At 32.4% G+C, this 72,089-nt stretch overlaps 2 protein-coding genes across 2 annotated transcripts in view; one reads left to right on the top strand and one right to left on the bottom strand.

The window, feature by feature from the left end:
- LOC129228667 (basic helix-loop-helix domain-containing protein USF3-like) overlaps positions 1 to 9,626 on the bottom strand; it is a 28,125-nt gene extending 18,499 nt beyond the window's left edge. The window contains exons 1-2 of the mRNA XM_054863350.1: positions 9,613 to 9,626; positions 3,525 to 3,657 (exon numbers count right to left, since the gene is read on the bottom strand). Coding sequence (XP_054719325.1) covers positions 3,525 to 3,657; positions 9,613 to 9,626 — 147 coding nt within the window. The remainder of the gene's footprint in view (positions 1 to 3,524; positions 3,658 to 9,612) is intronic.
- Positions 9,627 to 36,971: 27,345 nt separating this feature from the next.
- Positions 36,972 to 70,142, top strand: LOC129227595 (protein turtle-like). The gene is made up of 16 exons (XM_054862177.1): positions 36,972 to 37,091; positions 40,332 to 40,667; positions 43,435 to 43,550; positions 48,820 to 48,973; positions 49,614 to 49,901; positions 50,559 to 50,843; positions 52,798 to 52,913; positions 54,363 to 54,516; positions 56,237 to 56,348; positions 58,462 to 58,640; positions 59,338 to 59,415; positions 59,731 to 59,910; positions 60,177 to 60,278; positions 60,406 to 60,546; positions 61,038 to 61,119; positions 66,503 to 70,142. The coding sequence occupies exons 1-16, from the start codon at positions 37,025 to 37,027 to the stop codon at positions 68,031 to 68,033; spliced, it is 3,921 nt and encodes a 1,306-aa protein (XP_054718152.1). The 5' UTR covers positions 36,972 to 37,024; the 3' UTR covers positions 68,034 to 70,142.
- The last annotated feature ends 1,947 nt before the right edge of the window (positions 70,143 to 72,089 follow it).

Below are 72,089 nucleotides of genomic sequence, written 5' to 3'. Positions count from 1 at the left end.
TTTTTCAGAGTCCTACTTTTGTGAAGAATCAAATCACTTTATGAAAAAATAACTAATTTAGTGAAAACGAAATTATTTGAAATTTCAAAATTTATACACACAGTAATGTATTTTGAGGGGGGGGGGGGGGATCATGGTGCTAACTGCACAATAGAAAATTTTTTAGTGCTTCTTTTTGAGGACACTTTTTTTTTTAATGTGAAAACAGTTTCGCTCAGAAATGGAACTTGATTCAAAACAGTAAAAAAATTAATATTTTCCAGTTTGATAGTTCAACTCTGGAATATGTTATTACAGAAGACCATCCTTTTACTTGGATTTAACACACAGTTTAAGATTTGATATGTTTATTTTCTTACGTACAAATAAAGTTTGATTTTATGCAAAAGAACCATTGCAAACAGAAAATTTCCCTCTCCTTCAAAAACTCGGTTTCGGAATTTGTAGGGAACATATAATGAACTGCTATTTGGCGTGCTAATAAGCGAGTTAGGTTCACTGGAGACATTTTCTGTGATTGGTTCCAGATCTCTTTCTTTCCAGAAGTGAAGTTATGAAACTCATACAATTCAGAGGTCATGGGAAGAAGAGGTTTTGGAAGTGACAGAGGATGACGAAAAGCAACAAAGATACAGACATCAATGAGACACAAACCAAACACTTTCACATTGAAAGTATCGCAACATTTTGTGACATTGGAGAGTGATCTTTCTGATTCGTTAGGGAAGAAAGATCCCGCCATGGAGGAGACACAAAATATCATGGATGCGTTAGTATCCAACAAAAAAATTTCAAGAGAAATGATTGATGGGACTACATACAGACTATCATAATCAGATATTTTAATCAGCAGTAAGTTTACTCATGTTTCCTTTACACACGTTGGACATATGTATCAGAATAATCACACACTTAATTTATTATGTATTTATGTACCTCTAGAATGAAACGACACAGCTTTTTAGTCTTAGGTTATGAGATTTGGATTAATGTGGCACCTTGCGTTGAATGTAGCTCTCGCATAAAATGAGGATTTACTGTTTTTTAATTGTGACATTTGTTGGACAAAAAAATCTATGTTTAGCAGCAGTAAGGATTTCTCAGAGGAATTATATAGAACATTACCAATAAGATTTTTTAAATATGATGATTGAGAATATGCAATAAAATGCTTGTGGTGGGACTCATATGCGTCCCATTCTGTCACAGGCATTTTATTGCACATCATTCTGTTATTTTTTTCAAACTGACTAACTTTTGATGTTCTACATAATTCTTATGACAAATTGTTACAATTGTTATCAAAAATAAAATTTCTAGCTTGTATTATTTGTATTTATGAAACAAAATCTAGTGACAAAGCTACTTCAAATGTCCCGTTCAATCACATAGAATGGACCAGAAAAGAAAAATTCTGATGAGTCAATGTTATTATTAGACAACAGTACATTTTACATCTTTCTGCTTAACAATACAGTCGGACTTCTGATTAAATGAATTCATCCGGATCAAAACTTTTTATGCATTAAACCAGAGCTATTCATAATATCAATGTGCAAGGAAACCAAAAAGAATTTTAAAATTCTGCATTTTGTCTAAAAGCCTAATAAGCAACTGCACAAACATAATTCATAGTTATAAATTGAACAGTTTTTATTCAGGTTTCCCTCACTTACTACACACTACTCAACTTGAAATTTTTTAAAGTACTGAGCTGGGTTGGCAAAACCCCGGGTTTTTTTAAAAAAAGCCCATGGACCCAGGGTTTTTTGGTTTTTTTTAAATAAAACCCAAAAAAAAACCAACTAAAGTTGGGTTTTTTTTAAAGAAATGTGGGTTTTTTTGTCTTTTTTTAGGGAAAATGTGGGGTACTTGTAGCATATTGTAGCATAAGTATATGGACAAAGTGTAAAAATTATCTTCGGGTAAAAAGCTCGAAAACTAGTTAAAATTCAGAGTTTTCTGAAGAAAAGTATAAAGACGAAAAAACCCAAGAATGTTAAAGCTTCAGATTTTTTTAATTTTCATTATTACCAACAGTTAAGGCAAAGTTACTTCTCGAGTGATAAAATCTATTGTTCGTTTTTAATTACTACATTTTTTTTTTTTTTTTTTTGCATTTTTACTTTATAGTATTTCATTTTGTTATGCAAATATGCATTTTGTTATGCAACTGTAGAACCTCAAGTCGTTTAAATCCCTTTTTACTGAATTCCAGCTTAATCAAGACATTTCTTTGAATTTTATGTTGCCTGTTTTTCTATTTCTGTGTACAGGGTAAGAAATATTAAACTTTTTTGTAAAATAATGAAAATACTGTACCTGCTCTGTTTTCTGTAGACCGTTTGAAAAATCTGTTTATTTCTAAAAAAATTACCTTGTGTTTATTCGAGATTTGTGACGTGTTGGTTAGCAGAAAATAATTTACATGAAAGCCTTTTAACTAGATTAGTTTCCTCTATACAATCTACAAATATTGAGAAAATCAGACGTGACAGGACTTGATCAAGATAAGTTGAGTTATTTATGACCAGTTAAAGAAAAAAGTTAAATACATTTATTTAAAATCTTTGAAGTATATTTTTAATGCCGTTAAGAGTTAAGAAATACTATTAAAGCTCAAAATTCATTTTTTGTGTTCATTGTCTGTGGTGGAAGAACAAATAAAAAAGAAGTTTAAATTGTAAAAGTATTTAAATTAATTAATTTTTTTAAAAAACTTCTCACAAAATTTAAAAAAACCCAAAAGTGGGCTAAATAATGGGTTTTTTTAAATGGGTTTTTTCAAAAAAAACCATTGGGTCCAACCCAGTTGGGTCCGATTTGGCCAACCCTGGTACTGAGTAATAGATGTTTGACAATTTCCTTAATACCCGACTTGAAATAGTTCTCTTTTGAATTAAGGAGAGAATGAAATACTGCGTTATTTACAGCTTGCTGCATGATATATGTTAAAAGAGAAAGATATGCTAAATTAATAAAAAAAATTTTTTTTTTTTTTTTTTTTTTGGCTGTCAAATAATTTGTTAATTCGGGGTTTTATTATAAGGGAAATAGGAGGTTTTTGCCATTATTTTAGTTGGAGCAAAAGAAAAATTTGCTAAATTCTTTAGATAGGAGTTCGTTAAATCGGGGGTCAACACATTCAAATTTAATTTTAACATTTTATAAGTATTTCAGTACAAAATTCCAGCATAGTTTTTTGTACTTCAAACATGTTTAACGTGTGATATTTGACAATGCTTTTGTGTTCGAGTTAGACCTGCAATATTGGGTGATGTAGCTAGTGTTTTTTATAATAAACAACTACTATTTTAAAAAATTTCATATTTTCTTGAATTAGTTTGCATAACGTTTTTAGAATACATTTTATGAACAACAGGAATAATTTTAACCATCATAAAAACTTACTTTTGATATAAAAAAATCTTAATAAATTTATATTTAAGATCTAACACAATGTGTGCAATATAAATATTATGACAATTATAATACTATAAACTAATTGGGAAAAAATAGTGTACCTGTTTTTGCCATTCATGTATCGGCAGTAGTTCTGCAATTTTGGATATCCACCCATTAATTTTGTCTTTTCTCCTTCTTTCCACTTCATTATGTACTTGTCTTTTACGAGAACCTCGTGATTTGCTCTTACCACTAAAAATAAAAATAATAAATGAATGTATTTACTTGCTTCACTAAAATTATAAAATCAAAGTAAGGCACTAAAAAAGAAGGGTTCAAAAGTTCCAGAAAATACATGGTTGACACATCTAACAGAGTTTTTTAATATTAAGATTTAAAAACAATTATCAAATAACAGATTAATTAACTTCTAATTCACTTTTATTTCATATTTTAAATTCATTGATTAAAAGGTGAGTAGTGTCTATTTTAGTTCAAAAAGAATCATATTTTCAGAAAAAATAAGTACCTGCTTGAGTACACACAAGGGAACAGCGACCCCCCATCCCTCACCCATGGTTTTCTCTCAGATTGTCAACCTTAAAATGGTATTTAATATTCATATAAAAGACAATAATAAAAAAATGGCATTATGCTTCTAAAATCTGCAGGGCAATTGACATCTCCTGATCTCCTAAACAATGCACCTGAATAAAAAAGCAATACACTCAAATCTTGTCACAACAAATTCAAGGGACTGCAAATTGTGCCCATTGTAACTAACAGGAATTTTGTTGTATTGGAATTCAAGGCAATATAATCAGGGGTTCCCCCCTCCCCTTTCGAGCAAGGGCTGAACTCCCCTCTAAAAACTGTGAAGACCCCCCCCCCCAAAAAAAAAAAATCAATGCGGCAATATGTGCCATGCCCCCCCCCCCTAGGTGAGCCCCCCTTCTGATATAATGGCAATTAAAACAGGACTGAACATTTAGTCTTTTTAAACAAATATTTCATTGTATTGGTATTCACTGTAATGAGACTTAACTGTGTTTAGTATCATTTGATTTTTAAAAGAATATTCAATTCTCTTAAGTTTTAAAAATTTATGTTGGGAAAAGAGCGAAGCTTATCAACTTTTGTGTATATAATAGTACTTCATATTATTGCAAAAATGCATTAATTAAAATGCAAACACTTAGGCATATTTTTATATAGGGCTGCTATACTTTATGTTAAAAAAATCACTCCAAAATATGCAAGACTCATTCATTTATGTTGACTGAGAAAGAGTAAGCAATGAAACAACTTTAGAAAGTAAAGATATTACTAGTGATATTGACCTGAATTGGTGGTGTTTACCCTCTCATTATTATGAAATAAATTATTCCCAAATAATGTACCAAGCGATATAAAAAAAACTACTCCAATAGTGGCTGATATGGCATTATACATTTCTAATGATGGATAAAGTCTCCCCTCCCCCACAGAAAAGCACTTTAAAAACAATAAGAAAAGGTAAGCATCTATAAGAGTCCTTATATTTTATTTTAAAATATAATCACTTATAAGTGATGCTACACATTATAGGTAGTCTATCATTGCACTGGCTATTTAGAGCATAATGTTATTCCCCGACAGAGAAAAGAAGCGAGGTCATATACATATTCAGCATATTTAAGGAGAAATTATATAAAAATCTTCATCAGAGTAAAGATAACAGTCCTTAAAAATTATCATTACAATTGAAACAAAAATCCTAAACTCATACTACCTCAGCTCAAATGTTAAAAGGTTTATTTCTGGGCAGAGGCATGCGTAGAGTTTCAGTTATGGGGGTACCACTGTACCTGGGAGCCTGGGGAAGGGGGGGGGGGATTGTAAATTTTCACATAAGTCGTCCCATAATTTGTGAAATGGAACATTGTTGAATATGTACAAAAGGATGGCATATTTAATTTTTAAAAAAAGTGGCAAGATCAATAAAATTAAGTGAGCTTATGAAATTGAATTTTAAAATCATCTTAAATATTGAGTGAGGATTTAGCGTCTGGTTTAAAATGAAGTCAGGGAGTCAAAACTAGATCTGAGTATTAGAAATATGAATCTAATCGTAAGCATAATATTCATTCAGAAATAGCGGGGGTCTTCCCCGAGAATTTTTCGAAATTGTGGCCTTAAAAATGCATTTTAGACTATCTTTTGTAGTGTTGGGGGAGAGGGTGGGATCAGGGACGCTTTCCCCGTTCATTTTTCGACATTGAAACTTTTAAAAAAGCAATTGTTCTTTCCGATTATATTGAGATGTGGGTAGTTAAGAGGCTTTTCCCCCAGAAATTGCTTAAAATTGTAGCTCTAACAATGCAATTTTTGATGATCTTTGATGTGGGGAGGAGAGATTTGGGGGCTCTCTCCCTCGGAATGTTTTCGAAATTGATCAAAGAACTTAAAACGAAGTTTGAGACGATCTTCAACGATGTTGATGAGACCAGGGCCCTCCCATACAAAATTTTCGAAGTTAGCTTTCAGAAGAAAGTTTTTACCGGATCTTTGGTAATATTAGTGACGGAAAAGTTTGCTGACCCTCCCACGGTATTTTCCTCAATTGAAATTCCAGAAATGCAATTATAGATGATCTCCAATGATGTTATCAGGGAGTTTGGGTGCGAGCCCCTAGAAATTATTTTAAAATTGAAGCTCTAAAATAAAAATTGCGGATGATCTTTGATAATATTAAAAAGAGGGGTGGTTGGGGGATCCCCGGAAAAATTTACAAATTGAGGTCTAAAAAACGAAATTTTAGACGGTCATTAATGATGAATAGGTTGCATTTCTCAAGGATTTAGGTTGGGTGTTTCTCGAGGATTTGAGTGGGAGAGCTATTCTTGAAGCTTTTCGAAACTGACGTCCTAAATATGCGATTGTAAGCCATCTCTGATGAAGATAGTGGAAAGGATGGGGATCTTGTGGGAACTCTCCCTCAGAATTATTTCAAAATAAAAATTTCAAAATCACTCTTTCAAGCTACCTTTGGTAACGTAAAATGAAAGGATAAGTTTCGGGGTCCCCCTTCCCTTTCTTTGCTATGTCCCTATCTCTTTTGTTTTAATTATTGATAAAAATATTGTGAAAACCTCTTCCCAAAATTTCTCTTCAAAACTATTTGAATGTTTTAATTTTCAATTGTGAAATTTTCAATTTCTATCCTGAATTTTGTTTGAAATACGAGCTTTTACGACCTCAGTAAAAATACTTTTAACATTTTAGGCAGATGAGGTACTTTTTAATGATACATGAGTGGCTCTTACCAAGGGTGCAACAGAAAGAGAGGCCGTTTTTGCCAAGATTATTTCGAAAAAATACGAGTTTAAATTTTTTCGTAGAAAAGTAGTTACAATGGAGCTAGAAGGAAAAAGGGACAAAACCTAATGCCTCCCCCCCCCCCCGAAAAAAAGAATTTTGCATGCATGGCGCATTTTCTAAAAGCCTGCTTAATACTTCTACACTGCAGTGACATACCTGGGAGGGGTGAGAGACGGTTTTCCGCCTCGAATAAACTCTCTTTTTCGAAATGGGGGTGAGATTTCAATCCTCAATTGGAAAAGAAATATTTTGAAATTTTATTTAAATAAGATACAATATATATTACAAATTAAAAGAGGAGCTAACTCCACCCACAAATAATACAAACATCGGCTAAACCTGGGTTTTTAAACCGACAACTTCAAAAAATGTCCGGGGGAGTGTCTCCCAAGTTTCTTACCAAAAACATTCAAGATCGTCTTAAATTTGGGCTTCAATTTCGTAGAAGTTCAGAGTGAAAGTTTCAAAAACTCCTACCTTAACATTATTGAGGTCGGCTAAAACAATATTTATAGAGCTTCAATTTCGAAAAGTTTCCAGAGGAGGGCCTTGAATCTTTCCTCTCTCTAATTACATGGAATTGTTTTAAACTTCGTTTTGGGAATTATAATTTCTAAAAAATTACTGGAGAGAACACCCCTTAGCCCCTTCTCTCCAAAATAGTCGAAGGTAATCTACAATTGCATTTTTATAAATTCAATTGCAAAATTTGCTGGGAAGGAACCCAAACCTCTCCTCCCCCAAGACCTAACATTATGAAAGATAGTTCAAAACTGCGTTTTTACAACTACAACTTCGAGACTTTTCTAGGAGACAGATAACCGTATCCTCCTACTTCAGCGAGAATATTTTACTTACGATTAGATTCTAATGTTTCATAATGAATTGCTATTGTTATTTTCATTAATTTCTCTGAAACGGTATATGGGTCAAGAGCACCATCCTTAAAGTTCATCAGGAACACTAGACCCCATAGGTATGCCACTGAGCACCTTAAATTTTCTCGCCAGCATCTTTATTTTTCTTTTCATGAAAAGCATGATATACCTTGATATTTTTACAAAGTGTTAAAATGTTACGAACTTCATTTGTGTAAAAAGGGGGTCAAAAATTCATTTGAAGGGTGGCAAAAAGAGTTCCCATTCAGATTTAGAACCTGACTTGATTTCACGAACCAGAAGTTCTTCCTCTCTGCAGCACCGTTTCATGAAAACATTTTTTTAATACTATCATAACATAAATGAAATGCGTATAGAAGAAAAAAAAATGATGAAAGTTTGGTGTGTGATATGTAGAAGCTGGTTAGAAGAAGCTTCCTTTGCCAGTCAGCCACAGCCACCTCAGTCGCCTGCACAAAACAAAACATTATGGTGCTTTGGACTTTTAAGGTTGTTGTTTTTTTTTTTTTTTTTTTTTTTGAGCTAATGGGGGTACCGCGGTACCCCTGGTGACCCTCGTGCGCACGCCACTATTTCTGGGGTACAGATGTTTGTTTTTCAAACAGACAAAAATTTCTAGGAGAAATAGAAAATTTCATTATGGAAAAATAAAAACAGTTAAATGTTTTCCAAAAAGAATACTTAGGCAGGACGTTTAGCAACATATATTTGCGATTTTTTTATAAAATAAATAAAAGATTAGAGAAGTAGTGAAATGGGGGCAGGGAGACGTTTTCCGAGCGTAATCCTATCCTTTTATGTTACCAAAGGTAGCCTAAAAAAACTGAGTTTTTAAAACTTTAATTCCAGAAATATTCTAGGGAACATACCCTGAAACCCCTTCCACTAACATCTGCAAAGAGTATTTAAACTTGCTTTTCATGGAATTTCAACTTAAAGTGTTTGAGAGAGACTCAACAAACCTTATCTCTTCTCAAAATGTCTTTAAAGATGATTTTCAATTGCACATTTAGGACTTGAATATCAAAAAATTTCTGAGGAGAATCCCAAACCCATTTTATTCTTCAAAATAATTGAAGATAGCCAACAACATCGTTTATAGGGCGTCAACTTCAAAACATCTGTGAAGAGGCACTCTTGTCCCCCCCCCCCCCCCCCCCAAATGTCCAAATTTCTTCCAAGTTTCGTCCCAACATTTCTTGTCCAAATGTTGGGAAGGGATGGCCCTTCCCAACATTTGGAAAATGATCTAAAATTACGAAAATGTTTCGAAGAAGAGGACCTAAACCTCACCGCTTCACCCAACATCATGAGATTCATTAGAGGTCCTACAAAAGCATTTTTAGAGTTTAAATTTCAAAATTTTTTCAGGTGAAAGTTCTTGAACATCTCACCTTGAGAATGATGATCTACAATTGCTTATGCAAGACTTCCATTTCAAAAAATTTCTGGTGCGAGTTTCGAATTCCATTACTCCCTGTTAAATCGCCTTAGATGGCCTAAAATTACATTTCTAAGCTTCAATACCGAAAAATTTTCAGGAGAACATCCCCAAACCTCCCTCTATCAAACATCACCGAAGGAAAACAAGCAAAGGGGATGGAAGATACAATTTTGATAGAGTTTGGATATGTGGGGGGGGGGGGGTAATCTCTAAGTTTGGCCTAGGTAGTAGAGGTTAGTCCGGCCCTGAATGTTAAACCTGTTAAACATGTAATAGCAGAAACTGGGAAAATTTGTGGTAAAATTAACCTAAGAGTGGTTTCATGAGTTCAATGGTTTCTACTCCTTTCAGCATAGAATAGAAAAAAATCAAAATGATCTTTAAACCAAACTCACTGAACTGAAAACAATATGCAATCCTTGATAACTCATTAAAACATTTGAGCAGGAAAAAAAAATCTTACTCATTTTCCGAACTCTGCTGACTTGTTTCAGACATTTTCACCTTTCAAAAGCCATTTTTGCCCATTTATCATCTGGAAATAAGAATAAAAAGTAAACAGTAAATCCAATAAACAATGGTTTTAAAAATTTTAGCAAAAAGAAATATTTTACTGTTTATATATTTTACTACATTAACAATTTAACTGCACTTTGCTTATACAGAGATAAGTAAATGGTATAAGTTGAGTGCAGAGAAGAGAAAGAAGGATATTGATGTTGCAGTTTGGAAGGAAAGTTTTCTTCCATAAAACATCAGATAAAAGTCCTTCAGGGGTTTTCTCTCTTTCAGGTGATACTTCTTTTATCCACCTTTTTGCACTACAAGGATCTTGGGATTCTTACTCTTCAAAACTATATAATGTTGTGTGCCTTTGACCTGTAACATTGTCATTGAAGAAGTTGATGCTTACAAAGCTCAGTGCTACGGTGTTACTTTGCCATCACTCTGTATTTTCTTCCAGTGGTAACACAGTTTTTTAACTTATGCTGTGGAAATGCTTCATTTACTACTTTCCTTTTCATCTGAAGAAAGTTCTTCAATTACTTCTTGCACCCTGTGCAGTTCTTGGAGTTTTTAAATTGTTAGCTCATTTCTGTGGTCTTTATCCAACTGTTTTAAATGACACTGCCCGAATAGTGAAGAAGCGTACGAATGATGGGTTTAATTTTACTTGAACAAACTGGGGGAATAGCAAATAGTACGAAAAGAGAGGTGGACGAATGGCTGGGTTCCACTCTAGCTTCAAGGGGATTTAGATCATATTACTAAGTCAGCAGATAAGTGGTGTATGGCAGTTAATGTCAGCAAATGTCAAGAGCTAAATTTAGGTGATGGAAATAAGCATACAAAGTATTATTTACAGGGTTTGACCATTAGTCAGGCCGAAAATGTTCTTGAACTGGGTGTTCAGTTTAGTAAATAGTATAGTGCAGCATAGCAAGTAACAAAGTCAATAGAATGCTTGGATATATCAATCGATCTGTTTCAAACAATTCTAAGGTTCTTCCACCTTGAACAGAAGTCCTCATTTAAAATATGCTGTTCAATTTTGATCTCCTTATCTCAAGAAAGATATTTTTTTACTAGGAAAGGTTTCAAAGAAAGACAACTTTTCATTCGAGGGTTCCCAGTCGCTACCACTATTTGTGGTTTAATCAGTTCGATGGGGCCTTGAAGGTAGCTCTGATTTTTTGATTAAGAGCCGAGCAATCCCCTGTCCACACCCCCAGTCAGTGGCGGATCCAGCCGATTGTTTTGGGAGGGGCCATCCGAAATTTTTGAACAAACTCCAAACTCCCCAGAAATTTTATTAAAATGAAGTTTTAAAAACTCAATTTTCGGGGTATCGGGACATTAGGTGAGGGGGTGGATTTAGGAATCTCCCTTGAAAATGTTTCAAAATTTAAATTGCCGAGTAATTTTTGAAAATTAGGAAACTAAAAACGCATTTTGTCTATTTTTGATGATGTACCGAGAAATGTCAGGTTTCAGGTGCTGGCCCCAAAATACTTTTTGAAAATAAAGCTTAGAAACCAAAATATTCTGTCATTATACATTGAGAAGCTAGAAGAGGAGGGATGCTCTTCTAGCTCTTCAGCTGTCCATCTTAAAAATGCACCTTTAGGTAATGTTTGCTTACATTTAAGGAAGAGTGAAGGTGCTTAGAATCCTTCCTTATTAGAAATATTTTGCATTTGAGGCTCTAAAATTTCGATTTTTAACTTTTTTATACATATTTTAGAAAGGGATGGAAAATTCGTGAGCTCCTCCAAAAACCTCCTTTTAAAGCTATCATCACGATATAAACTAGGGAGGGAGGGGGTCCTATCAAAGATCGTTTGTAATTGAAGTCCCAAAAATTTTCATTTAAGTTGCTTTTAAGCAAGTTAACTGATAAGGGCTGGATAAGCTAGTTTCCGTTGACTTTTTTCCAAATAAAAGACTTAAAATGCAATTTTTTGCTACATATCAAGGCATTTGGGAAAGGGCATGGAAAAAGGGGGTTCTCCCTCTAGTTTCGAAATTAAAGCCATAAAAATGAAAATTTAGTCACTCTTTGGTCTTGTGAACAATAGGTATACTCTAAGAACAGCAGCATTTAGAGATCGTCCACAAGTGTCTGTAGTTGGAATCAAGAAATGATGTAAAAGATGGAGAAAAATTTTGGAAATAAAAGTTTTGTTTTGAGGGTAGGGACATAATTTATCTCTCAATTAAGGCTTATGCTTCTTTTTCAGTATAACACATGTGTTAAATTTTGTTATCTTCTCATCATATTTTTTTTCCTTTTTTTTCTTAAAAAAATTTCTACAATCACAAGGCTTTGGGAGGGGCCATGGCCCCCATGGCCCCCCTCTAGATCCGCCCCTGCCCCCAGTGGTATCATTTCACTTGGTGGAAAGAAAGGCTACTAAGCTACTAAGGGGACTTTCAGATTTAGATAGTGATACCAGAATTAAAAGGTTTAATACAGTAATATAATCTGGAGCAAAGGAGAGTCGCAGGAAGACATGATATCATGATTCAGTTTTTAAATTTATTGAAATGAAGGATGATGATGATGATCATCATCATCATAGTTGGCTCGACAGCCCAGGGTGGGCCAAGGCCTTCCTTTGGAGAATCTTCCAAGACGTCCTACTTTTTGCCTGGGTTTTCCAATTTTTAACTTTGAGAATATCGAAGTCAGTTTCAACAGAATCCAACCATCTCATTTTTGGTCGTCCCCTTCCTCGAATTGTCACAGGTTTTGCAGCAAAAACTTTTTTTACTGGGTTTTCTTCGTTCATTCGAGAGACATGGGCCGCCCAGTTCATTCTCCTAATTTTTATGCTTTCAGATTTAGATAGTGATACCAGAATTAAAAGGTTTAATACAGTAATATAATCTGGAGCAAAGGAGAGTCGCAGGAGGACATGATATCATGATTCAGTTTTTAAATTTATTGAAATGAAGGATGATAATGGATTGAATTTTAGCACAGAAAGCAGGCAAGAAGTCATTGTTTTAATCTACTCAAATCTAAGGCTAATCTGGAACTTAGTAAAAATTACTACTTTAGCAAGGTTTTAGGTACTTGCAGGGTTTGATCCACGTTTTTATTTTTAGGTCCGCATTTTAGGAAAAAAGAAAGTTTTGTGAATTTTTTTTCTTTTTGTAAAAATAAACAGATTTTTGGTGTATTTTTCTTTAAAAATATACAATGGAAAACGTTTAACATGAAGCTTTAGGGACCAAAATAATTTTTCATGTTGAAAGAATTGTATTAAATTATACAGTATACTGTCCAGAGTGTTATATCACTTCAAGTTAACCGATTTTTCATGTTAAGCATTTTTGCATTAAAAATGTTTCTGTGTATTTTATAAAACAAACCTTGAAATATCGTATCGAGCAGTGGTTCTGAACCAGGAGGCAAACCTCCCTAAGAAGAAGTAGAAAATTTTCAAGGAGGGTGTGAAAGTACAAAATGACAAAATTGAACAGTAAAAATGATTAATTTACTGATTTACTCAATTCTTTAGTCAATGTAAATGCTTTTAATATTATTGCATTTTTTGAGGTTTTTATCATTGAATCTGGATTTTCAGCATTAGCATACATATAATCAAAATACCGAGCTGGACATTGAAAAAAAAAGTGTTTAAAACCCTTTCAAAGTACAACTCCAAACAGCTTTGAGTTGTGCTTTGTCACAGTTACAGCCTAATATTCAAAAACTGATAAAGGATAAATAGTTGCATCCCTTCCACTGATTTTGAGAAAATAGCCGTTATTTGCATGCCAACTTCCCAAACATACTTCTGGGGCTGTCCGAAGAGCTGACTGCACCCGGGGCAAAAGTTTCCTGGCTCCCCCCCCCCCCTTGGGACGGTCCTGCACACTTCCAATTAATTTGTGTTCAGTTTCAAATTCTTTGAATTAATGTGTTCTAATAATAATATGTTTAAAATAAAGTTAAGAGCAGTATTTTTTTAATTTTGTGTAAGAAATTATCAATATTTTAATTAAATTGACTGTTTCAGCTATCCTAACCAGCTTCGGTTTCTAATCCCAAGTCCCCCCCCCCCCCCACTTGTATTGATCACACATAGTGGAGGGGTTGGGGGATGATCTTACATCAATGCTCAATGGGAGGTTTAGAGCCTGAAAGGTTGAGAGCCGTTGGTGAGCATGTTTCGCTATCTCAAATTTATTTTACCCTTTGCCCTAAAGGACTCCAATCGGAATGACTTAAAAACTATTGGTTTATTTTCCTCATTTTGCTTTCAGGTGCATTGATTGAGTTAAAAAGTGATGAAAGAACTGTTTTTACAAATGAAATCCTGTGAAAGATCTAGTTTTAAATTATGAAATTCTATGAATAATATGTCATTTGAATTGACCCCCCCCCCCTCCCGACTTGGAACAACTTACTGGAAAAGGCTGAATTATTTTCCTGCTTTCAAGGCAACTATAATTGCATCACATTCCTGTTGTAAGATTCAAATGTATATGTATGTGAAGAAAACTCAAACACTAGTTTATTTCCTTTTGTCTTATAGTACATGCACAAATAAAAAATCAGCCAAATTTGAGCAGTTCTTAGAGAACAAATCCATTTTTAACAACAAAATGTGAATAAGCAAACGATTTATTAGTGGAGATCCAATTCTTGCAAATTTTACAACTCTATCAGTTGAATATACATATTTTTTCTCAACAGAATAACAAAAATAAGAAAGAAAATGAAGAGTAAATGTTTTCCTTTTTCCTATTAAGTTTTATTGATACTTACTACTTTCACAACAGCACTATACACATTATCTCTAAATCATTAGCTTTCCCATAAGATGGAGGATTTCTTAGGCAAAGCATGATCAAAGAATAACCGTTCTAAAGTCATCAGATGGGAAATAAGCAATATTGCTCGATGAATGTGAAATGATTAGGATTAACAACAATGAGATGCGTAAATGTCATTTTAGCAAACAATAAATGTAGCAAGGTCGTGAAGCTAGGCGAGAGAATAAAAATTACAGTGCAAAATATTTCCTATGTTGAAGAGAAAAAATTTCACAAACAAGCTAACGGTTTTCTTTTAACCCAAATGCCTTCTAAAAACAATAAAAACATCACCGCCAATGATTAAATCGCTATGAAATTATCACATATGTACAATTATATTGCAGACGAAACCTTAAATAGCTAAAGTTACAGTTGAAGTTAATAATATTGTTAAATCATTTTCTAAAATCAATAACCAGATTTAGTTTTTAATGAATAAAATTTATTATTACCGTTATGAGTTTCAAACGAAAAGCATATCTATAAGTAGACATAATTCCCACATTTATTTGGTGACGAAATATGACCTGACGAACACAATCAATCGACCGGTTAACCGGTTGCTGCACTCGAACATACCCTTTAGTTTTTTTTTCAACTCAGCAGCTTATGTCGATTTACTCTTTAATTTTTTAGCCTTATGTCAAAATGAAAACTATAATTCAACTCTTGAGAAAAAATTAAATGCCTGCTTTGGTTAACGTTCTACCACATTAGCTTGGACTTCACTGTATAACATCCTGACAATTTTTTAAGCAATAGAAGAAATATGTTATTAATAAGAATGCAATTTGGTTTTTAAAAAGCCGCCTTTTAAATTACTTTTAATTGGAACACCTTTCGATGTATGTAATAAATCATGTTAGAAAAGAACGAGAATCTAACATTTTTGTCTCTCCCAAATAGGCCTCCCCGAAATATGAGAGCTTTTCTAAGCAAAATTCTTGCAGTATAATTATCCAGCAAGACTCTTATGAAAGCCTGGAGCTGTTTATTAATGAAGAGAACGCTTAAGACCATTAGCATTTGATGAGTTTTGGTGTTATCGAAAGATTGTTGAACCGTGACGTGAACTCACCTGTCAACATAAAAAAGAAAATAATCAGAGGGCGCTTGCTCCGCAGGCTATGAACTCAAGTATAGCTGCAATTGATAACGGATGAATTTATAATTTAATAAATTTCTTTTGTTTTGAACTTGTTTAGCCTTCTGATCTGCACTTCAGTATGGTTTTTATCAATCACATACCATCTAATATGAATTCTAAGTTCGAAGGCCACGAAAGGACATTCCTAATATGATCCGGTGGTTAAATCGTTGATTTACCTGTGACAGGTCTTCGGATGCTACTCTCGATCTGGTTGACAGGTAAAACACGAAAATTTTCTTCTTTTAAAATTTCTAAAATATATTTTGCTAGAATTTTCGTGAGCTTGTATTAATTGCAACTCATATGTGCGTCTGTTTCTGTGAAATGAAATTTCGCACCTTCGTTTAACCCTGAAAATTTCAGGAACTCATTTATTTACTGATTATAGCCGGAGGAAACAACTACACGGGTGATTACACTCTTGTTTCTTCAGGCGTTTTTTGTTGTAGTATTCTTCCGGAATTGACCGCCAAATGATTTTTTAAACTTTCCCCTTTCAATGTAAACAATACTCTGTTGTACTGGGTATTTCATGATAGAATGTAGCTTTGTGTACATCCTGTTGGGTACAATTTTTGTGGGTATTGGTTGCGATGCTTAAATTTTGGATGAAATGTATTTAATATTTACTTGGTAATATGTTTGTATGCTGTGTCATGCTAAAGTAAACATTTAAAAGATTTTGAAGCACTACCGTGGTATTTTTTCTCAGTTTAAGATTTATATAGATTGCATTTAAAAATTGGTGTGTAAACATTTCAGTTTGATTTCTAATTACTATTTTTTTTTGCAGTCTGTGTCTTGTTTTAAATGTAATTAGTGGTTTCAATATTGAAGTTAATACAATTTGCATTATCAGTTGAGCACCAATAATTGTTTCAAGCTGGTTCAATAATTTTTATAATCTTACAATAGCAGTAAATTTAACATTATAGAGCAAGACATTTGCTCATATATTTTTTTTAATTCTATTATTAAAAAATTGTTTATTAAATTCAGTAAAAGTCTTTTATATCCTATAAAAAAATGAAGCTAAATTTTTTTTTTCAACTGAAGTTGTTTACATAAAGGTCATTTGTAACAATAAAAAAAAAAAAAAAAGAGGTGTAAAATATTGCTATGAAATGTTCTTTTTATTATTGTTGACAATGAAATTTCATTTTGCTCACAAAATTCGAAAACAGCTTTATTATTATGAATAAAATGAAAAAAAAAGAGTAAAGTGCACAAATTGTGAAGAAAAATTTACACTTTAAATTGTTGTAGCTTTAAAATAATTTTAAAATGTTAAGGGAAGGGAGGACATGTTGGTCTGCTTTTTTACTTTATTTTTTATCTCATCAAAAAATTTAATGAACAGTTAGATATTCTATAATAAGTTTCACTAAACACTTCTCAACACCACAGATTTTTTGGAAGTGTTGAATTGATAACCTTTTTAACATGCTTTTATTAGCTTCACTTCTATGTTTGTGAGTAACTCTCCTTTGGAGTAAGAGCTAGTGGCTGTTACTGTTAGTACATTCCTCCACTTTATGAGCGTTCGTGGCCGAGCGGTCTAAGGCGCGGGTCTTCGCTGAGATTCACCTCCGGGAATCATTGGGCGTACGTTCTAATCCCGTCTACACAGAAATTAAATTTATAATCTTGCAACTCAATTTTTTGCCCACTTTTTGTGATCGAATTCTTTTAAAATTTGGAATGCAACCTCAGACCCAATGGCAATGCAATATTCTATAATCAAATTGATTTATTAACGATAAGTTATTAGTTTATTCTAAATAACACTCTTTTATTAGCTTAACTTGTATGTTTTTGGTCCAACTTTCCTTTGGACAAATAGCCAGTGGCTTATTAGAATTACTTACGATGTACAAATCAGAGCTGCGGAGTGTAACAATGTTTGCACGTGAACTTACCAGAAAGCATTCAAAATGTCTGATGCAAATAATGCAATAGAATACTAAGATACATTCCATTATAAAAATCGAACACATGCACAAAGATTTCATTTAAGAGTTACAAGTGTTAGCAATATTTAGTATTTAAATCTTATTTGAAAATAATAGTTTAAAAAACTAAAAAACATGCTTTGTAGCAACATGAACTAAAAAGTTAAAAATAATCTTTGGATGACAAGTATAGAAAGAAATTGACCAAACGGGCAATTCCATGGTGTCGGACGTAAAAAGTGAAGAAAAATTTCTCAGTTTTAATTCCATTTACCAAATATAAACTGTTCCAAAATGATCAAATTTATTTACAAGATACTTACTACATCCCACTGAATAAAAAATCATGTTAGTTTTTCAAAATAGATCCCTAAAGTATAAATTAAAAAAAATTAAAGAGTTGGTGTCGGACGTAAACACACAAATAGTAAAATTGATGGTTCACTTAAAAATTATTAAAAGTCTGTGAATTGGCTTACATTTTAATTTTAAAAACATCATAATTCTAGAGTACACTTATGATTGAAGCATATATCACAGTTTTCAAATCATATTATAAGGAATAAAATTATTTAAAAAAAATATTTTTAGCTTGGTGTCGGACGTAAATTGTTCATATTGCGTGTAAACTATTGTTCTTAAATGTAAATACATAACAATGATTACAGTTATAAATATGTAAATTATAGGTTACATATACTGAAACAAAATTTGCCAAGTAAATTCAAATGTAGGGTAGATTGGGGGAAGTAGGATACTGGGGTAAGTTACCCCCCAAAAACTGAAATATCCATATGGTTCTTATACTTTTTTACATTGATCATGTCATGGTTCATCATAGTGATTAGTTCTGCATATATTTGGGTTAAGTGGAATTTTTTTCTAGGTCAGAGAACTTAGTCAAAAAAAAAAAAAAATCTGAACAATATTTTTTGGCGAGTTTAAGCAGCATTTTTCAAAGAAGTGTTTCCCGGTTAGCATTTATTTTTTTATGATCATTAAATATTCATGTACAGTTTAACTTAAAGTGCATACTGCAGTCAGAATTTTTGAGTAAAATATTATTAAAAACTGTTTTAGAGGAGGGACCCCACTTACCCCGTAAAATTTTGCTATAAGACGTCCCCACACTATGGGGTAAGTAGTCCCCCCCCCCAACAGTGAGGATTTGAAAATCAAAAGCAACTTTGATGAAATATTTGTATTAGTGAAATACAAGACAGCTGTGATGACTTAGTAGGAATTGATAGTTCAGCTACAAAAGCTGGTGATTAGTTATTTGTGAAACTTGTATGAAAGAAAACCATCAAGATTTATATGGGTTGAATGCTGATAATGGATCTTCCTTAGCCAACTTTGCATAGACGCAGTCATTTAGTGTTTCTAATTTCTTTTTACACTTATAGTTTTGGCAAATTTGATCTTAATCAACTGTATTACGTTCATTCAACACAACTTTTCTCAAAAGGGGTCCTACTTACCCCTATCAACCCTAAATGTATATACAATAAATTCACTAAGTTGTTTTTTTATGCATGTTTCACTTTAACTTTGAAATTAAAGGCAAAAAAAGGAGAAACACAGTTGAAAACATGTTATTTAAAGGAATGTAACGGTGTTGGACGTAAATGGTGTCGGACGTAAAAAATTTTTTACGTCCAACACCAAGATTTTAATAAAAAATATTCACTTGTTACAAAATGAAAATAGGTTACATCAAAGAGATTGAAATTCTTACTTTGTACCCAAAAATACATGTATGTAGCTTTAAAATTATTGGCTCAGCATAATTAACTGCCCATTTTGGTGTCGGACGTAAAACACTTAATGTACCCCAGAGGAATTCTTTTACAAATCAAAATGAATTATATTTTGACACATTTTTGCAACATCATCAGCAACACTCTGTATCTTTAAATGGTTATTCATCTCAATTCATAATATTAGCATGTATTTTTTGGAAAAAACAGAATTTCTTCGAGAGTCTCCAAATATGGTTTGAAAATGCTCAAGATGTTGACCTTGGTTTAACCTGCTGTAACTTATTTATACTGAAGTGATCAAATTTTAGACAGGCATTTCAAAATATACAACTCTTTACCTTTAAAATGACACCTCATTTGTTTACAAATTTTAATTTTGAAAATTTGATCATCTGGTTGACCTTATCATGGAATTGCCCAAACACTTAATTTTACTGTAATCGAAAAAAGCGTGGGGGGCTTCTTATTAATTGTCTTAAATTTCTTCCTCTTGTTATCCATGCAAAAACGTAAATAGCTGCCCCCCCCCCCATGCTTTTTTTATTACAGTAAAATTAAGTGTTTATTCAATTACCTTCTTGTCATCCAAAGATTTTTAACTTTTTAGTTCCTTTTTGCTACTAAAGCATGTCTTTCTAGTTTTTTAAACTATTATTTTTTTGTATATTAATTTTTTAACGGAACCTCGTAAAGTGGACCAAAGTGCCCCACGGGTGGGGCACGTTGATCCACATAACTTAAACAGCAATTGTTACAATTTTACTGCTAAATAATCAAACTATCTTATTCTCTTTTGTAGAGTAAGAAATATAAAGTTTAAAGATCAATATAACAAGCATTCGCCATTACAACACACTCTTTTCTTAAAATTTCAAAAGAAAAATCAATTATTGAATATTCATGATTCTGTTAACTGAAGATGTATTAAATGATATCTGGGAATGTAAAAGTGCTACTTCTTGAGCTTTGGAAGTAGCACTTTTATTGGACTGTTTTTTTTTTTTTGGAAGGATGAAGTCATTTGTTACTTTTATGCAGAGTTACATCAATATTTGCTGGGGGGGAGGGGGGAGCTCTTTATTTCTTCATTGCATTGCATGAAACAACTCCAAAAAGAAAAGAATCATGTTATACTAATACCATACATTTCAAAAAAAAAAAAAAAGTACAATAAAATTGATAGCTTTAAGTTAGCATGTCTTTGTATTAAAAAATCAAAATTAGATAATTTTAAGTAAAAGTATAGTTTTGTATTCCTTTAATCAATTATTTGTTTTATTTTGTTTCTATGTAGATTGCTTGTTTAGCAAAAAAAAAAAAGTTTAATGCAGGAACTTTATTATAGCATGTATTGTATATTTTACTCTTAGAAATCGATCGTCTGCAAAAATTTAGAAATTTTTTTTTAATATAAATATACTAAACAAAAATGCAGATGTGGAATAAATTTTTTTTAAAAAATTAATGTAAGTATATTTTTTGTTAAAATAAAATATATCTTTGCTTTTTTTGCCCTAAGTTTTCATTATTATTATTTCGAAACATGTGTAACATAAAATGAAATTAATGCATAATGTACAAACACTTAGAATATTGTTATGATTGTTGAGATTTAAGAGAAATTTTTTTTTTCTAGTGGGGTAGGTTGGTTCGACCCAACGTGCCCCACAAAGAGTACCAACCTAGCTCACGCTCTTGGTCTGAAAAAGTGCTGTCATAATGTTTTTCTTTTTATACAAATAAAAATGTAACGACCAGCGACAGGCTCTGGGCCCAGCTAGGCTGGTCCTAGTCAATTTACAATCCCCAGTGAAGATGAATGGCCCTCTTAAAACTATCTACTCCCTTGCTCATTACCACCTCTTCCGGTAAGCTGTTCCAAGGTTCCACTACCCTGCTAAAATAATAATTTTTCCTAATATCCATGTTACTTGAGATTTAAATAGCTTAAAACTATGACCCCTTGTCCGGTTTTCAGTGCTAAACTTCAGCCCCATAACATCTTTCCTTTTAATAAATTGAAACAACTGAATCATCTCCGCTCAGTCTCTTCTTTGCTCAAGACTGTACATTTTTAGCATTCTAAGCCTGGAATCGTAGTCTAAATGAGAGAGTCAATTTATTAGCCTTGTAGCCGTGTATTTTTTTAAACCCAACCATCCTTGATTTTTGTCACAATCTGTTTTCATATAGTTTTTCTATAATTGGTATAAAGAACTATCTAATTTTTTACCACACTTTGTTACTGCATTGTTTTTTAACTTCATAAAATATATTGAATTGATTATCTTGTAGTTTTAGTTAAGGGGAAAAAAACATTTTAAATGTAACAGATGATTTAATGTGATTATCAGGACTGGGCTGGCGGTCATGACTGCTTGAATTTCAGTGAATATGAGAATAAAAGTTTAAAACATTGGATTACAGAATATCACTCTGTCTTGCAAACACCTCACAAGTTGGAAAACACTGGATTTATACATGTACAAAATATTAAATCATCATGATTAAAATCTGTATTAGTGCATAAGTTATTATATACAATTGTTAATTGAGAACCAGTTTTGATTAATTGTAGAAATAAGAAATAAAACATTTATCATTATATGGGAAAATAATAAAATCAGAGCTATTTAAAATCACAGAATCGCAAGATTTTGGCATGCATATGTTGAGGTTAAAGAAAAGATTGTTTCTCTAATTTGCAATGTTTCCGTCTTTTAATAAATTGTTGTCTGTAAACAACTTTTAGAAACAAATTTGATTGTTATTTTTTCAGTGCTGAGAAATTTTCATAAGTCTGCAACTTAATTTTTTTTAATGGTTTCATTGAAGAATAGAGTAATGAAATAAATTCCTTTCCTTAAGTTCTTTTAGTTCATAATTATTTGTAGTTTCTTTATTTTGGTCATAGAGAAAGAAAAGTGACAGCATTTCTTCAGACCAAGAATGCTGGGTATGTTCGTCCACTTTTAGAAAACCTACAAAAAACTGAAACTTTTAGAAAAATTAGAAAACCAAAATTCTAGCAGTAACAACAGTAAAGTTGATGAAGAACCAAGTTGTTTTGATTCTTGAGAAAATGGTGATGGTTCTGACATAAGTAGTGCAAAAGTAGAAGTTGTCAATTTAATATTTTAATATGTTATATTGATCTTTGAACTTTTTTTTTTTTACATGCTGAAAATAAAAAGAAATAAAGTTAGTTAAAACAATATTGGATAAGATTTATCATTAAATTTGTTATAGAAGTTTTTCGTAATGCGGACCAACCAACATACCCTGCGCCTGGAGCACATTGGTCTGTGTCACAGAGTTCTATTAAAAAATTTATACAAAAAAAGTTTACAAATTAAACATTTTGAAAGAAACTCTGAGTGATGGAGAAATACTTAATGAAACTCGTGGTAGAAACTCAAAACTGCTCGTTTAATTTTTTGATGAGATGAAAAGTGGAATAGCGGATCAACTTGCTCCATCGCTTCCTACTTTATTTCAAACTAGTGGTAGCCGCACGGCTTTGCCCATAGCAAAAAATTAAAGGTCATTTGGTTCACCTGTGTATTTACAAATAATGAATGATGAATTTCTATCCAATATGCTATGTTAATTTGTTGATCCATGTTATGGTAATTCGCTCGGTGCAGAGGAATTTAGTCCACCAATGGTAGTAAAAATAAAATCATAGAAAAAGAACAAAATTGAATTTTCAAAAAATCACTATGAGGTGCACACCCCATGCTACAAACTAATTTTGTGCCAATTTTCATGAAAATCGGCTGAAACGGTCTAGGCACTACGAGCGTCACAGAGATCCAGACAGAGAAACTTTCAGCTTTATTATTAGTAAAGATTAACAGAATGCTAATGAAGGGGAGGGGGAGGAATTTGTATATTTAAATCTGCTGAATATGGAAAAGATCAACATTAAATTTTCTCTTTTTTTTTGGGGGGGGGGGAAGATTTCTGTTATGCTTTTTTTCAGTCAGCAGGCTAGAGTTTTATATTGCAAATAGAATTGCTTTTCTTTTTAAAAGTTATAATACATTAGCAGTGGTTATAAATTTTTATTATATCATAAATTCTTTTTTCTATATTGCTAAGTTTTATGTACACTTAACTTAAAATATTGTTGTTGTTCTTATTTTCATTATCATTTAGAAAACGTTATTGTTAACTGTTTGTTAAACTGTTTTGAGTATCATAACAATTACAAATGTCTAAATTTTAGCAATTAAGTTTTAGTACGGGAACAATTCGATTCCGAGTGAACATGGGATAATCAGTCAAGTGATTAAAAACATTTAAAAAAAAAGAAATCCATTGACATCAAATCAGAATTTTGTCTGCCAGCCACTATTTGATGAAATATATTATTTATCCTTATTTACATAAAGTTGAGTTTTTTTACTATTATCAATAATAAAAAGATTATAATTGCTTAATAAATTATATTTGATTTGAAATAAAAAAAATAAAAAAATCTAATGGAAATTAGAAATGCTTGGTATAAAATGGCAGAGTAAAAAAGAAAAAAAAAAGATAAGACAAATCCCTTCTAATTATAAATAGAACTTTTGAGCTTATAAATTCTTTCTATGCCCAGTGCCCACTCTAATTAAAGTCCAATAGCTAATTTCTAAATTGTGAGGGATGGGCATGTAAGTCCCAATTGGTATATAAATTTGCTTACTATTTTCAACCATAATTTATACCTCCTGTTGAAAAGAATTTAAACCTATTAACACTTGTCATTTCGCATATAGCCCGTTAAAAATTCTGGCTGTTGTCGTAAAATGTTTGATTTTTCAAAATTTTATACTAGTCAATTTTGGTCATGGAAGGGTGATTTTTTTTTAGTTTAATATGTTAGCATGTCAAGAATATTTTACTAAATATGATTTCTAGGGCTAGGGAGCTGTATGTAATTTTCACAAAATTAGATTTTTTGACCCAAAATTCAAAAACTATGATTATTTCCAAAATTTAAAGATTTTTACCAATTGAAACTACATGCCTATTTCTCAGGGTTTAGAAATTAGCTATTGGACATCAATTGAGGTGAACATTTCGTATACTTTATGTTATGTATGCCATGTTCTTTTTTTTTTTTAACTTAAAGTTGCTCTTTCATAGAATTAATTGTTAAGTCTAAAAAATTTCATTTTACAAACAATCACTCATGCATGTGTGTCTATTTAATGGTTTTCAATTATAACTTCATGTGTGTTTGATTTATTGAAGATAGTCCCTAGAATTTTTATTTGGCTGCCTAGAATAATTATCCCAAGAGTCATCATGATGCCTAGATTAAATTTTAAATTCCTATTTCTAACAGTGCTTTGAAGTCCATTAGGGTGAAGTTGAAATCCTTAGATGAATGTAGATAATAAAATTAAATTTTAATTATGAAAAGAGTTTGGTTGTGGAAATATAATATACTATTGTTTTTTGTATTTTTTGCCATTATCATGTGCATCTTTTTATTTTTAGGATCCTGGAGATATGAGCAGTCAATAGCAACATTCTCATAATGGGTAACTATATTTTGAACAACTTTTTAATTAAGAAAATAAATGTATTTTTAATAATATATAGTTATATTTTCAGACTTATTGGGCATAACTTATCCCTTCATATATATATTTTTTTAATCACACAATATGTTTTTATATTTTAATTTTATCTGTGATGATATTATAACATGTGAAGTTTTCTGTTTAGTGGGTTGCCCAAAACGAAAAAGTAAATTGTGCTGGAAAGAAAATGCTTAAATTTAGTCACAAAACATGAAATTCAGTCACAAAACATTAAATTTTAGAAGAAAGATCAAAAATGAATATTTTGATACAATATCCCTATAAATTATAGTACTGCTTGTTCTAAACATTTCAAACTACATTTTATGTTCGTTATAACAGCATCATGACAATATTAATTGCTATAGTATGAGTGCAAAATACTCTGTTTTTAAATCATGTAGTGAAAATAGTTTTAATTTATTACAAATAATAAGAGCCACAAGTTTTAAACAATCATTCTTTAACACTAGAATTACAGCAATCTTTTTATACCTAGAAATGCGGTGGGGATCACTTTTACCCCTGAGAAGAAATCTGCATAGTTTCCTACATAATGTTAAATATTTTAAAAAATTAGTTTAAAATAAACTTATTTATAATAAATGCAGTTTAATTTAAAGAATGCAGAGACTTTCAGGGTGCATATTAAAATGCTCTTCAAAAAACCAGCACTGTTTCAGTTGCATTTCAGAAGCTAGCGGCTAATGGTTCCTTTTATGTACAAAAAATTATAAATGCTTCAGGTTCTTAAAATGTTATGCTCTAAGAGACATTTTTGAGTTTCTGCTCTGTTTCAGCATCAGTAAATGTATTTGCAGTTCTTTTTTTCCTGAAAAGGGTCAAAATGACACCTACCTGGAATTTTAGTTTTAACCCTTTATTGCGAGTTTAAACAGGGCCGAATTTAGGGGAGGGCAGGCGGGGCTACTGCCTCGGAGCCTCCACAACAAAGGGGCCCCCACAATAAAATTTTTACAAAATATCCTAACTTTCACGGGTCAAAAATATCGGAAATATACATTCATATCAAAATATTCGGATACATATCAAAGTATTGCATATTTTCGAAAATATGATGATCTTTTCAAACCTTGATTAGGGGCCTCCACTCCTTCGTTGCCCTGGGGCCTCCACGCTTCCAAATCCGGCCCTGGGTTTAAAAGAATTACAATTTTCTTGGAAACTTTTTATTATTACACAGCACGATTATTTAGGAAAAGTCGAGGATGGATTAAGCTTTTTACGAAAATACAGAGGAGTAGGTGATTAAGGTGAAAAAACAACGTAAATAAAGCACAAATATTCGAGAAAAGTAGTAGTTAGCAAAAAAAAAAGAGGAGTAGTTAGCAAAAAAAAAGTTTGATTGGGGTCAAAATGACCCCTTCCGTAATTCTAGTGTTAAATTCTTATTCATTTAAAAAATTAGCATATAAATGTTCCAATTGTAGGCACTCGGTTTTAGAGGTTCAAAGAAGTAAGTAGTTTTAAGCCATCAACTGAAGTTTTGAGTCAATCCTTAATTATCCCTCTGCCTGTATAAGGGGGAAAATGAGTCTGTTTTTGAAGAGGATTATATTTGCACTAAATGTGCTGAACTCTCAGACTTAAGACTTAAGATGCTAGTTTTGGAAGCCCAGTTAGCATTAGGGTGTAAGCCAGTTGTAGAGGGTATAAATGTTTCAGAGATTCAGGGGGAAGTTTCAAATGAGGAGTTAGATTGGGAAACTAAGGGTGTAATTTTGGGGGACTCTATGGTAAGGGAGGTGGGTAACACAGTTGGGAGAGTAAAGCGTAAGGTGGCTAGGTGTTGTTTACCAGGGGCTCGGGTAAAAGACGTTAATATGGTTGCTGAAAAGAAGGGAGTATTGAATAAGGAGGACATGGTTACTTTGTGGGTGGGAACAAATGATGTAGGCCACAGTAAAAATGAGGAGTTTTCTAGGGAATGGGAATCCCTGTTGGATAAAGCAACCAGCTTTTCGACGAATGTCCAAGTGGTTGGTTTGCTTCCCAGGTATGGAGTGCATAGGAGCTGGCTAAATCAACGTGCGAGGTGTATGAACTTGCTACTGAAGTCAATTTGCGAAAAGCGCAGTATCAGGTTCATTGATGTATGGAGTCATTGTAAACGGGATTGGATTGCTAGGGATGGCCTGCATCTGAGCTCTACAGGGGTCAAAATGGTTAGTGGATTTATTTTAAGGGCTTCGGAGTCAAAAAACTAAGTTGGAATGGGGGGCATGGTTCAAGCACCAGGTATCGAGAGAACGAAATGTTTTTGGGTATTGCTAGAAATGGAAATAAAGTGACAAACAAGAGTAGTAATGTTAACAATTGTAATTTAGGAAATTTCAGGGTGTTAAATAAAAGCAACTTAGGCATGCTTAAAGTTTTCTATACCAATGCTCGCAGTATTAGGAACAAGATGGATGAATTGAAAAGCATAGTTATGGATGAGAAGTTGGATGTTATCGGAATTACAGAGACATGGGCTACCGAATCTGATGCAGAGTTATTACATATTGCTGGGTATAATTTATTCAGACAGGATAGAGTAGGTAAAAGAGGTGGTGGGGTTTTATTTTATGTTAGACACAATTTTATTTGCAACGAATTGGTCATAAATGATAAGCCTACTGATATTGATATGGTTTGGCTGGAGTTGATGAGCAGTAAGGGCATAAAGCTACGCTTTGGAAACATTTATAGGCCACCTAATTCAAACCAGGGACAAGATGAACAGATGTACCGTATTATTAGTGAAATGTCCAGTAAGGGTTCCGTTATCATAATGGGGGATTTCAATTTTCCGGGTATTGATTGGAATAATTTTTATCCTGGTAATGGCAAAGAAGAGGAATTTTTAAAAGTAATTGGTGACTGTTTCTTAGATCAAGTTGTAACTCAGGGAACTCGAGAGGAGGCCATTTTGGATCTAGTTTTTTGTGAGATAGGTAGTTTTGTTCAGGGGTTGAGTGTAGGGGGGCATATTGGAGATAGTGATCATAACAGCATTAGGTTCCGGGTTAAATTTGAAGTGTGCAAAGATGATAATTTTAGGTTTGTGCCCAATTTCAGAAACACCGATTTTATTGCACTTAGGCAGAGCTTGAAAGAGGTTTTTTCGTCAGGGTTGGAAAATAGCGACGTAGATCAGCAGTGGACGGAATTTAAGGATAAACTTGCTAAAACCGTTGGGGACTATGTTCCATTTAGGAGAAAAGGTGTTAGTACCAAAATTTGGCCCATGTGGTTCTCCAGGGAGACTAAAGAAGCTCTTAATTATAAGCAAGCCACTTTTCGTAAGTTTAAAGAAACTGGTCAGAGTGCGGAGAGGCTCCAGTATGGTAAGGCAAGGCGAAATTTTAAGTATTTGGTACGGATTCAGAAAAGGGAATTGGAGCAAAGGCTGGCAGATGACATTGATGGGAACCCTAAGAGGTTTTTTGCTTACGCTAATTCTGGGAAAGCTCGAAACAGTCAAATTGGGCCTTTGGTTGATGAGCATGGAAATTTAATCCAAAACGACAGGGATATTGCAAATGTTCTAAATAACTTTTTTTCCAGTGTGTTTAACGATAACTGTATCTCAACAGTTGACACTAACAAGACACAAGCTATTATACAGCTTGAGGATTTTGTATTTTCCAGGGAGGAGGTTTTATTTCATTTGAAAAAGATTAAAGCAACTAAAGCTCCGGGACCAGATAATATTTATCCAAAAATTTTAGTTGAATGTGCAGAGGAATTAGTGGATGTTATTTTGAATATTTTCAATGCTTCTTATAACTCGGGGACGGTGCCAGAGGACTGGAAGCTGGCTAACATAACACCACTCTTCAAGAAGGGGTCTAAAGGTATTGCTGGGAATTATAGACCTGTAAGTTTGACTTCGGTGATTTGTAAGATTTTCGAAACTTTGATCAAAATTAAGATCATGATGTTCTTAGAGACTAATAGTCTGTTGACTAGTTTGCAGTATGGTTTCAGGAAAGGTAAATCCTGTACTACTAATTTATTGCATTTCTACGACAAGGTTACCTCAGCTTTAGATAACAAAAAATGTGTGGATGTTGTTTATATTGATTTTCAAAAAGCTTTTGACAAGGTACCGCATGTTGCTCTTCTCAGCAAGTTAGCTGACATTGGAATAGGAGGAAAAACTTTACTTTGGGTTAGAAATTGGCTTACTGGTAGGAAGCAAAGAGTAGTTGTGAGAGGAAATCATTCTAATTGGAGTGATGTTTTAAGTGTGGTTCCTCAGGGATCAGTTTTAGGGCCTCTTTTGTTTATTATATTTATGAATGACATCAATGAAAATATTTCTGGAAGCATGAATTGTTTTGCTGACGATGTAAAAGTTATGGGGATTGTCGAAAATGAAGAACAAGTAAAACAGCTGCAAGAGGATTTAGATCATATTACTAAGTGGGCAGATAAATGGGGTATGGCAGTTAATGTAGGGAAATGTCAAGTGCTACACTTAGGTCATGGAAATAAGCGTATGAGATATCGTTTACAGGGTTCAGTCATAAATCAGGCAGAAAATGTTATGGATCTGGGTGTCTTTATAAATCAGGACTTCAAGTTTAGTCAACAGTGCAGTATTGCTAGTAACAAAGCCAACAAAATGCTTGGGTTCATCAATAGATCTATTTCAAACAAATCTAAGAAAGTTCTTCTGCCTTTATATAGGAGTTTAGTAAGACCTCATTTGGAGTATGCTGTTCAGTTTTGGTCGCCTTATCTGAAGAAAGATATTTTTGTATTGGAAAGGGTTCAAAGAAGGGTAACTAAATTAGTAAGGGGACTCTCAGATTTAGATTATGATACCAGACTTAATAGGCTTAACATGTATAGCCTGGAGCAAAGGAGAGTCAGAGGGGACATGATTCAGTTATTTAAATTTATCAAAATGAAAGATGTAAATGGATTAAATTTTTGCGGGGAAAGCAGGACAAGGGGTCATTGTTTTAAGCTATTTAAATCTCAGGCTAACTTGGAAATCAGGAAAAACTACTACTTTAGCAGGGTCGTGGGCACTTGGAATAGCTTACCGGAAGAGGCGGTAATGAGCAAGGGAGTGGATAGCTTTAAGAGGGCCATTGATCTTCATTGGGGACTAATTAATTGACTAGGACCAGCCTAGCTGGGCCCAGTGCCTGTTGCTGGTCGTCACATTTGTATTTGTATTTGTATAAATTAACTGAAAGTCTGTTGTAAAACCATACTGCTGTGCTAAGCTCAAAAGTCGTATCTGTACTTTTTGTCAAAAGTGAATTATTGTCACTAGGTGGTTCTTTGTTCCATATTTTACCGAAATAGTGTTTTATGGTCATCTATCAATGGAAAATATTTTTTAAAAAATTCTGAAAAATTTTCCTCTGAATCAAATACATGGGTCATTCCATGTCAAATCAACCAAAAAAAAAAAAAAAAAATTCAAATTTACCATCTTAGATTTTCATAAAACTTTCAGGGATTATACTGTTTGACATTCTAAATTCAGATCTACTTTTTTCAAAAATCTATCTTTTTTGGTTAATGAGTTATTAATTTTTTAAATGTGTAAAAACTCACGTTTTTTTACTCATCTGTTGTGCTTAAAGATGCTACAATTTTAGTTCTATGGGGTCAATACAGTTGGTTAACAGCTCATTTTAAAGAGAATTGTATGAGCTTTAATTTGACATGCAACTTGCATATTTCTCTTGAATTTTTAATATTTTTTTAAATTTTAAAATTTAAAATTTAATTTTTTTTAAAGTTGGTGTCTTTTAAAAATTTTGAAAAAAATATATGTTTTTTAATATGTTTTAATAAATACATCCTAAAAATTTCAGAGTGGGGACATGATGGGATCAGCAGTTACAGCAAATAATGCAATGGTGCTACTTAGCATTTTTGTTTAAAAATTAAAAAAACAATAAATAAATAAAAAATACTTTTTTAAATGCACAAATTTTTTTTTAACAATTTAAATTTATTTCAAAATATACATGTTTTAGTTTTTTTAATATTATAAACATTTTGTAGTAAAACTATGAATAGTTCAATTAATTAAAAAACCTTTAAATTTCAAAAAAATCTTACATTTTGGTTATCTTTTATTCCTTTGAAGTTCAGTAAACAGGACTTAATGCGTCACACACCTGTTTGTACATGTCAGGGAGTGTTTCAACACGTGTGTAAACAAGCTGCTGCATGATCTGCCTGTTCTTTAAATGGTTTTAATGCATTTCATTTTCAATTTTTAATTATATTTAAATTTATATCATAATTTTGAAATACAATGTTGCCAAATTAGAAATTGCTTAATTAAAAATAAAATTAAAAAATAATTTTAAAGAAAATTTAAAATAAAAGTAAATAAAAGTAAAAATGCTAAGTAGCACCATTGCATTATTTGCTATAACTGCTGATTCCATCATGTCCCCACTCTGAAATTTTTAGGATGTATTTATTAAAACATATTAAAAAACATATATTTTTTTCAAAAATTTTACAAGACACTAACTTTAAAAAAATTTAAATTTTAAAATTAAAAAAAATATTAAAAATTCAAGAGAAATATGCAAGTTGCATCTCAAATTAAAGCTCATGCAATTCTCTTTAAAATGAGCTGTTAACCAACTGTATTGACCCCATAGAACTAAAATTGTAGCATTTTTAAGCACAACAGATGAGTAACAAAACGTGAGTTTTTACACATTTAAAAAATTAATAACTCATTAACCAAAAAAGATAGATTTTTTTCAAAAGTAGATCTGAATTTAGAATGTTAAACAGTATAATCCCTGAAAGTTTCATGAAAATCTGAGATGATCATTTTGAGTGATTGGTTGATTTGACATGTAACGACCCACATGGAGGCACACAACTTTAAACGAAATTTTCTCATTTTAAACTCGGCTGCAGATACCACTTTTGCGCTTAGTATGGCAGCATAGCTATCACTGTAGTTTCTCGGATTTTAATTGTATTCTCGAAAAATCTTATTTTTTTCTCCCTGAAAAATTCTTTTTTTTTTTTTTTGTAATGGAAAAATTGCTGCCAAATTGAATAGATTGAAAACATTGATTTATTTATGTTGGCTTTTTCACACACCTTGATTTTCTTTTTCCCAATTCTTTTTTAATCATGCAGTTGTAGAATAAAATGCTGAATTGAAAAATGCTGCTTCACTAGAAATTTCTAACCTAATAATATTTTTGCTTCTACAAAATGTCGAGTTATTTTCACCATGTAGAGTAATGTTTTTTAACTTTTAAAGAAGACATTCAGTACTTTGAGTGAATAATTTACAACTCAAATTAGTAAAATCTCATTTTTTAAACTTGTCAACAATTGCTTTGCTGAAAGTTGAGATTTCAATCCTTAAAGATATTACTAGGATTTTTTTCAAGGCATAAAAATACCCCTTGATATTTTTAGAGGAGTTGTGCAAAATAGGGATGGGATTATAATAGTGTTCAAGTTCAAAATAAATAGAAAAAACCCTCGAAAGATGAAATGGAAGATTACAATAGAAAAAAAAAGAGTGTACTTTTTCGATTTTTTTCACACATAGACATTTGATACATATTACTATTTTTTACTTAAAAAAAAAAAAAAAAAGAAAAAACAGTCAAACTAAACATTTTAAGGATTCTTATTTTTTTAAATCTATTTATTTTATTTTCCACAATGCTAATTTTGCAGTAAAAATAGAAAGCATTAAAGTATGCTTGACTGTATTTTTGGGGCGCATTTCTGATTTTCAATGCGTGAAATATAATTTTAGAATCATTAAACATATCTGTATCAATCCTGTTGTACCTTTTTATGTATTTCAATTGTGAAAGTGGAAAGTTATTTTAACATATTCTACATAAAAGTAGGCTTGCCAGCTTTCTGAAATGTTCAACCGGGACATCAGAGTGCCCTCTCCCCCCCCCCCCCCCCCCCACTCCCCAGCATAGCTATTATTCAAAAGTTTGCACAACTATTGGCTTTTAGAGTATTTTGTAAGGCACTTTATTCTCAATGTTATGAATAAATGGTGACTCATTATGAACCTAAAACAGGGGTAATAAAAAATGACATAAGCAAATAAAATTTAAAAATTTCACTTCTGAGCTGTAAATAATTACAATTTTTTTTAGTTAGAAGAAACACTTTGAATGAGGAATAAAAAATTGAACAATATTTAAATATACTTTTCATTTTATACAACTTTTTTAGTTAGTCTCTTTTGGGTTTTAAGCTTATTGTAAAAATCCTCATAAGGTAATCCGTTATTCATTTTACAAGTAAATGCTACCAATGATAAAGTAGTTATCCTAAATAATCATTCACAGTTAATTATTTTTAGACCTTTTTGGTCATTTGTAATCCAAATTATCTTTTTCTGGGACATGAAGTAAACCGGCTGGGACACCGAGATTTTGTCCGAAAGTTTAACTGTTTCTTTTTTTCTTTTCTTTTCTTTTTTTTTAGCGGAGAATGTATTAAATTGTAAGCAAAGAGCTTTTTGTTATTCAATTTTTGCTTGCAATATTTTATATTTTTCAGTCAAAAAATTTGCTTAGCTTTTCTTTTTTTTTTAAATTTACTTTTTTGAGATGTTTTTTGCATAAGCTTTGATCTAAATTATCTCCGTTTAAAAGACACTTATGTTGAAGTAAGGGTAGTGGTTATTGTTTTTAAATCTTTTGACAGAGTAGCAAAATTAGGAAAAGCCATACACACACAAGTAACAAGTGTAATATTGGAGCTGTGTTTTTAAATTCTGAATTTTTCCTGATCTTACTTTAGCCCCATTAATCCCCTTTTTTTTTCTTATACTTCAATTGTCTTAATACTGAGGTCAGAAACTATGTAGAACACTGCAAAACATTTTGCTGTGAGAATTTTCTCTCTCAAGTTTCATTTCATCAATTATACATTTAAATACTATGCTTGACATTTTTTCCTACTAAACGGGTAAAATGTTTTAATTATTTGTTTTTTTAGTTTTAATTATTTGCAATAGTAAAAACTTATTATTGCAAATAATAAGTTTTGAAGAATAGTTTTACCAGAGGATGCAGAGTTGAAAGTTTTTTTTTCCTGCCACAAAATAATTTGTGTTGCAAAAAGTAAAATAATTTTTTGCATTAACCAAAATATCCAATTTATACAAAATGCTACTTTGTTTAAAAATTGCTGAAGATGATAAAGTGTTGCTGAAGATGATAAATTGTTAAGTTTGAAAAGTTGCTTGAAAATATTTATTTTTTCTTTTCTCAAAGGAAACTGAATTTGAAAAAGTTATTGGCATTTCAAAAATAAAGAACACAAAAACATTTGTTTAGTTAAATATCAACGTAAAAGAATTAATATTGTACTCTAATTTTAATTAAATGTAAGGGCTAAAGTTCTTGTTAAGTAAGTTGTCCATGATTATGATGTTAAAGCACTGTTTAGTTTACTTAAAAAGTTATGATTTTGAATTGTTTTGATTATTAAACCTTGGTTTAATCATACTTCTAATCAGAAAAAAAAAAATGCTTCTGTAAAGTATTTTTCAGTGAAAATTTCTCAATACTTTTCCAGTCTGACACTCTAGATAACATAATTCAAGCTATAAAACAGTTTTCAAAAATAAACTTAACCCAGTATTAAGATAACTTTAATCAGATTTAGTCTGATGATTTATGGAACCTTGCAAATATTATTTTCTGACCTTGTGTCTTTGGAAATGTGCCAGAAATAAGATGATAAATGTTTGATGCAGCATTCTAAAATATAAAAATCAACACTAGAAGTAACACATCAGTGTGAGTACAAAGTAAAATTTTTTATTCTCAGTTGTGCTGCTGTTTATTCTGAATCATCTTATTGGACATGTGTTTGGAGAAAAAAAATTGTGTTAGTTTTTTTAACCTTTGCTGTGTGCACCTTGAAGCATTTTTTTTTTTTTTTTTTTTGAAAATGCGATTTTGTTCTTTTTTTTATTCTTGTTCTATTTTATGCTCATTTTTCACATAATGATAATATGGAGGAGATATGTTTCTTGTACATTTTTAAGCTTGAAGTCATTTGAAAGCTTGAAATTTTCTGCATAAGATGAAGTCTTTTTGAAGTTTCTACAAGCATTAGCAGAGCTGTAGGAATGGTTTTTATAAAACCGGAATCCAAGGCTTATCTTAAGCAAGTCTAGATCCTAAATGATTCAGCTTATGAAAATGAATCAAATTGAAATATTTTGACTGTTTAAAAATAGTCTGCTTTTATTTTCTCGTTTTTTTTTTTTGAAATTATGCTCTGTAAATTATCAAAATATCGTATAATAGGCGCTATTGCAACGTTCTTTCTAAAATGTTCAATTTCAGAAAAATGTTTAACTGTTATGATATTGGTTTATTACTACTGATTTTGATTTAAAATTTTAACATTTGTTTTCAGATTAAAAAAAAAAAAAACATTTTAATTTTAACTAATTCCAAGAGGGAATGTTTACTCTTTCTTTTAGAGATTATACAATTTACGATTTGGTGTTTTATTTATTGTTAATTGGGGAATATAATATATGAAATGTTATTTTACATATAACCAAACTGTTCTAGCAAATTTTAATTCAGTAAACAAAACACATTTCTCGAAGTTCACAAATCTTTAAGTTATAGTACTTTTGGCCAGAGTAGTAGTAGTTTTTTTTTTGTATTAGTAGTAAAAGCAAGGAAATAATGGGATGGAAGTGACGTCATAAATCGGCAAGCATTTGACAGCAACTTAGAGATGTTTTCAAACTTTAAAGCTGAAAATGACGTGCCAAATTTAGTGACTAGTGAGCACATGCTGCCATGTTTTTCCTGAACCGGAGTGGTTGAGAATCTACGCCAATAGCTCCTGTGTGGATCAGCAAATCAACTGCTTGTTGTATTGCTAAATTTTCAAATGTACCAAAAATATGTGAGGACTGTGAAAAAAAATTTACACTATGCATAATAGAAGTTAATTGTAAACATACTGGTGAATCAAATGACCTCTTAATTTGCTACCTTGGGCAACGCCAGGTGAGCAGACATGGCTAGTTGTTAATAAACTCATTCTGCATAAGCACTAAATAAATACCTTTGTGCCGAGGAATAACAGAAAAATTCAATGTTGTGTAGCACAAATAAACAGATTACAGAATACACGTGTTTCAGGGTTTCAAAGAAGGCCCCTTTTTCAATTCAAAGGTGCGAACTTTTAGATGTAAAGAAATCCAGTAGAAGGACTGAATGTCTTTACATTTAGAAATTCACACCTTTGAACTGGAAAAGGGATTCCTTGAAACCCTGAAACATGTGTATTCTGTAATCTGTTTATTTGTGCTAAAAATGTTGCATTTTCCTGTCATTCTGCATAGTTTCTTGTTTTAGGAAATTAGAACTTAAAAGTTAAGTTTTCCTATGATTAATTGATAACAATATGCCAATTATAAACAATCGGCAAAGCGACTAACTAACGATCATTTTCTTTTAATGGATAATCCTTAATATATATATACATACACTCAAACCTGTTTTTTTGCGACTTTTTTTGTGTGGTGTATGAAAATTTCAGTCAGATTGGGACTCAGTTGACGAACTTATTTATAAAACTAGTGCAAGGTAGTATCTTCAAGTGACCACAGGGGCACCCGAATGGAAAGTCACTATAACCTCCAGAAATTTTTTTTAGTGAAATTTTGCCTGACAATTCGGCAAAATTATCATCACTTGGTTTATTTGACTTCCTTTAAAGAAGCAATTCCTAGTTATTTTGCAAGTTTTTGGGTTATTTTGTATGTGAGATTTTTTTACGTGGTTCTTATCCACCACATAAACATGTTTTTAACTGTGTTTCGAAAACTATTTTGTTATAGCTACTCGTGAAGTTTTGAACGTGTTCTTTTTTTTTTTGGTGCAATTTTTTTATGCGATATCTATCCACTGCACAAATAAGATTTGGGTGTATCATGTATATATATATATATGATGTATGCTGTAACTTTCATTATTTTTTCAGGAAACCTAGCATTACCTTTCATCTGCTCTATTCACATCTCTTGCTTTTATGCACAAGCAAGAGACTTATTTGACAGCTGGTATTTTGAAAGATGAATGAATTACTGACCTGTTGTGTGAGATGGTGATGAAGAAAACATGTCACTTTGTTATTTTTATATCAGTTTGCTCACTGGCAGTTTATTCAGGTATGTGAAAGGTTTTAAATATTTTTGTACATTCACATTATTGGGAATAAATCCTGTAATAAAATAGTAAGTTTTAAAAATGTGTCATAGTGTCATAAATTAATAAATCTAGATAATTAGTTAATATATTTAGTTGGTCACCTAGATATCTTGCCTCTGGAATTTGGAGAGATCCAGACAATAATAACCTAATGACCCAAACAGGTACCAGTAGGAAGAATCAGTGGCATAGCTATGCTTTCTGCCGTCCGTGGCGATTCCTCATTTGCCGCCCTTTTGATGGGAAATAGTTAATACATTAGAGAGTCAAAAGTGTTTTAATAAGATTTTAATAAAGAAAAAAATAAAATTATTTGTTTTCTTCTCATTTTTCTTAAAGGGGGAAAAAAACAGAGCTCCACCGAAAAATTCCAAAAGATAAGTCAAAAGTCGGATTTTTAAGCAATTTTTGCTAACGGTTTATGGAAAAAAAGCTTTGAGCTCCCTCCAGATTTTTTTTTTTTCAAAATTAAAATTAGTTTTATGCTTTCTTTGGTCACTTTAGGGGGATTGGGAGTTTGCAAGGAAATTGAAGTCTTAAAAAAGCAATTTTCGGCTATCTTTGGATACGTGAAGTCATTGGAGAAGGTTCAGCGGCGCTGTCCGGAAAGCTTTTCAACTATACTGAAAAGCACGTAAATGTAGGCTGTATCTAGTGGTGTAAGGGCCTCCCCTAACTCCAACAAAGACTGGATTTTTCTCCCGATATATTTTCAAACTTGAAATCAATTTTTGTCCACCTTTGATATAGAATAGGGAACGTACGCGAGCTCTCGAGAAATTTTCCGATGCCAAAGTTTCAAAAAGGGAATTATTGGCTATCTTTGACGGCATAAGTTTCTAACTATTTCCAAAAATGTTGGGAAGTCAGATGGTTTTCCCGTCTCCCTATGAAACGTTTGAAAATGACGTCCCAAAAACGCGATTTTAGCCTTTGTTTGACGGAAAACGTCATGAGAGAGAGTTCGGAGGGGTGTCCCACCTGAAATCTTTTTCGAAACTGTTGCTCATTTTAAGCTCTTCATCACTGAGAAAAGAAGGCTTTGCAGTCTTCCCTTAGAAAATTCTACAACCGAAATTTGGAGCCAACTGTGATGACGTTAGGTTTGTACACATTTGGGGTTCCTACCATAGAATTTTTCTGAAATTTAAGTTTCAAAAACCCATCGTTAAGCTATTTTTGGAGACATTGGATGTGCTGGTGATTTTAAAGTTCGAAGTTGATTACCTTAATACATATTAGATTGTCTTTAACAATGTTACAAGAAGGGTTAGGACTTGACCGCCCTCAGGAATTTTTTGGTATTGAAATTTTTAAACTCCAATATTAGGCTAAAGGATGGGATGTAAAGGGATGGGGTAGACGTTATCCTTTGGAAATGTTTTGAGACTCAAGGCCTAAAACTGCACTTTTGGGCTGTTTGGTGACGTTAAGGGATGGGAAGACTCTTCCGGTTGCTTTTCCCGAAAAATGTGACACCGCCCTCAGTCTGTAGCTTCAGACGAAGGAAGAGAAAAAACAAACAATATAATGCTGAGATGTCCACAAGGAAACACATGTTTTGTATTTGAGTAATTTTATTATCATAGTCGCACCACAACTTTAGAATTAAAAGGCCTTTTTTTGACTCCAAAAAAAGATCAAAAGCATGATTTACTTATTGGGAAAAAGCGTTATTTTTCCGCATCAAAAGTGTAAAATTGCCGCCCCCCAAAATGTGCCGCCCGGGGCGGACCGCCCCCTCCGCCCCTCCCTAGCTACGCCACTGGGAAGTATTGAAACTGAAAGACTATTATAACCTTCACTGAGTGTGAAAATTTCAAACTCCCCGCAGTGCTTTAGAATAGTTTCTTTAATACGGTCTCAGAAATTGTTCTCAACCCTTGTAAAATCAGATGCTAGCTGCGGTGTTCTAAAGAGTATTTCTCATTCAACTACCAACAAGCTTTACCCTGAACCAGAGTGCTTGAGAATCTACAGCAATCGCTCCTATGTAGATCAGCAAATCAATGCTGCAGCAGGGGTTTTCTGTGATCTGTTTTCTGCTTATGGTCCTGTTGCAGGTTTTGCTTCTGCTTGCAATGGGGAAGTCAAAGCTTTATGCATTGCTCTAACTCAATTGCATTTATTCAGGGGACTTCGGGGTGTCATCTCATGTCTAACTCGATTGCAATTCCCAACAGAACAATTTTCCTAAGCTTTCATCCAATCTGACTCCAGGGCCACACTTTTGGCAATCAATTCCGCCATCTTGCCTCAGTCTACTCCCATCGAAAAATGAATCTCTTGGTTCCAAGACCTTGCTTTAAGAGGCAAGGATATTGTTCTGCAATGAATCCTAATTCATTGTGACATTTTGGATGACAAGAAGATGGATTCTCTTTATGAAAAAAGGAAAAACCATCATTCAAACTTTTTGTATACACATAATTTTTCACTCCATAAAACTGATGATCCGAGCCTTTTTTTTGGAACAATCAATGTGATTATTTCCATGAAGGTAACTAACTCATCTAAAGCTTGGTTGTGAAAAATATATTAAAAGTCCAAAGTGCATAACTCTGCAATCTGGAAGAAGACATGGACTCGTCCCATCTTTCTGTCTGCTCTGCTCTTGTTTCCTCTTCTGTGTGATTTAATTCATTTCTCGTTGTTTCTGTACTAATTGGGTTCGTATTTTTTCTTTTAAATGTAGCTTGCCATTTGAATTTTTTTCTAAGTTAAAAATAATTTCAAAAGAAAAAAGAAGAAATTTTCTTCAGTTTTCTTTATGAGTGCTATAAATGGGAAATTTTATTCTGTACTGCAGTTTAGGAATAACAAGCTCTTGGTATTAAAACCTTTATCTCCAAACTGTATATATTTTTTAATTGATTCTTGAATTATTGTTAAACTTTTTTCTTGCATTAAAGATGTTTACCATGTGAATTGCTTCAAGTATGGAGACTCCTTGAAATTGATAAAAACTATTTGATTTAAACTTAGATATATAAAGCAATTTTATTAAATTACTTAAAGTATCTGATTAAAACTTTTCAATATCATGATTTTTTTTTAAAGTAATTATCTTTAGAAGGGAAGAAAATCATGATTTTAACATTATTGAATTTATGATGTTTTCAACTTTTATGATATTTTATTAAAAAGTGCTCAAAAAATTTGATTGGAATCTTTTGTAACTTATAATTTTCTCTTTTCAGGTGTGATCCAGTTAGAACCAGAATATGTCACTGCACTTCTTGGTGAAGATGTCATACTGCCTTGCACATTTTCATTCCCTGAGGGTACTCCTGTGCCCTACGTAGTACAGTGGCAAAAACAGGATGTGAAAATCCCAATTTATATTTGGTATGATGGTTATCCTCCACATGCTGGTGAAGGTTACGAGGGCAGAGCCTCTCTTTGTGGCTTAGCTTCACTGAATTTGACTTCAGTCAGGGAGGCTGATCAAGGAATGTATGAGTGCAAAGTATACTTTTTGAATCGACCACCAGATTCTCCAAAAAATGGTTCATGGGTTCATCTAGATGTTCTTGGTATGTAAATTAAGAATATCATTTTTGGTGCTCATTTTTAAAATTTAGAGCTCTGATATTTTGCCTACACCTTTCTCAATCATAAAACTGCAGGTAATGCTATTTTTTAATTTTCTGTGCAAGTAACTGACTGACATTCTCAAAGTAAAACTGTAAGTATTTTGTAACATTTGGAAATGTTCATAATCCTTTTTTTAGTGGGATTTAATGGTACTATTGAATCCTCAAAATAAATTTTGGATGAATTTTTTTTTTTTTTCATTATTGTAACTGACTGACCAATTGAGTACGTCCTTGAAATAAGTGGACAACTTCCCACCACCAAGCTTTGTAGGAAAGCAAAGACAATTCAGAGAGATGTACAGATACGAAACTCAAAGTAATAAATTTATGGTCGCACTCAGGGGCCTGCTTAGAGAGGGGGAAGGGACACCTGTGAGCCTGAGCCTGAAAGGGGCTCAATATTTTTGAAACAAGGGGTGAAATATAGGGGTAAGCAATATGGAGGCACCCGGAAAAGTCATTTGTGACGGGCCCCAAAATTTCTGTGCACACCCCTGGTCACACTAAAGTTACTCAACTTTAATTTTCAACATCCATACTTCATTCAAATTTTTAAATAAAATTCCAAATGAAAACACTCACAAAGATTTAAAATTTATAAATCACTAAAAAAAAACGCGCATTTACTCTAAGAACACTAACAAAGAAGCACAAAGAAGAAAAAATCCTCATAGATTATTAGTTCTATCGCCCCACCTACTTGTAGTGAACAATCTAACATGCTTTCAGTTCAAGGTGTCCAGTTGAATCAGTTCTATCCCTTTTCTTCTTTTCCTTCCTTCTTGGAATGAAAGTTTCTGGTATGCTACGGGTTCAAAGTGTCCAGGTATGGAAAGAAGCATATCTCTCCAACAAGACATAAGAAAACTTTATTGCCCTTGCAAAAATATTCTCTTTAGTGAATAATAAAGAAAAGACTGCATATGTAGCTGACGTTACACACTTAGTGCGAACTGCATATGCTTCATATGTAGCAGTAGTCAATTAGTTAATGAAAAGAAGCATGACAGTCAGTTACCATGCTTTTAACAGTTTTTTAAAAATCATCCAAAATACATTTTTAGAACTCAATTACAGTGGACTCTCTCCATTTTAATATCCAGGTATTCTGAGCACATTTTGATGGTCCCAGCGAATACATATGCATTATCCAGTCTCCCTCTATGATGAACATTTTTGCTCGGTCCCATGAGTGTTCAGAGTAGAGAGAATGAAATGTATACCATAAAATTCAGCTTAAAAAATAAAAAAGCCTCAAGAAAAGAACTTTTTTTTATAATTTATGTTTTGCGTTAGATGTTACAAAAGGCTTATTGTTTTGTTTTGAGAATGTCAGTCAGTTAGTTACTCATCGAATTGCCATTTTATCTTCCACAAATATTTGAATGCAGCAGTTTATCAATACTTATTGAACTAGAAGAATAACTAATGAAAACCAGTAGAAACTTATTAGACCTTCACTACATGTTGTACCATGTTGTATGAAATTGGTACCTAATTTATTTTTCATGGTAATGATTTTAAAAAAAAAATAAGTAAATTAATTAAAAATAAATTTAAAAAATACTTCTGTGCACTTTATAGCATTAGAATTATTAAAAGAGACGCGACAGCAGTTATTTGCTATATTTTCCATGTACAGCAGATGTCTAATCTGTGATAGTTACTAAATTCCTGATACACTTGTTAACACATTTGCATAGTTTTTTTTTTCATTTGAATAAAGCCTTGTATCTTTGATCAGTTTTCCCATTATATGCACGAAGATTAATAATTTGATACTACTTTTTTAAATGCTCAGTATCAACTATGATATGAGAGAGAAAAATACCTTCATGCACGCTAGATCAAGTTTTAAATGCAATTTAATAGTATCATAATTCTGTTTACATTTTTCTGTTATCTGAGGTCAAAATGATACTCTTGCTTACACTTCTGGGTATAATCTTTCAGTTTAGGTTTTATAAACAATATCATTTTCTTTGAAACTTTATACTATAACACAGCACATTGATTTAGAAAAAGTCAAGAAAAGATTCAGCTTTTTATGAAAATACTAGTGGTTCCTGCACAGCTTTGTCTGTAATAGAAAAATTAAAAGGTCTTTTGGTTCGCCTGTATATTTACAAATAATGTATGGTGAGTTTTCTCGCCAATTGGCTTGTACCCATGTTACGGTTCCACGTTATGATAATTTCGTATTTCGCCATTTGGCTTGTGCCCATGTTACGGTTTCACGTTATAATAATTTCGTAATTTACTCGTCCATCTTTTGATAATTTTGTTCTTAAAATTGGAATAGAAAAAGAACCACATCAAGTTTTCGAAAAATCGCTTTGACGTGCACACCCCCATGCTACAAACTAATTCTGTGCCAATTTTCATGAAAATCGGCCAAACGGTCTAGGCGCTATGCGTGTCACAGAGATCCGGACAGAGAGAGATCCTGACAGACAGAGATCCAGACAGAGAGATTTTCAGCTTTATTATTAGTAAAGATAGAGAAGCAGTTAGAGAAAAAAGTTTGTCTGGAGTAGAAACGACACCTCCAGTAATTCTAGTCTAGTGTTAAAAATGTGTTCTGGCTTATTACCCATACTATTCAATTTTGTTGTGCTCAAAAAGACTTAAAGATAACAGCTTTTTTCTGCTGTTTTCCTTCTCTTTTCCCTCTTTTTAACTTCAAATTTCGTTATTGTTTCAGCTCCTCCTCATTTCAAATTAAAGCCTCCTGATACTGTATATGTTAAAGTGGGAGAATCGGTTACCCTTAGTTGTGAAGCCATCGGCACACCTCTTCCTGCTATTTCATGGTCTAAGGTAAGAAAAAGAGAATAACCATGCATAAAAGTTGGAACCCTATTTTTATAGCTAATCATGTAGAAATTACAAAAGGTGATATTTTATTACTCCAATGCCTCAAGACATAAAGAAACAGGTAAAAGTTTATCTGGCTACAAAATAAATAATATTCACTATCTATAAGAGTATGTCACATTTCTTTTTGCACCAACACATGTGCTGTAACAAATATAAAAAACAACTACAGTAGACCCTCGTTTTACACAGGTTTATTTTACGTGGTTTTGATTATATGCAGTTTAAGATTTGACACCTTTATTTTATTTTACGCGGATGAGTTTCGGTTTTACACGGATGCAGCAATTCGAACAGATAAAATTTTCCCCTCTTTCAAAATCCAAACTCCTAAAGCTTGCAGATTACGCGTAATTATCTGCATTTTGGCGTGCTAATAATCGAGCTTGGGCCACTGGAGCCATTTTATTTGATTGGTTCCAGAGCTCCTTATAGAAGTAAAGTTATTAAACTCACACAGTTTAGAACTCACTGGAAGAAGAGCATTTAGGAGTGACAAAGGAGGCCAAATCCAACGAGGATACCGACGTCGGTGACGCACAACCTAAAACGTTCACATTGAAAATTTTGAGTCATTCCTAGACAATAGAAATGATCTTTCTGATTTGTTAGTGAAGAAGGATTCTATCATGGAAATGACACAAGTAATCATGGATGCGTTAATGCTCTGCAAAGAATTACAGAGAAAAAATCTTAATGATTGCCAAAAGACTATCATATCCAGCTCCTCTTTATAAACAGAACACGAAATTAATTTATGTTTTCTTTATGCATGCTGTGCACAAAAGTCAATGTTGGTACACATTAAACTTATTATACAATTAGTCATTACTAGAATGAAGTACTTTGTTATCTACGAAACCAAATCCCTATTTTTACACTAGTATTAGGTCTCAATTTACGCGGTATTTCCGTGGAATGTAACCCCCGCATAAAACGAGGGTCTACTGTATTTACATGAAGATCCACAAGAGCTGTTTTTCTAAGAGAGCACAAAATAATGCACCTTAATGCACAAATGTTGCCTTTCATCTCTCAATTTCAGTTCAAGTTCTAATGCTAATTTGTGTGCCTTATCTTTTCACTTCACTTTAACAGTTTTACATTAGATTGGGGAAAATAATTGAGACTCATTCAGCAACAATTTCTGTTTCTCAGTTGTAATTTATTCAGGCTTATTTTTTCAATCAGCAAAGAAAGGTATTTTTAAATTCAAATAAATCTTTTTCAATCATAAAAACAGGGCAAAGTTTAAGTGTTTTCTCCTGAAATTCCAGTCCAATAGGTCTTCATTGAAAATATCAATTTTTCATACTGTTCTAACATATTCATGCAATATTCTTAAGCAATGGAAATTGTCTAAATCATCTCCGCACTACTTCTTTCCTTTGAAATGAATACACTGATACTGAACTTCTCGAATGTAAGAGAAAGGAGTAATATAGGGAAAGTTACTGCTGGGAATTTTTAAAAGGTTGACTTATGTATACCTGACTTATGTATACCTGTTGACTTATGTATACCTGCTTTCTATAGATGATTCAAATTGGAATGGAAGATGAAGAATGGAATTAATGGAAGTGTGTTTGACCCTTAAGCTACTCCTTTGGAGATGAGCATTGTTAGCCTACTTTCCCAGTAAAAGTCAGAGAAAAAAGAAAAAAGGCTTAATGCATCTGGAAAATATCGCGAAAAAAACAAAAAAAAAGTCAAAAATAATAGTTAAATAAATATCAAAAAATTAAAAATTGGAAAGTAGGGTATTAAGAAGGGGGAAAATGTTGGTCTGTCTGTCTCCCCCCCCCCCCCAATAACTTTTGAGTGAATAGTCCGATTCGAAAAAAAAATTTTTGTTCAAAAGATCTCGGCGAGGACACCTCATTCTTATATTTCACTGTTTGATTTGAACTATTTTTCGTTCAATTTTGAACAGTTCAAAAAAACTTAACATTAGCGCCTGTGAGGAAATTGAAGGCAATTCCGAACTTAGTGGCGAATTTGCTTCAAACAAACTTTGTAGGAAAAAGCTTTTGATGAAAAACATGTATATAAAATATCTTTTTGATTAGAACAATTTTCCGTTCAAGTTTGAACAGTTCAAATCTCTCAGCATTAGCGCCTACGGGTAAACTGAAAGTCAATGTAGATTCCGTACTTGAAGGCGGATTTACTTCAAACAAATTTTGTTGGAAATAGCTCTTGACGACAAACTCCTGACTCCGAGAATTATGAGGCATCTGACTCCAGTGCCCGACAATTAGTCGGACTCCGACTCCCCGACTTTGACTTTGTAGCTTTGGCAAAAATTTATACACGGAGGAAAATGACCGACTCTGATTCTTGGATATTCGACTACGACTCCTTTATTCCAAAATAAGTTCGACTCCACAAACATTGGCAGACTGGCAGATTGGCTAGGGAAATGACCAATTCCAACTCTGAGTCTTTGAATTAAATACCTTCGGCTCTGGAATCTGATTCTTTTATCCCAAAATGAGATTGACTCCGACTCCGCAGCCATGGTTTTAACTGTGAAATAATTATTGTTAATATGACTTGTTTTTATTTTTACTCTAAAGTTTTAATTTATGTATTCAGTTTTTGGTGGATAAGCTCGAAGTCCTTTATGTTTCTACATAAAGATATGCACTGACGATTTTTGTTATTTGTTTTTTTGACAATGAATATTATTTCTTTAAAATGACATTTTATTGTTTTCATTTATTTTGAAAAGTATATTAATTCATTAAAAAAATTTTTTTTTGGCAACAGGGGAAAATTAAAACTATTTTTTATATGATGTATTTATTTTAATGAGCTTATTAATTTTAATTATTTTTCTTTTCTTTTTGAAAGCAGTTAAGGAATTTTTTTTAAATGGAAAAAATTGTATTAGCTGCTTTGTTTAAAAGATGCTGCTAATCTATTTGTTCATTCATTTGGTGTTTATTCTTTGTAGGCATCTAATTTTTTAGATGAGTGAGGCATACTTTATTCCTAGAAATCAGCTTGAAATATTAAAACATTATGTTTGAAACAATTTGCGATTTTAGCTATTTTTGAGAATATTGATCAGATACTAGGAAATAGATATAGGTATACGGGAAAGTAGGCTCGTTTAGTTCTAGGCGGAACTTCTTGTGTAGTACTAACAATAGCACTGAATAAAATCATGCAGAATACTGTTACAGACTCACTACACATTTCGCTCAAAAACAAGTTACTTGTATCTCAGTTTCAGAAAATATTACACAGCTCAGACTAGTAAGATTCTTGAGTCTTTCCATCAGGAACATATACAGGATTTTTTTTTGGGGGGGGGGGGGGGGCAAACCAAATATTATGAGAACTTTTCAAATGAGGTAGCGAGAAGCAAAGGAAAGTTATTGGCAAAATTCTAAATTTGAAGATAACCAGTACAAATTGTAGGAGAACCAACCTTTGTCTTGGGGCAAGATATAGCACTGGTAATTCTGACAGGTGCTGCTATACAGCATGATTTAGAAAAAAAATTCAATGAAAGCCCACCTAGAACTAAAGGTCAAGATTCAGAAAATTTCTAAGTGGCCAGTGGCCACTAGACCTAAAAAACTTGCTGGCCACCACTGTGGGGGGAGCAGTTTTTACTATCATGAAAAAACAAATAAATAGAACTTTACAGAATTACATTTTAAAAGTTATAAACACGCATTTTTAAAAAAAAAATAAATAGATAAATAAATCAATGAAAAGTCGGCAGAAAATTACATTTTAGATGAAATTTACAAAAAATACAATTTTGCTGATAAAATCTCTCTTTCCCAGAAAATAACTAATTCAAAAAAAAAAACCCCCAAAATTTCTGGCCTTTTTTTTGTTATTTTCAGTAGTTTGCTCTGAGATAGGCATCCAATTATGTTTTGTGAAAACTTAGACAATTAAATAGTCTTGTCTGCTTCCATCTTGCGAATGACCAAACATGGCGATTACGCGAAGAAGTTAAGATAGGAAATTAATTTTAATAATTAAAAACCCTCAAAAAACAATTTTGATGAAAGAGTCGGTTTTTAGGGCATTAGCGTCTAAAGCAATACGGATAAAATAATATTCTGAAGATAAAATTTAAAGGAAAAATTTTTGCATTTTTCAAGACAAAAATTTATTATGCTGGGGGGGGGGGGAAGGAATACGGCACTTTTGCAGGATTGTTCAATAGTTTGCATTGTATTGCAATTGATATCCAATTCTATTTTTGTAAACTTAGGCACTTAAAGAACGTTGTCCACTTCCATCTTGTAAATGACCAAATATAGCAACTGTGCTAAAAATTAAGGTTTAGGTTTTTGAAGCATAAAAATAATCATAAAATGTAAAATCCTCATTAAACATCAATTTAATTGAACTGTTACAGTTTTTAGCACATTAGGGTCCAATGCAATTAGAATAAGATGAAATTTTAAATACAAATTTTTTCATTTCTCAAGAAAACTGTTTTAAATAATAAAAAATAAATGCTTTACAGCACATTTTGCGTTATTTTATTAGTTTGCATTTGAATAAACATGAAATTCTGCTTTGTTTTCGCAAACTTAAGCACTTAAGTGCTTAGCATACTTCCATCTTGTGAGTGATCAAATAAGGCGTCTACGTTTCACTCATAACTGAAAAGTGTTGCCATTCTGGTCAAAAAACTATCTTCCTAAATGTGTTTATCCTTAGGCGTATGCTTCCAAAGCGATTTGTTTCCTTCCACCCCTTGAGTTTGTGCAAAATTCCTGTTCATTCCAAGATTTCTTTTCTTAGGAACAACAGGGGGAGGGAGAGAAATGGCGACTGAGGACGTTTTTTTAGGTAGCCACTTTCTCAAACTAGGTCGCCACGTGGCGAGTGGCTACCTTAAATCTTGACCTTTACCTAGAACCACATCTTTAAATGCGTTTTACTCAAAACTTCAAAATGTCCACTTACATTCCTTTGTTTCTCACTGCCTCATGTATCATCTACTTATGTCCATTTCTGTACTTCATTTAAAACTCCGTTGTCTCCTGCCAATATCATGTTTAGAAGTGCATTTGCTGTAATTTATTCAAAACTTTGTTTAATTTGTTGTTATTAAACAAAAATTTAGAGGCTTATGCTGAAAAATTTTCTTTCATTGTTATTTCTCAATTTTTTATGGTTAGAATAATATCATTGCATAAAATTTTAAAATAAATTCTTTTTGCCTATTCAGGACAATCTACCATTATTGTCATCGCCTTCAGTGCAGATAACAGCAACAGAACTTCGTATTAATAATATACAGCAATCAGATATTGGGGATTACCTATGTATGGCAAAAAATAAAGAAGGCAGAGTTAATGCATCTACAAAAGTTATTGTTGCTGGTAAGTTACAAGTATAGTAATGTTTTTCTTCTTCCTACGTTATTTAGTTTTTAAGTTTCTACGTTATAAGTAGCTGTGATTATAAAATTTAGGGATGATTCTCTTCCATAAATGGAAAGAATAAAATTAAAAAGGTGAATGAGAAAATAATTGAAGAGTTATGGGTAAAACCCCATTAGTTAGTTTTTTCAAACAGAATAATGATGCCACCTAGTGGTTACTGAAGTACACTTTTCGAAAAGTCTTATCATCTTTTGTACTTAAAGCTACTCTTAAGTTGGTTGAAATATAGGTTGAACATACGTGGTGCTGGGGGGGGGGGGGGGAATACTGTCAGTCAAACATTCAGATGCATTTGTCTCAAAATTAGCTTGTTTTAACTGACAAGGTTTTTCCCTGTATCCTTCAACTACGTTCAATGTCCAAAAAACTTTTAGACTATTTTCTAAGTACATATGCACATATATATGTAGAACATTTTGTTATGCTCTAAAGCAAAAAAGCTTTTTGAATTAAAACCATTAATTTTTTTTCAACACATGCAAATTGTCATTGTGTATTTGATATATTTTTTTTAACATTGAAATGAAATAAATTTACTTGTCCTATGCTGGTAATAAGTGTTTTTCTCCTCTCAAAGGACCTGCTGTAATCACAGTGCCTCCTCGTAACACAAGCAAATTAGAAGGTGGGAAAGTAGAATTCATTTGTGAAGCCAAAGCTCTTCCCGCCAATATTACTCACCGATGGTACCACAATGGTATCGACATTACTCAGCTCTCTTGGCTGGAGAGTCGTTCCTTACTACGCAAAGATGGTCTTCTTTTTATCAATCCTTTAACTGCTGAGGACTCTGGGCTTTATACATGTGAAGTTTCAAATGGCATTGGTAATCCTGACACAGCTTCTGCATATTTAAGTGTTGAATGTAAGTTCTATTACAATTGTGGGCATGTCAAATTTATTTTTTTGTCTAAGTAGTGTTAACTGGAGTTTTTTTTTGTTTTAATAGGATTTCTCTGTTATTATATGCCCCCTTACTTTGTAATATACTTTTTTTTCATTTATTTGTTTGAGTATTTATTTATTTATTTCAGTATGTTTCATGCACTTTTGATCTCTTTTATAATAGATATGGATAATTAAAAAATTGTAAACTCTGTTCTAGAATGAACATTTCAGAAATCGGCTACTCTGACAGATATATGCCGGAGACCATTTTGTATATTATTATGTCAAGGATGAAAATTGTTTGGCAGATTAAATTTCATTTATTTTCGAAACACTATATCAATGCTGTTACATTCGATCAAGTTTTTATATGTTTAAAAGACAGTTTGATGTTTTAATATCTTTTAAGAAGTAATGAACTGTATTAGTGAAAGAAATTCCAAAATATATTTTTCAATTTGAAAAAAGTTACTTGAACTTATTCAAAGTAATAATTTTCATTAATAGCTGGTTCATATTGAGCATGCTGTAGATTTTCGGATCTTCATGTCATAATATGTTAGTTCAGATTTATTTCAAAACATATTGTTATTTAAAAGAATTCCTTTTAATGTATGAATGTCAATATTTTCAGATCCAGCTCGAGTTACGTACTCACCAACTATTCAATATCTTCCTTCTGGACTTTCTGGGATTCTCCGTTGTTATGTTCAAGCTAATCCTCCTTTCCAATTCATCAACTGGACTAAAGACAGGCGACCCTTTGACCCTAATGCCAACCCGGGGGTTGTAACGCTTAATAATGGATCTTTACTTTTCCAACGTGTGAGCCATGAGCATCAGGGCAGATATCGCTGCACTCCATATAATGTGCATGGTACCGCTGGGACTTCTAACATAATGGAAGTTTTAGTTAGAGGTATGCTGAAATGAGCTTAAAGTTTCTGTGAGATTCTTTGCTCTAATAATTATTAAGAATTAATTGAATATTTTCTTAATTGGAAAGTTTCCTCTTTAAGTGAAAAATGATCTAAAATATTTTGCTCTGAAATATATTTGAAAGGAAAAAATGAGGTAATGAGATACACATTGTTAAAGAAGTGCTCCAAATAGCTATTTTAAGTCTTCAATGGAGCCCCTTTGTTGCCTTGGAAATATCTAAGAGGGCAATTCGGAAAGTAACCTCCGAATCACTGTAAATAAGACAAACCAGCACAGAGAAAAAACATTTATTTACATATCACAGGTACAACTCTCCTCTATTTTTCAACGTAGTCGCCGCCATTATTTATTCACTTGTCGTACCGTTTTACCAATTTATCAATTCCATCTGCATAAAAAGCGGCCACCTGCAATTTAAGCCAATCTGTCTCTGCGCTTTTAAGTTCCTCGTCGTCAGCGAAATCCTGTCCCCCAAACCACTTCTTCATTGCAGTGAACAGATGGTAATCAGAAGGAGCCAAGTCTGGGCTACAGACGGCCTTCCGCTCGGTGATTCGTCATGGATGTCTGTTCTTCCGTCCTTGAAGCGTACCCACTGACACCCTACACCTTCACTCATAATGTTTGGGCCTTATACGGAACACAATTCACGATGGATATTCGCTGCTGACATTTTTTTGGCCAAAAAAAATCTTATCACTCCTCGCACCTCACATTTCCCGGGACTTTCCATGGCGACACTCATTTTGTCACGCTATAACTAGCAAACGCTTGGTCCTACAACACTCACTCTCCCACTGGAAGCTTACTGAATCACAGATTGCTCGTGCATTCGATTGAGGGCGCTCCGAACTGTACTTAGCGCCACGCCCAAACGGCGGTTACTTTCCAAATTGCCCTCGTATTTGCAGCATTTTCTTGACAGTTTATGCTCTTTTTTTTTTTTTTAAATTTTATTTTTACTACAAGTTTTTCCTTTATTATATTCCTTCATTTTACCAGAGATTTACATTGATACTTCTGTATTCAAATTTCTTTATGATCAAATCATCCATTATTTTTTTTTGCCGTATAGTTCTATGTAAAACTCTGTATCTTCTTATTGTAGCATCCCCACTGATGCAATTTCCTAGTAACTGAGAAATATTGCCAAAATGGTGGTGAATTTTTTCAAAATTAAATTAAATTTAAGTAGCCACTAAAATAAAGGGCAGAAAGCTTGCATATTTACTATTTCTTTATTAATAACTAGTGGTACCCGCACGGCTTTGCCCGTAGTTGAAAATTAAAAGGTCATTCGGTTCGCCTGTATATTTACAAATAATGGATGACGAATTTCTCGCCAATTGGCTATGTTTATTCGCTCTCCCATTCCACGTCATGATAGTTTTGTAATTTACTCGTCCATCTTATGATAATTTTGCTCCGGAAAATGTTCTTAAAATTGAAATAGGAAAAGAACAAAATCAAAATTTCAAAAAATCGCTTCGAGGTGCACACCCCCATGCTACAAACTAACTTCATGCCAAATTTCATGAAAATCAGTCGAATGGTCTAGGTGCTATGCGCGTCACAGACATCCAGAGACTTTGAGCTTTATTATTAGTAAAGATAATGGGTTCTGGAGTGAAGTTTATCTGAAACTGATCATTTTCATGCTCATTAACACTTTAATGGAGAGCTACTTTTTGAATACTCCATTTGTATGACCAATGCCAGTATCGTACCTTTTGATACGGTTATTAATGCTACTGTTTTCAAATCTAAAGTAACAATGCCTATACTGATATCAATAGTATTGGAACATCCCTAGTTACATATGCATTTAACATACCATTGTGAATTTATTTGCTGTTCTGAGGATTTTTGTCCTAATTTGCTTCATGGATTTTTTCCCCCTTAGATTTCAGTTTTTCTTTTTACTCTTCTAGATCCCCCTATGTTTACTGTGAAGCCCAGGGACAACTATCAAAAGCCTGTTAATAGTGAAGTTAAAATGCCGTGTGAAGGATCTGGGCAGCCAAAACCTACAGTTGTTTGGAGAAGAGTATGTACATATTTTTAACATTGAGTTGAAATAACAGTTAATGCTTCATAAAATTGAAATTTGTTGCAATATCTAAAATTATTACCATTATATATTTCTCTAAGCACACATAAACAGATGTGCTCATTAGGGGGCACGATAATGATTAATTCTCTCTATGTCCGATTAATTTCACATTTATTTGTGAATATGAATGTGAACATTACACCATATTAAAAACACTTGTTTCTAAATTGCTTGCAAACGTATTGTATTAAACTCATGAAAAAATATTAGGTCTGAGAAGTTAACTGATTTTGTTCTAACAAAATTATTTTTTGAAGCAAAATAAAAATCCTTTTTGAGAAATAATGTTTTTAGTGGGCAAATTGTAACATAAATTTCAGATAGTTTGGGTGTTTAAATAATCTTGTATTTTGCAAGTTACACCTTCTGTTCTTTGTAAAATGTTTCCTTGATGCATATGATTTTCAAGGTTTGATTAACACTTCGTCAAAATCTTGAATATTTAAATTAAACATTCGGTTTGGTTTTAATTTGTTAATATGCAAAGAAAGAATAGTTATAGCAATAATAATAATAATTAATAAAGATTGTTGAATTTTTTATAGTGTTTTATTGAAATTGTTGTGCCTTTAAAAGTTTGCTTTGGTAATTGGTTTTGATTGATTTGATAGTTTTAAGAAAGCTAAAGCAATAAAAAGGTAAAGTGTAAGAACTTGCTAAAAATGGACTGTATAAAATCATAGTTATTTTCTGCAAGCTGTCTTATCATAAGCCATACAATAAAAGAAAACAAGTTCTTCTGCCCTTATATAGAAGTTTGGTAAGACCTCATTTGGAGTATGCTGTTCAGTTTTGGTCTCCTTATCTTAAGAAAGATATTAATGTATTGGAAAGGGTTCAAAGGCGGGCTACAATGCTAATAAATGGACTTTCTCACTTAGACTACGATTCCATGCTTAGAAGGCTAAAAATGTACAGTCTTGAGCAAAGAAGAGGCCGAGGGGACATGATTCAGTTGTTTAAATTTATTAAAACGAAAGATGTTACGGGGCTAAAGTTTAGCACTGAAAACAGGACAAGGGGTCATTGTTTTAAGCTATTTAAATCTCAGGCTAACACGGATGTTAGGAAAAATTATTATTTTAGCAGGGTAGTGGAACCTTGGAACAACTTACCGGAAGAGGTGGTAATGAGCAAGGGAGTAGATAGTTTTAAGAGGGCCATTGATCTTCACTGGGGATTGTAAATTGACTAGGACCAGTCTAGCTGGGCCCAGAGCCTGTTGCTGGTCGTCACTTTTGTATTTGTATTAAATTCAAATAAAATAAAGCATTCATTTGTGCTTATAAATTGCCCGTCTCTCTGTGTGTGTGTATGAAAATTTTTATTCCCTAATTTTTGTTGGTACATAAATTTAAAATGTAAATTTCTCTTATCTTCCAGGCAGATGGTGAAAAATTGCCCAGAGAGAGGGCCATAATAAGGGGTGGAAATTTGACTATTAAAGGTTTACGCAAAGAAGATCATGGAAGGTTTGAATGTGTTCTTGAAAATGAAATAGCAACTTTGGTTACAAGTACTTTATTATTGGTTGAAGGTAAGGAAAATTTATACTATGTAAAAAGTAAATCTTCAATAAGCTTTAGTATGCCGGAGTACTATTGGGGTTAAGTAATGTAGGAATTTCTTCATTGTGATACATTGGGCATCCCTATGTTCTAATGTGATGATCACACTGTAAGGGAAAAAAAAATGAATTAATGCAATTGGAGTTTAAATAATACCTTATGTTTTAATAATTTTAGCAATTGTTTTTAAAATGTTTTTATTAGTTGAAACAGCATTTTCAATAGTGAAAATTCTAAAACTTTTGCTTTATTTTAAAATTGCTTGTTTGCATTTTTATGTTATATAAAAATGGAATGTAAAATACATTCAAAAAATAGTTATGAAGTATAAAATGTTTTTAAGAATGATTTGTGATAAAATTTGGTCAAAAATATCTAGTAATATACAGTAGAGTCTGGCTAAGCCAAATCTTGTTAATCTGGGCTCTACTTAATCCAAAATAGCTCAAATACTGTACTTTTCCCCACATACAGAAGAAAATATTTGAAAAATTGCATGAATTAAAAGTTGGGAGAAGTGACACAAGGCGACTGGAGGAAAAACATGCAAGAAATAAAAAGTGAAGCCCTAGAGATCTAACTCCCAACGATTGCTTGTTTATCAATGTGTTAAAACTATTATTTGAAAAAGTGACGCTCTCTTTTTGTGGTTTTCTCAAACTTAAAAAATATATATTTGCAAGTCAAGGTGGTCAATTTTTTGCTACTTTATCTCTTTAATACTTAGTTGTATGCAAAAAAAAAATGGAATTTTTTATTCAGCTGTTTTGCTTTATAAATAAAATGTTTTCAATAAGGTGCATACATATATATTTATTTCTATACCAGACACAAAGTTTCAAAAAAAAAAAAAAACTGTAACTAATACCCTTTTATAGCTTTTACACACATTTTGTGTTATCATAGAACCTAGAAAGAAACATTAATATATAGTTGACCTATCAGAGAGATGGTAGTTTAAAGTGTGTTTGGATCTCAGGTCCTTGAAAGCAGTACATTGTTTCTAAATATCATATGAGGCAGTGAGAAGGAGATGTATATGCCTAAACTGAAAACTTGAAGATAATCAGTACAAATGGTAGGAGAATCTCTCCTCTGTTTTAGGGCAAGAGATGGTACTCGTAGCTCTGGTGGGTGCTGTTATACAGCATGATTAAGAAAAAATTTTCAATGAAAGCCTACCTAGGCTCTGAACTTTAAACACATTTTATTTGAAACTTTAAATAGTTCACTTACATCCCTTTGCTTCTCACTGCCTCATATAACGGGAAATTAAATTTCTTTAAATAAACTTCAGCTTATAATTCTAAGAATATTACATTTTAAATGTGTTAAACTAAGTTTTATAATTGAAGCTACTTATTTTTTTGATTGTGTTGATTCTTATTTCATAAGTAAATAGCCTCATTCCAATGTCAATCTTCATTTTTTCGAAACTACATATTTCAACTTTTTCGAAATTACTTCAAATCCTTAAAAAATAAACGTTTTAGATTAAATTAGCAGCAGAAACGATCTTTACCTATGTAGACTTCAAAACTGAAACTTGTAAGTGTGTATGTATGAGGTCACCCAGCTCTCTAGAAACAATGTAGTAAAAATTAAATGCACTATTTATTAGGTTTTGCAGTACTATTAGTATTGTACTATTTGTTCCTTTTGTAATTGTAAATTTTAAATAACTTATAGGGACAACACCTCATGCTCCCACAAATGTGACTGTGAATACAAGTTCTTTTGATGCTACTCTTACCTGGTTACCAGCATATGATGGAAATTATGAACAGACATACGTAATATGGTAATAATTTAGCTCACAATATATTTCTATTGAAACTTTCATCTATTTCACTTTGTTTGTTATTACCATAACATTCATGTAAGGTTATTTATAAGAGAATGCTAGTTAAGCTAGCCCTAGTATTTTGCCAAATTATGTTTTAAGATGTTTTACATGTGTTAATTTCACGTAATTTTGTATGGTAATAGTTGATTCATAAATCCAATAGCCATCAACACTAGGGATTCTATTCCTAATTCCTGAAATATTATGAAATCCTTATAAATATTTTACCAACTTTTTAGAACTAATCGTGAGAACTATTTGGTGCTGCTTGCTATCTATGCCTTTGTAAATCTGAACAAACGATGGAAAACAATTTATGTGGACAAAGAAAAAGAAAATTTAATTTGAATGTGAAGCTTTTTAGAGCCTTGTAAAAAAATCCTGCATGTCTATGTTTAAGAATTCATTCTTTACACAAAAGTTCCAGAATTTACAGTGTTTGAAGAGAGGGATGATTTAAACTGCAGTTTGCGTCTGAACCATGCTAGTTTTTAAACAGATAAAGTGATAATTTTCCATTTCTACTTGTTTTTTCATTATAATTTTAAAGTGTCAAAATTTTTTTTAAAGTTTAGTTTATGCATGTTTTATAATGCTTATGTTACCATGAATAACAGTTTTTTAATTTTTACATTGAATGATTTTAAGATTTGAAATTAAGCATTAATGAGGATTTTAAGTGGGATACTATGATATGTTTATTTGGAAAAGTATGTCAACCTTAATTTTAGAGCATATTGTTTAAGTAGATATACTAAATGCCTAATAAATGGCTAAAAATATTAAGTCTTAATTATTGGATTTTTTTAAAAATAACTTCTTGTTAAATTTCAAATATATTTTAGGTTTGAATTGGGATTATTTGCAATATTCATGGCTGCCCCACTTCCGTCCAGGGGACAGAATTCAGTCTTTTCAAAAATTTCGGCCATTTTTTTTTTCTTTTTTTGTTTAAAAGCAAATCAGTTTTGAAAAATCTTTTTCATCTTAAGGAAAAACAAATGTTTTACCCCTCTTTTTGCGGCTGCACTTTGAAGTCCCTCCATCGTTGATGCCAGGATGGAGGCTTAAAGCTTGCCAAAGCATTGGGGAAGTGAGTGTCACTCCGCTTCTGAGCTTACTCGGATCAGCCGGTGTGAAGTGAAGGGAAGTCTGTGAAAGAATGTTTATTTTCTCTCTCAAGCGAAGATGAAAGTGGAAACGTGCTTTCTCCACTGAAAAATGAGTTTCATGTTTGGCACGATGATTTTCGCTGATGAAACATTTATTTGAACTAAAAGGCAAATTTTATGTAAATAAATGTGCTTATCTTTTTTCTTATTGTTTTTTTTTTTCTTGTTCAAAATGATTTTTATAGATGAAACAAATCTTTCACTTTTGAATCTCTCACTCTATGCCTCAAAAAAGGTCTTATTCTTCTGAGGAAAAAAAAAACTGGCCCATCTGCTAAAGTTCGAAAGATAACCTGTTTTTTTTTTTTTTCAAAAAATAACTAAATAAGTTACTCAATCTGTTGATTTCAACTATTCATATATTAATCTAGAAAATTTTGTTAAAGTTTTTATCACAATGCATCTTATAGCCAAGAATCTCATACCTGAATTTTTTTTTAATTACTATTTTTTGTAAGAAATATGAACTATTTATGTAACATGAACTATACAATCTGAAGCTTTTTTTCTGCAGTAGCAAATAGTAAGTTTTTTTTATTGTACTTTATTATTAGGTTCTTTTTCTACTTTTACTTCCTAAAAATCTTAGACAATGATTTGTTTTTTTTTTTTTTAAATTTAGGTTTTAATTTTTACTTAATGTTATATAATTTGGTTTTACTATATAGTTACAACATCAAAAATTAGCATTATATATGTCTAAAACATCAAACTCGGCGCTAACATTTTGGTTTCGCGAAATGGAGCCACGCGCTTTTCAGTCCTGGCCAGTTTTTAGAGTGGCACCCATATCAATATTAATGAGGTATTTAATGTAAATACTTTGTACTGAACATTTATCATATTTGCTTTTCAAAGCGTATTAATTTTTTTAAATATTTATTTGTCATTTAAAGGTATAGGTTGGCTGATCAAGGAATTAGTGAATGGCGAACTGTAAGAGTAGTCCCAGAGGGTGCTACTACAGTTACACTATATAATCTTCAGCCTGATACTGAATATGAGTTTCAAGTATTATCGAGAAATATTCTTGGTGACGGACTTTTTAGTCCTGTTGTAAAAGCCAGGACGAAAAGTGAGTTTCAATCCTAGATATTGCAGTATGAAGAATCAGCAATTTCTTGAAAGTTTTAAAAATAGATTTTATGTTTCCACCTTGAGAACTGTAGAAATTAATCATCACATTTAAATTATTTGTTGCTTTGCTTCTAATAAACGAAATTAACAAATGCGTAATACTGTGCAATGTGCATTCTGAGAAAACAGTTTTACTTATTACCTAATTTCATCACATTTAATGCTAATTTGAAATAAATTGTTGCACAGTTGATTTTAAGGTTTAAAAGTTCTATTCTTAGTGATGTATTAAGTTTTCTGTTTAATCTAGAGGTATCTTTTATGCATAAAGAATTCATGTATAATTTAGTCTTTAGTATACATAAAATATGTATTTTTCTGTAAAATGTTTCATAATTGTTTAGACTTTTACTTTTGCTCATTTCTAAACTATGTACATAGTAATCTGAACTACAGATTTATTGATTGAAATTGTAAACTAAAATTTATGCCTTTTTTCCCAAAATAGCTTAGACCATAAAATGATGTTTGCCGATAATTTTGTTTTATTATTTTAAATCAAGATAAAAGTTCACTTTTTCAAAATGTTTATCATATCATGAATATTGGTGCATTGACATATATATTAAAACAATGTATTTATAAGTTATATTGTATTGGCTTTGTTTTACAATACAATAATTTCCCCCTTAAAGCGTGGGATTATCTTGGTGGTGTGTATCCAACTGATGCATATGGAGCAACTTATATTCCAACTGTACAAAAGCCATCAGGTAAATGACTTTGTAAAACATTATGCAATTAGATATTTCTAAAAATGTATGATATCGATTTTATTTCAAATTATATTGCCTTTTATGTTTGTCAATTTTTAGTAAAGCACACTGTTTGTTGTGATTTATAGTTTGAATGACTTATCTTTTTAAATTTTGATATAATGAATAACTTGTGTTGAAGTTTGATCGGGTTCATATGTTGATTTTGATTCATGCATAATTTCAAGACTATAAGAGATGAATGTTTTAATGGTATATTATTCAATTTCACATTTATTTTTATATTTTTAAAATTTTAATATACAAACTTAGGTCCTAAACCATGGCCACCTCAAAATGTAACTATAGAAAAGGGAAACCTAGGTGTTGTGATATCTTGGCAACCACCCAAAAACCAAACTGTTCCTGTGGCATTCTATTTTGTTGAACATCGTACTGATGATGGCCAATGGCAGCGTTATGGACCTATAAGGGATGAGTCTTCATATCTAGGTAACATGTAACTTTTTACATCGTTAAAAATAGTTTTAAAATCCAAGGTCAGAATTCAAAAAATTTAACATATTTTTATTTAATTTTTTTTATTATTGCACTAAGTATTATTCAGTTCTTTCTATAATGAATTTAAAAAGGTTCAAATTGAAATGAGTTTCTAAGCCTGAATGAATAATTATTATTTACCTTCCTTGTTTATTGTCTTCGTCAAAAAAGTATAATTTTTAGTGTTTTTATTTTAATTTTATTATATAATGTTTCAGTGGCATCTCTAACGGGAGGACAAACATATCATTTTCGTGTTTATGCATATTCTATCATGTCAGTTGGATCTGCAAGTTCTGAGGTTATTTATCATGCACCAGGTAAGATAATCATTCAGTTATTTTATTACTCAAACTATTCAAAGCATGGAAAAAGTCATTTGTTTGAGATGTACAGAAAAAGTAATTTATTCTTAAACATTTTATTCATTTAGCGCTTTATTTTCAGGTGATGATGAATTGCATGGTAGAAACCGAGCAATTACTGCTGGAGTTGTTGGAGGCATTTTATTTTTTATTGTTGCTGTTATACTCTCTGTTTGTGCTGTGAAAATATGCAATAAGCGTAAGAGGAGGAAAGCTGAAAAAGGTTACTTCCCATTTCTTTAGATGATGGTTACTTCTTTCATTTTCTTTCTTCCTTCCATTTTTTTTTTCTACCTTTTTCTTTCTTTTTTTAAAATAAATATTTTAGAGAAGATGTATTATTCACTTTATTTTTGATAAGATCAAAAATTTATGGTGAATATCGGTACCTCAGAGCCAGAAGGACGCAAGTCCAAAAATTGTGATTTTCTGTTTATTAATGCATTGTATGTAGAAGCCTATTCCGCATCAAGCCATGTGAATGTAATTCTTAAAAAAATATCCTTTTCAATCCAGGGTTAAAAGAGCACACGTCTCATCCTATGCATGGGCCAGAAAAAAGTTTTTCATCTGCACTGTAAAATAATTGTAGTGTGACTTACATTCCTCTGGCTCTGAGTACAAATTTGTACTAAGAGTTTTTATAAATGTGCTATTAAAGTGTTGTAGGATTGAAATGTAATATTGCTGAAATTATATTAAATATTATTATAGCTTATATGATGGTGACATGCTCTGTACCTGATCAAAGAAATGGTGGTCACTCCCATACAGGCTCTCCTCTCCCAATCAAAAAGTGAGTTTTTCGAAGAAAAAAACTTTGATTAATTTAATAATCATTTATAAATGTATAATAAATGTCCCATAGTGGATTTTAAATGTTTAAAGTTTTAAAAATCTAAATGCACTTTTGTTTGTTACTATTAAAGATTTTATTAAAAAATATATAGGTTTATTTCTGAAATAACACTTTGCTTTATTGCTATTTATCTCATCTTGATTTTCATTTAAGGTTGATGTATTTATTTTAAAAAAATTTTATTAAAAGTTTTTGTCAAAAATCTTTATTTTTTTTCATGGCAAAAATTTAAACAGATTGTAGAAATACTATGTAATTATTTGTATTGTAAACATTTCTTTTGTTTTCTGATGTGACCATTTTTTCACTGATGCTGCAAAACTTAAAGAAGAAAAAAAGGTACGACTTGTCTTTCCTTATATATGTTTAGTAGAATCAAAAATTGTGCTGCCCGTATCTTTGAGGTTTTTTTTAATTCCAAACTAATTTTGTTCTTTTTTTTTTATATTTTTTAAACAACTCCTTTAAACAGAACCTCACTTTACACTGAGTGCATGAACTAATGACTTTCATTTAATTAATTACATCAAATGTCAGTAAAACTTACCTGTAGAGATTTCATTGTTGGTAGATGATTTGTGCCTTGAGTCACACATGTATGTTTTGGCTTTTGCATGAATTTATTGCTTGATGAATGATGAATTCAAAATATTCCGTCTAATAGGTTTTAAATAATTGTGTTCATGTGACATTTTTTTTTTTTTTTTGAGCAATCGAAGTTGCTTATTGTTCTCACTTGACTGTTTTTGGCGTCCTCTATCATTTTATTTTCCCACCGCCACCCTCCGCACCATCACCGTCGACCGGCTCCTCACAATGCTGCTCCTCTAGCGAAAGCCGTCTCCAGGTTGCATCCATGTCCCACACACACGCGCATACATACACAACTACACACACACACAAACACATACACACAGATACACCTACATGCACATACACACACGTATACATACAGACACCCACACATACACATACACACAACTACCCACACATATACATACACACAACTACCCACACATATACATACACACAACTACCCACACATTCATACCTGCACACAGACACAAACACATATGCCTACACACACATACACATACCCCCCCCCCCCCCACAGACACAAACAAACATGCCTACACACACATAACCCGTACACACAAACACATACCCCCACACACAAACACACACGCCTACATACACACACTCGTGATTGCGAAAAACATAATTTGAATTCAAGGCGTCAAAATTCAAATTAATTTTTTTTTTGTCAAATAAGAATTTTTGAGCAATCACGATTGCTTATTGTTCTCATTTGACTGTTTTGATGTCCTTTGATTTTATTTTCCCACCGCCACCCTCCGCACCATCACCGTCGACCGGCTCCTCACGATGCTGCTCCTATAGAGAAAGCCGTCTCCAGGTTGCATCCATGTCCTACACACACGCGCATACATACACAACTACACACACATGCACACATACAGTGGTGGACAAAATTATAGACTCAATTTTTTTTTCTTTTGTTTCAACTACAACATGACTCAGTTTAAATTATTTTCATTGAAGTAAAGATGAATAGTTCAAGAAATAGTTCTAAAATTAGTACATCTTATCAATCAAATTAAAAAATTCATAAAATTATAAAATTTGCAAATTTAATATTTTATCATTACGTGAAATCTGGACAAAAGTATAAACTCAGAGGTAAAAAATCCAGGATTACGAGAAAGTTTCGTTCCAAAATGTTAATTTAACGCCATAGAATGAATAAATGTTGCCATCGGTGATTGCTAAAAGTTTTGTTTTTGGAAATTAAAAAAAAAAAACATATAAGTGCACCGCTGGACAAAATTATAAACTCACTTTTTTTTTTCATTTTTCAATCATAATTTAACTCAGTTAAAAAACTTTTTGTTCCAGTAAAGATAAATAACTGACTAAATAGTCCTAAATTCAGTATAACTCATGAACTTTATAAAATAAATAATTTGATTAAAAAAATCTCAACTTTAATATCTTTATAATACATGAAACCTGGGCAAAAAAGTATCAACTCAAAAGTAAGAAACTGAAGTTTGGTAGAATTTTATTCAAATACTTAATCATTTAATAACCAAAAATGAACCAATGCTGAATTACAAACTTACAATACTGCATAAGCACAATTATAAGCTGATAAAATTTTAATATTTTTTTTGAGTTTAATTAAGTTACATTTGCAATTACTTGAGTAAAACAAAAGCATAGATTTATGAAAATGTAATTTTGCTATTAACATAGATAAATTGAAAAAAAAAAAATCAATATTTGAAATGTTTTAAAAATTAACACTGCATTAAATCTCGCCATTAGTGTAAACTACAAACTTTTAAATTGAGTTGGGCCCCCAGTTTTCTGAATTACCTCGAATATGCGGCTGGGCATGTAGATTTCACAAGAGTTTTCAACAGCTGCAGTGGCATATGGTTCCATGCTGAAAGTATTGCCCTTTTTAATTCCTCTGTGGTTTGATACTGGTGCCGATCATGATAAACTTTGCAAACCGTAGCCCCCTAAAAATTTTCAATCGGATTAAGATCCGGACTACGAGCTGGCCATTTGATAACTTTGATACCCCAGCGCTTGAACCATTCTTTTGTACTTTTCGCTGTGTGTACACTCGCGTTATCTTGCTGAAATAACCAGTTACCTCCAGGAATCAGATGAGCAAAAGGTAAGAGACGATCTTCCAGTATTAATTGGTAATCTTCAGCGTTCTATCTTCCATTAAGAAATGCCAATCCTGCTTTACCATGCTGAGAGAGTTATTTATCTTTACTGGAACAAAAAATTTTTTAACTGAGTTAAATTATGATTGAAAAAATGAAAAAAAAAATGAGTCTATAATTTTGTCCAGTGGTGCATTTCTATGTTTCTCATAAATTTCCAAAAACAAAACTTTTAGCAATCACTGATGGCAACATTTATTCATTCTATGGTGTTAAATTAACTTTTTCGAACGAAACTTTCTCGTAATCCTGGATTTTTTACCTTTGAGTTTATACTTTTGTCCAGGTTTCACGTAATGATAAAATATTAAATTTGCAAATTTTCTAATTTTATGAATTTTTTAATTTAACTGGTAAGATGTACTAATTTTAGAACTATTATTTCAACTATTCATCTTTACTTCAATGAAAATAATTTAAACTGAGTCATGTTGTAATTTGAAACAAAAGAAAAAAAATTCGAGTCTATATTTTGTCCACCACTGTACACATACACCTACACACATGCATACATACAGACACCTACACATACACACACCCAAAAACATACACACGCACATACACACACCCGAAAACATGCACACACACATACACACAACTACCCACACATTCATGCCTGCACACAGACGCAAACACACATGCCTACACACACACATACCCCCTACACACAAACACACATAACCCCCACACACACAAACACACATGCCTACATACACACACTCGTGATTGCGAAAAACATAATTTGAATTCAAGGTGTCAAAATTCAAATTAATTTTTTTGAGCAATCACGATTGCTTATTGCTTTCATTTGACTGTTTTTGGCGTCCTATCATTTTATTTTCCCACCGCCACCCTCCGCACCATCACCGTCGACGGGCTCCTCACGATGCTGCTCTTATAGAGAAAGCCATCTCCAGGTTGCATCCATGTCCTACACACACGCGCATACATACACAACTACACACACACACACTACAAACACATACACACATGCATACATACCGACACCCACACATACACACACAAAAACATACGCACACACATACACACAACTACCCACACATTCATGCCTGCACACACACAAACACATATGCTCCCCCATACACATAACCCTACACACAAACACATACCCCCACACACAAACACACATGCCTACATACACACACTCGTGATTGCGAAAAACATAATTTGAATTCAAGAGGTCAAAATTCAAATTTTTTTTTTTTTTTTTTACTTAAGCTTGCTGTAAGATAGTAGCTATTCAATAGTTCTAAGTTTCCAGATTGTGAACCCCTGTATATAGGATGGTGGAAAGGATATCAAACTGCAGTAATACTCACATATTCTTGTTAAATTTTCCAAAACATTACTCATTAAATCCAGAAACACTGAAAATTACCTTGTACCTAGAAAGATGGAAAAGCCCACTGTGGCTCCTTCCAATATTTGGAGCTATTTCTTTCAAAAAAAAAATCTCAGAAAGTCTATGTAAGCAACATGTCTGCTCTAATGACTAAATAAAACTGAGTGTAAAATAATGTACAACTCTGCTCATCAGAATGTAATTTTTTCTTTCGAAGAGCAATGGCTGTGAATCGGCTGGCTGGTTGTAGGCAGTATTAAGCATTTAAAGTCCCAACTGGCTGGAAAAAAGAAGTCACAATCGAAGTACAGTTAATGGTATTCTCTCATTGAACTGTGATCAGGAAAAACACAGAATTTATTTGTTTTTGTTGTAAAATAACTGCATTGGAAATATTAACTTAGTATTGTACAGAGATGATTCTTTTCTGAAATTTCACAACATTTGCACAATTTGTGGCTCTCTTCCTTAAAATTTTATCACATAATTCATCAGCAAGATGAAAGGAAAAAAAGTGCATTAAAAGTTACTTGATATATAAGGTTTATCTTTTTCTTGTGATAGATCTTTAAGGTACATCATGACTTATGAATTTGTTTTATTTCATAGCATTTTCTCTTACTTCATGTTTTAAATGCATGTTATTGTGCATTAGTTTTATGTGTAACATAAGAATTAAAATGCCTTTTCTATTATGGTATAGGCAATTAATTTTATGGCAATTTGAAGTCATGTTTATGCTGCATAGTATAAGTTCAAGGTATTTTAATTCTAGTAAAATTGTAGGCTGATTAGTAATGCTTCTCTATTCATTCTGTGCATATATGAACCATTTCTCTATAGAAATTTTTTTTCTTGAATGAAAAATTTATTTTACATGAAAATGTTAATGTCATTTATCTTAAGTTTAATTTATTATTCTGATTAAAGTTGCTGGTACACTAAGTTTTGAGTTGCTTACATTTCACTAGAAAATTGAATGGTGTAAAATGTTTTTGAAATGTAATTTAAAAAAAAAAACTAACATTATTTATTATTTAAATAGATTTTTTTTTTTTTTTTTTTTGAAACTTTACCTTATGAAATGAAAGAAGTTTTATGATATTTTAAAAAGATTTTAAGCAGTGCTTTAATTTCTTCTACAGACAATTTCATTAATATTTGAATATTTATTTTATATTTCTATTAATAGAACTGAAGAAGGCGGAATACCAAGTATAAAATTTCCTTGTCTGGCCAGCTTAGGTAGAATAGGCTTAGCATCAATTCCCAGGGAGCGAACAAGGACATTTCATGGGTGGCCTGTTCACTTAAGGCATCCCAGGGGTGCCCGCTATAACATCCAGATGGAGTACTCCCAACCCCTGGGTTGGATCAGTCGCTCTGCTGATGGTAAGTTTGTGCTACGTGGCAGTGCTGACGATGAAGAGGGAGGCTTTGTAAAGACAACTTCAAATGCCGCTCATTCCCTCATTCCGTCCAACCATGCAGGAGCCAGGGGCAGCATACGCAGTGACGGGAGTGGCCAGAGCAGCCACAACCTGCACTTGAGTCCCTCTACTCCTTCATATGGTCCCTATGCAACTCCATCTCGCTTCCACACTAGTAGTCCTGGCTTTGGAGGCTCTTTCTTTGGTGAGGACATCAGTTCAGTCAGACAGCCATCTTCCGTGGAGCGCTCCTTCCCCAGCACAGTGTCCAGTCACTTGACTCCTCCTTTTCCGATGCACTTTCGACCGATTCATAGAGCTCAAGATGCTCCTCCACCGTCATGGATGCTTCATCAACAGGTTTTAGGTTCTCCTTTACAGACCCCATGGCATCAAGGGTGGCCTGGATCTAGGCGCTGGCTGCCTGTCCAGGCATATCCCCCAGGTGCAGCAGAATCTCGATTTTATCCTCTTCGTCCAACCGTGCCAAGAGGTTTCAGTGGCCCTATTCATCCTCGTCAGCAAATTTCTCCTACTCATCAGAGACCATTAGCTACAAGCAGTCCTCCGCGTTTGGAAGGACAAAGCATATATGGAGTGTCCCAGGTTCCTTGTAACCCAGATTCCAGTGAGAGTGGTGGCAGTGACGTGCAACAAGTGACTTACACTAGAGACCGACTGTTGGGCGCTGTAGAACGCGCAAGGAATGCTGCTTACCATCGACAACAGCAGGCTCCTGGTGTTGAACTATCCGAAGTCGATGGACCACTTGCAGGGAACAGAAGGCTGACAACGCCAAGCAGGACTAGTGTTACCAGTACCAGTTCAGGACATGGAAGCAAAGCTGCCTCCTTAGCTCATTCTAGCCTCCAGGGAGAGCTAGACATGAACAATCGCAGTGGCAGCAGTAGTGGTTTCGTAAGCAGAAACCACTCAGCTGCTTTTGCATCTGCGTCCCTTACACCAAATGGTGTACACATCATCCCTCATCACACTGGAGGTTCCTCCCTATTCGAAGCAGACTCTCCGCATTCAGAACCAGCCCTTCCCGTTGTCGACGGTTTCTCTCGTTTGAGAAACAGGGCAACCGGAGCTGCACGTTACACGCGAGATGGCTGGAGCGAGAGAGGTCTCAGTGATAGCGAATTGTGTGGTGGGAGCCTTTATCCCACAGGGCCACGGAAATATGAAAACACTGAAGCTAGGTGTGCAGCTCTTAAAGAGGAATTTCTTCGATTTCGGCAAAGACAGAGGGAGAGGCAGCGTTCTGTGGAACTGGAGAGCACGTGCTGAGCATTGCTGCCAAAATTTAAATGATGCTCTTGGGCTGCACAGAGCAAAAGAGAGCTTCCTTTTGTGCAATATGTAGTAATGCTGTTGCATTGTTTGAGGCAAGGTACATGGATCGAAGAGTTTTATCAGAGGCTATATACATTTTAAAAATTAAAATGGCTGAAATTAACATATTTATTATGAAAAAAAATCTAGTTTATGCAATATATAAATTTAAATATATGCTGTTACATTAGTAGATACTGTTGTTCTACATTATTGATGCAGTATTTTTGTCACTAGTACTGTTTGAAAGATGTATATTTTATTGGAATATTTACTAGAATTCAGGTAAAAACAAATCAACCATAATAGTTTACTTTTATTCTTCCCAGAAGTCTTTTTTTAAAACCAAATAATATATTATATTCATGAGTCACAGTATGTGTTTTTCTAACTGCAGAACGTGTTTGTGTCAATTTGAAAAAGACATTAACTGGAAAAATATTCATGCTTCCTCTCTAACCCTCCTCTTTTTAAAATCAAAACTAGACAATTATTTGTTGAAAAGTAGCTGTGACTTATTACTGTTATGTATTTTAACGTGTTAATGACAATGGAAATTTTATCCTCAGGTCAATCCTATATCTATACACAATTGCATTTTGCAAATACTATATGCATTTCTTTATTTTTCGGTGAATTAGAGATAGTTTTAATTTATGCTTGTTCCTTCAAGTTTTCCGGTTGAATCTTTTACTTTTGTTTTGTGCATTTTACTTACATTTAAAGAATAAATTCAAATCTGAATGAATGTATATTTTATTTTCATAGATGCATAATAATTTTAAATATTTTTATTCTATAAAAATACTTAAATCCCTCCATTAAAATAAATTATTTTATTGCTAATAAACACTTCTTTCATGATGAAACTGGATTTTCTTTTGTATATATTAGTTAGAAGCCTTAAAAATTCATTCAGATTAAATGAAACATTCATTTAGTTTTTATACATTTGTCAAGCTTCTTGCTTGTGTTTTTCATTTTCATGTACTTACATTTAATTCATCGGAAATATGTCTTTCATATAAATCCTGCCAACGTTGTTTTAAAATATTGTTATAACCTAATTTGTTTTGTACAATTGTTTTCATATATATTCTTTTGTTGTTTTTTTTTCCTATCATTTTTGTACAATCGTTGTTATTAATGCAGCATTTTGCAAAGGTGAAAATGCTTCATAAGAAAGAAAAGCAAAGTGAAATATAATACTAAACATAAATTTGCAATTTATTATTATTTTTAAAATTTGTAATTTATGTACCCATGAGAGTTCACCTCATTTTTCTTAGTATATACTTGATTTATCAAAACAAAAAAAGAGAAAGAACATGTTGCTAAATTTTTATTTATTTTTTCCTTCTAAAGAAATATATCAGTTGTCTACATTTTATGCTTCTGAAGCTTTCTATGAATTACTGAAGATCAAATTTACCACTTTTCTATTTTTTCATCCAATAGGTCTTGATTGTTTACACGATAGATTTCAAAACTTTTCTCATTGTGCAGACAGATTTGTTTTGTAAAAAAATGGTTATTTATCTCAATAATTTTGTATGATATAAAGTTAGAAATATTTTAACACTGCATGCAGTGCATGTAAATAGTATAAAGCAAAATTAAATCATTAATAATTATTTTATTTTCTTACCTTTTTATTTCCTTTTGCATAGTAAAGGAAGTATTGCATTTGCAAAAAAAAAAATCCCTCAAATTCCCCCAGAATTTTCAAATATATTCATCCCCGAATAAATGTTGAGGGGTTTTTTTTCAACCTGACCACACATGCATGTTGCCTAAAAACGTATGGACGCCCAAAATATACATTTTGACCATCCCTGAGTTAATTACCATGGGTTTGCTCGTGATGTCTGTATGCAGACTTGGATAAAATGAAAAGCTTTCTGCAGACACAATTCCTAACTGGAAAATTTTCTGCAAATAACTATTTTGCCAAACTCACCATTGAATAAAGAATTAAATTTATATTCAAATATGAAGAGGTCAAAAAAAAAAAATAAATAAATAATTAAAATTTTTTACAATAACATAGTTTGTGTTTATTTTTCACCAAATGAAAATACTGAAAAAACAATGATTTTTTTCACACATTTGCTTTAAAAGGCTTTTGGAGAAAGGCTTTAACAGAAATAAACTGGCATTTTTTTTTAATTAAAAAAAAAGTTTTTTTTTGAGCAATCATGATTGCTTATTGTTCTCATTTGACCGTCTTTGGTGTCCGTGCCTTTTTCAACCCCCACCGTCACCTGCAGGTGCGACTCCGTCCCCCGGTAGCCGCTCCTAGTCGGTGACGTCCTACACACATACACGCTCATACACATACGCACTCACACACATACACACACGCGCCTTTACACACATACACACTCGCCAACGTGCATATACACAGATCTACGCACCCACAAAAGCCTACACATACACAACTGTACACACGTAACCGCCCAAGAGGAGAGGTAGGCTTGGAGGGACAGGAGCCAGGGGCGTAGCTAAGGGGGGGGTTTGGGGGACAACCCCCCCCCCCCCCCCGAAAAGTTAGTCTCAAAAAAAAAGAGAAAAAGAAGAGAGAAGAGAAAGAAAAAAAAAAGAAGAAAAGGGAAAAATTCCAAGCGATTATACATATATATACATATATACATATATATATATATATATATATATATATATATATAAGAAGTAACCCCCCCCGAAAGTCGGGTCTAGCTACGCCACTGACAGGAGCCGTGTCTAGAAACAAGCGAGTGGGGTAGTAACCAATGAGTAGGGTCCTGTCTCAGTTCGTGATTGCGAAAAACATAATTTGAATTCAAAATTTCAGAATTCAAATTAATTTTTCCTTTTTTTAAAAAAAATTAAGGTTAGCAGTTTGAAAAAAATTTCTGCAGAGCCAAATTTTTCCTGTGAACGCCGTTCCCACCTTCGTCTATATTATGCAAGTCTGTATGTATATATATACGTATCTTGCATGTCTCAAAAAGGGTATGTTGTAGAAAGTTGAAATTTGGTATGTAGACTCCTAGTTTTTTCTACATAATTAAATTTTTCTTCTGTTTTTTTTTCCAACCCAAGATTTGCTGTTTACAAATGCTGCATTAGTAATGTTTACTTTTAAATTGTGAATATTTTTATATTTTTGTACATTTTTAATGCTTTAAGCTCCTCCATGTATTTGATCTCTCAGAAAAAAAAAAAGAATTTCATGTAGGAGCAACAAATAATTAAACTTATTTGGGGTTTCGGGTTTTTACTTTATTTTGTTTTGAATTGAAGTATTTATTTTAACTTATTAAACGTTGCTGTTTGATCCTTTTGAAATAACTCATCCTCATTTTCTATTTATTTATTTTTTTAAAAACTTTATGTGTTTTATAACTGCCAAATAGGAAACCCAGGTTGCGTGTCTTTTCATTGTTTAAATAAATTCTCATCTAACTACATGTTTTTCAATCACAACTTGATGTGTTTCCGTGTTTCCACCATCCATCATAATCATTTCTCTAGTAATGAACATTTTCATCTCCATGTTTAACTTATTGAAAAGTAATTATGTAGTGCCCTGGCCTTTCTATGTTCTATTATTTAAATTGCAAGTTGTATTGATTGTATTTTTATGAATTTATCCTAATATTTATTTAGGAACATCTGCATGTAAATAAATGCAATCATACTTCCAAAATAGTTGATAAAAGTATAATTAGTGTTTTTGGATGATGCAAGTATTGTTAGTTCTCTATGCAATCATTTATTTTTAGGGTGGATTGAAATCATATCTAATCATAGTAAATAATGTTTTAATTGTAAGTGTTATATGGAAAATGTATTCCTTGTTGATTAATATCTACATAGTATTTAATGGGCATGAAATACGATCTATATTTCTTACATACTAAATCAAAAGATACTAATGAGTTTCTTATTCAAAATATTACGGGTAAGAATTCAAAATCTAATTGAAGAGTCTGCTGGAGAAATAACTTAAGTCCACTTTGTGGTGAA

The sequence above is a fragment of the Uloborus diversus genome, chromosome 8 (assembly GCF_026930045.1).
Source record: "Uloborus diversus isolate 005 chromosome 8, Udiv.v.3.1, whole genome shotgun sequence".
NCBI lineage: Eukaryota > Metazoa > Arthropoda > Arachnida > Araneae > Uloboridae > Uloborus > Uloborus diversus.
The sequence above is the reverse complement of the archived record's forward strand: the minus strand, read 5'-3'. Positions and strand labels throughout refer to the sequence as shown.

Coding starts and splice junctions, on each gene's coding strand:
- LOC129227595 (XM_054862177.1), top strand. CDS start 37,025: ATGGTGATGAAGAAAACATGTCACTTTGTTATTTTTATATCAGTTTGC. Junction 50,844..52,797: donor AATGGAAGTTTTAGTTAGAG/GTATGCTGAAAT, acceptor TTACTCTTCTAG/ATCCCCCTATGTTTACTGTG. Junction 59,416..59,730: donor AACTGTACAAAAGCCATCAG/GTAAATGACTTT, acceptor ATACAAACTTAG/GTCCTAAACCATGGCCACCT.